A 72,089-nucleotide genomic window follows, 5' to 3' on the forward strand; every position below is an offset into this window, starting at 1 on the left:
CAATTCATCTGAGTGAGCCTTCGAATAAGCACCATATAGTTGCTCAAGAGCACTCCAAAGAGCTTCAGAACTTTGACAACCCATCAACTTTGAGGCAATGGACTCCGTCATGGAGTTGTATAGCCAGCCCATCAAAAGCTGGTCATGCACTAGCCATATCTCATAGTTAGGATTCAAAATCAGATCTGAATTATTAGAGTCAGAGGTACCTGAATTGATAAACTCTGAAGGACACTGTTTCTGTCCGTTGATGTACCCTTCCAATCGGTGTCCACGAATAATAGTTGACACCATCGCCTTCCGTAAGGGAAAATTTTTCCTGTCCAGCTTTACTAAAAAAGGCTGGGACAAAGTGTTGCTGAATGGAGCAGCAATCGGAATCGGATTCTCAGCAACAGTCTTCATCAACGTTGTCGCCTGAGTAGGAGCTGCTGATGAAATCGGAGACGCTTGCGTTGGCATCGTTCCTGAACTTTCCGTCGCTTAAGGAGCTGGTGTTTGGTCTCTCATGGCGTGTGCCTTCGACTGGGCTCTGATACCAAGAAATAAAATATGGAATATGATATATGTAGTGCCTTTTACTAGCTCAATAGAGTCTGGTACTCCTCTGAGTATTTATATGAATTGTTTCTTACAAAGAAAAATGTGTGGTCCAGTGCATAACCAACACGTAGTACAAAGTTTGTTACAAAAGGAACATATACAAACGAATATGGCACTAAAATATATATATATATATATATCGAGCATTCTAGACATTCCTCTAACTAATCCAAAACAGGGAAGGACTAACACTTTGATTAAGGCTAATTAGGATTAGAGCTGATTCTTAACACTAAAGACCCGGATATTCTGTGATTAATAGCATGTACAAGTTCTTGAGCAATAATAACATTATCAATGATAATTCTATCAGACAGAATAGCAGATTGAGAAGGGGAAATAATATTATATAAAACAGGTTTAAGACGATTAACTAAAGCCCTATAAATAACTTTATATATAGTAGAACAAATGCTAATTGGTAAAAAATCTTTAAGATTACAAGCATGCTATTTTTTAAAGGAATTAGAGTTAATGTCAGAAATATTTATTTAGAAAAGCTAAAATTGCATTAGTTAAATCATTACCAACCAAACCAATTTTTTTTTATATAAAAAGGAGCATTTAAACCATTGAGGCCTAGAGCTTTATCACCTGATAATTGGAAAAGAGTTTTTCTCACCTCATCAACATAAAAAAGACTGTCTAAAAGATTATAGTATTCCTCTTTTTTTTTTTTTGAAATGCCTAAAAGCATATAAGAAATAACATTATTATCAACACCTTGAGAAGAAATATATTCACAAACAACTAAACTAATATCTTCAAAATTTGTGATTTGAGATCCATTATCCAAAGTTAAACTTCTAATAATATTCACTTTATTTCTATGAGAAGATTTTTTTTTTTTTTTTGAAATGTGTTTTTATTCCAGCTTTAAGCGAATCTATTCTAGACTTTTGCTTCCAATATAATTCCTCTTTATACAAAAGAGCATATAATTGAGATTGAGTTTTTTTATATCATTTATATTACTATTAGATAATGGCACATTAGACTATAACTGAACTAAATTAGATTGCAACTTATTAATCATATTCTTAATTGCACAAAACTTTGAGTTATTCTAAAATTTAAGAGAAGAAATGTAGGAATTCTGTTTTAAGAAAAGAAGTAATTGGATTAGAATAAGAAATAGACATATTAGCATCATCAATCCAATTATTCTTTAAGAGATTATAAAAGGATGGTTTAGTAAGCCAATGATTTTCAAACATAAACATTCTATTATTATATCTAATGTGACAGTCAGAATCATGTGATTCGCAGGGGGAAAGACTAGGTAAAAGTTGTGCAATCCCACATCGCCTGGGGAAGGTCAAGTGTGATGATTCTAAGACCGTGTAGGTATGGGACAACACAATTGAAGATGGTTTAAATGGATTGATGGGTACTACATATGCCAACAAGATGCATCTTCTTTTCGGTAACCCATCACTTGAGAACTCCAAAGTTAAGCGTGCTTGACATGGAGTAATCCAATGATGGGACCTCCTGGGAAGTTTTCCCAGGAAGCGTGCAAGTGAGGACAAAGCACGCTGGAAATACTCGTGTCAGTCATCATTCCAGGAAGCAACCATAGTAACGTGGGGCATTGCATCTAAATTTTGAAATAGAGTTGTCACATAAGACTAGTTTAAGAGCTCTATGGTCTTAACCAAAAAAACCAAGGTGAAAAAGAGAAACATAAGGAAACAGATCATTCCATTTTTCATTAGAAATACACCAATCATATCTTTCATACACATTATTATTAGTCCAAGTATAATTACAACCATGATAAGGAATAGGATATAGATCAAATTTATTTATAAAGTTGTTAAAGTCCAGCATAGATTTTGTAATGTCCCAAAATTACCTAATAAGGCTTAGGGCCTTGATTAGGGGGTCGGGATGGCAATATATAGAATTACGTGTTTAATTGCTATATTAATTATAAATATGTGGATTATGTGATAATATGGTTAAATGTGCATATTTAGGGGTATTAAATATGCATGTGGGCCCGCTTCTTATTAGAAGGGCGACTTTGGTAATTTGGCCTGTTGCGGGCATATTGTATATTTATGTGCATATATGTGTTATATGTGAGAGACCACGTTATTATGTGGGTTTATTTGGATTATTCGACATGAGACGATCCTAGGGAGCAAGATAGCGGGAAAGTCACAACGGGACCCGATACCCGACTCGGAGCGAGTCAATGGGTATTTTGGGTATTAGATGTTTAATTGGGTTATTGGGTTATGAAAATAAATAATTGGAGATATATTTGGAGTTAGAGTGTTTAGGAGGGAATATTGGGGAAATTTACCATTTTGTCCCCGGGGACATTTTTGGTACCCGAGCCTTGGGATTGACTTAAGTCACTTAAGTTAGAAAAGACAAAAGTTAGAAACACTTAGAACTCTGCCTAAACCAACCATTCCCTCTCTCTCTCTCTCTCACTCTTGTTTTCTCTAGACACTTTTCCAAGAAAAGCTTTGAAGCTAAGTGGGATTTTTGGGCTAGAAGTCACAAATTGGAGCTCTAAACTTGAGAAAGAATTTAGTAGCAATTTTGGGAATTCAATCTTCATCAGAGATAAGCCTTGAATTTGTTTTCTAGCATTTAAATTCTGAGTTTTCATGGCTGGTTTTTAAGTGTTCTTGAGCCTTTAAAGTTCAAAGATTTAATTGGTGGTTTAGTGAGTTTTGAAGCTAGTTTTCTGATGGGTTTTATTGCTGGGAACATGTTAGTGATTGGGAAAGTGGAATTATGTTATTGGGATGATTTTGGGTTAAATTGGTTGGGATTTGGCTGCTGAAAATGGAGAAGTTTATGGGTTCGAGGGGCCAAGTTGTGACCTTGTTCTTGACAAGTCGCGACTTAGCTTAAACCAGGCGCCTTGGGAGGCCTCTACCTGGGGGGCACGCCGCGACTTGATAGGCCAAGTTGCGGCTCGTGCCTCTGGACAAAGAGGAGGAAGAGGCTAGTCAGGGGGGGGGGGGGGGTGCTGCGACCCACATGGGGGCAATTCGCGATCCGCCTAGGCAGTTTTTCCTTGGGGAGTTTGTTTTAAAATGGAACTTTTTACTTAGGGCTCGGGATTGCTTCCACTACCCGGTTTGGTGGAACCTGAGGCCCCGGAGGCTAGGACTTGGTCCGGAAGCCTTTGATCGCTCAATATTAATATAATCTTATTTTATGGTTGTGACCTAGGGTATCGCTAGGGGCTCAGAATCGGGATCATGCTCGAGGGTCATTCTTATTTGTGCTTGCTTGGACCTAAGGTAAGAAAACTGCACCCAAAACGTGTTGTATGTGATTAGGGCTTGGCCCATCTGTTATATACTAATATGATTAGGGCTTGGGCCCCATGATTGGTTATGTTAGGCTATTGTTCTAAAGGCTTGTTGATTAATGCTTAAGTGCTTATGTTCGTTGCATGAATTCTATGGTTAGGGAATGTGGCCCCGTTATATGAATATGTTAGTATTATGAAAATGGTTATTCAATGGGCTTATATGTTTAGCATGAATATGTGCTTAATTTGTCGGGATGTGCCTATCCACATCTGTTTCTTATAAGTAAAATATGTAAAATTGGATCAGGGCTTGACTTATGAGTCAAGGACGGCAATAGCGCGCTATGCGCTGGTTGAGAGGCATTGGCCTAAACCAGCAACGTACTATTACGTTGATCGACTCTAAGGTCGATGGTGAACCACGGGGGTTGGGCTAGCTCTATGGCTAGTGAGACAGAGCTAAGGGCGAGGCCCCAGGTGACTCTATGGTCGCATAGCTAGGGCATAGGCCTGGGAAGTGGCTTAAAAGCCAACTAAATAGGGCAGCGGCCCCAAGTTGATCCAATGATCATGTGATTGAACTTAAATGATATTGGCTATGAATTAATGTTACTGATTTTTATTGAATGGTTATTTTAAAGTTATACTTTTTGTTGTTGCACGTTCTGTTTTCTTGCTGAGCTTCGACTCACGGGTGCTTTGTGGTGCAGGTAAGGGAAAGGGAAAACTTGACTAGCTATGAGTTGGAGAGCTTCGGTGGCGGCGTGTACATATGCGGCTACTCGGCTATCACGGTCAGGGTTATCTGAGAGGAACTAGGGTTATAGCCATGTTTTGTCGTTTAGGTCGGCTGATATAACTTTTGATATGTATTTATCCTTTTTAATAGTTGAGTTGTAATATTTTGGGATCCCATGTTATATAAAACTTTGGGAATAAAAGTCAATGGTTCTTTGACCAAAATTTTTAACCCTAACCCTTGTCACCAACCTTAGTTACACGATTTAAATTAAATGACCTGATTAGTAGGTTTGACACAATTATAAGTACACAGTGTAATGGTCCTTGATTAGGAGGGCATTACAGTTTTATTATTAGTTATAGCATTACTAATTTTATCAGAAGAAAACAAAAAAAGCATTAAAGTCTCTCATAATAAGCCAATGAGAAAGAGGAGCTTTATCATGAATTCTAGAAAGCAAAGAACAAGTAATAGAACTATTACTTAAATTTGGAGAACCATAGAAACCAATAAAATGAAAAGTATTACTATAATCAAAAGAAACATAACAGTCTACATGATTCAGGGAATAAGAAAGCAAACTACTACATTATTTAAATACAAAAGCATCAACCCTCCCCCTAAATTTTACCTAGGTACTTCAAAACCCAAATCAAAATGTAGTTGTTTTTTAATTCTATCTAATGATCCCTTACAAAGCCTGATTTCACATAGAAACAAAACAAAAGGCCTATGCTTCCTAACTAAAAGGGAGAGCTGGCGGAATGCATGGAGACTCTCCAAACCCCATGTATTCCAACTTATAATGCTCATTTTTCTTGGTGGGGTTGCTCAAAAACACCCGCTTGTTCATTATCAGAAGTTGGAGAGTCTTCAAAACCTCTTGCCCTCGCTCTTTTAAAAATGGAACAATTTGTTCCACCAATGACCACTGGCTGCTTGTTGAAGAAAGGCCTTTTCACTCCAGAGGCAGTAGCAAAGCCTTTACCAGCCACAGAAACAACTTGCTCAACAGAAGTAGCCATCATAGAAGAAGTAACAGATGGTGATAGCATCTCGGTTGTCATAGTAACAACCTCAGTCATAACAACACTAGGAGAAACAGGAATAGATGAAACTTCCATCATCATTGATGCATGGGTTTTCAGTGGCAGAAAACAAAGAAGATTCCGAGATACAGTTGGGATTGACTAGGAAAGGGACCATAACAATAGGGTTGTAAACATTGAGGGGAGCACTGATAAAAGGGTGAAGATTTGTTGACAGTGGATGGAATATCAGTAGGATAACTCACCATGTATTGTAAAACAACATCCTGTTTTGAAGTTGGGTAACCAACATCAGTTGATGAAAATCCCCTATCAGGATAGGAGAAGCGACTTCCTGAATAGTAATGGAAGAGGGTATGCTAAAAGACAATGGCTTTTATAGGAGACTTGGTGACTAGTGGTGAAAAAACGCATATTTATTAATTTTAATAGTCAAAATAAATTAAGTTTAATTAATATTTTCATGAAATTAATATGATTTATTTTATAAATGAAAATATTTGATTATGATTTAATTTATTGTTATTATGTAGGAATTAAAGTTGCATTTTGGCATAAATAAAAAGAAAGAAGAAATAAAGATTTTAAGCTGAAAAAGAATTGAAAAAAATGATATTTTTGAGATCCAAGCCCAAGAAGGAAGCCCAATAGCACCCCAGGCCCGCCTGGCTTCCTTTCAGCCCAGCGCGTCAAGTGGCGCCTTTCCCTCGCGCCATGCATCCCAGCCACCCAGCGCCTGACCCGCGAGCGACCTGCCTGGAGCTCAGCCCGACCCGCCTACTGCCTTGCCTGTCCCTTCAACCAGCCATCCACGTGGCATGCCATTATTGGCTGCGAATTGGTCAAAAAAAACCCACCAGCTGTAATAGTGCCACCAGCCCACTCTCCTATGCATTTTGGGTGTTGCACCTTTCCTTTTTGAGCTTTAAAGCTCATATTTTGTGGTATTTTAGAAAAATGGCAAAATGACCATTCACCAAAATAGTTAGATTAATATTAATAATAAGATTTAATTTTTTCAAAATCATATTTTATTATTAATATTTCAGATTTATTTTGTAAATCTCATTTTGTTGTTTAATTTCTTTTTAGTCATTTTCTCCCTCTATAAATAAGGACTTTTATTTCACAATTGAAATGTAATTTGTAGGTAGCAAAACTATACCAAATTTTGGTCTCATTTCTCATATTTTCTCTATAGAATTTCATGAGAATGTCTAGCATAATAGGCTAAATTTCTTAGGAAGGTTAGGATGATCATATATGCACTATGACTTCATTTGGTATATTTGATTCACCATGTGCTTAAAGTTTATATATTTGAGTGATTTATTTTCTTTCATCTCTATTTCTTCATCTTGCTATCTTTATTTATGTTTACTAATAGTATATAGATTTCATCAAGCACTTTCTATGTATTATCAAATTAGTGAAAATAATATAGATAATGTCTTTATCATTTTCTCCATCTCATTCATATATATTTACTTTTGCTAAATCTATATAGAATTAGTCATGCTCTTTCTATGTATTTTATAAGTAGTAAAAGTAATATTTGTGTTAGGTTTTAAGTCCAATCTTTTATTGCATTATTACCAATGATACAATGTCATTTTTAGATTTCTCATAAGATTTATCTCATCCTTCCATGGTAAAGAATAGTAATCACTTGAATACATTTTTGTGAAATATATTTGTGCTTCAATGTTAAATTTTCCAAATGAATAGTTGGGATGCGAACTACCCATTTGTATAATTTTTGTGAATCAAAGATCCAAATAAATAAGTATGCCTATTGGTGACTATTGATCCTTCCTCCTGTTACCTATTGTTACATCACACTTTAGTCTATCTTTATTTCTAATCTTTAAATTTAAAAAACAACAAAAATATCACTTGTTCTATTTTCCTCATATTATTTATCTCTAAACTTTATTTATTGATTAACTTTAATTATTTGCCTCCTTGTAGAATCGACCGCCCGATCTATACTACAACCACCGCTTAGTGGATGCACGTTTTAGGCGTTAAACGCTTGGTTGTGGCTCTAAGAGAATATTGGTATGGAACAACAGGCTTGACCATATGCACATCATACTTTTGAGAGATATTTGATACAGTGAGTATAAACATAATCTAACATCCATAATAGTAACAATAATCAGGGATCCTTTCATATTTGAAATCTAGCCATTTAGGACTATGTAATCTAGGAAATGAAATAGAAATACTCCTACGAGTTGGCTTGTTAACATCAATAAGGACTTTAATCCTAAGAAAAACACCAGAGCTTTCATATAAAGTAGACAGATCAACATCAATAAGGTCCCCTATAGTGGCACCAACTAGCTTAGCAAGATCATAGAATCTTCTACCAAATAGGATTGAATAAATTTGTAACCAAAGTGGAACAAAGTGCAACAAGGAAAGTTCTAAAGCATACAACCCATCTGATATACCAAAATGGACTAAACTTTGATCATAATGCCATGATTGCCCTTCTAAAACCCCTTTCATATCCCCTTCACAACCCAATTGAGCAAGAAATAGCCCTGGAGAGTGGTCAATAATTATAACATGACGATGAGTTCGCCAGACCTTAAGGAGGGTTTTTTTAATGATTTCTTTCTTAAATGATTTTGTGGTAAGAATCCTAAAGACTAGGTAAAGGAAGCATCTGTAATAGTTAAACCTTTAGAGGACTTGACTAAAGCATGCATTGTATTTTCTTCCTTAGTAAGATTAAGGGATTGAGACAAAGAGCAACCAATTTCATCCATATTCAACTTAGAAGCACAAATTAGAAAAATAAAAAAATATTGCAAAATGAGAGAAATTTAAGTAGTGATCTTAACAAGACCCAGACAAAACATATATAGGCTGAAAGAACATACCTTCTTACTAGGATATTATGCAAAATAGGTAATGGTGACCGAGCTGCCTTAATTCTCCACACTATAATCCTAATTCTAGGCATAATCATCAACAAATTCATAGAAAATAGAAAAATGGTGCTTGAGATGAACTGAGATTGATAAAATATCAGAGAAAATTGGAGAGAGAAGAGAGGGAAGGAGAGTAGGAGCCAGATGAAAGAAACCCTAAATTGATAGAGAAGCTAAACAATAAATGCAAGGAGACAAGTATTACAAAAGAAATTAATGTTGGTAGGTGGGATTTATAGAGATAGATTTGTCGTCACAAAACAGATTTGGACGGACAAAAATCTGGATCGGTACCTGAACAAAGAAACGAGATCAAGTGTTGTTGAAGAAACGAGATCGAGTTTGTTGAAGGTTCCAGAGCTCTACACATGATATAAAGAATTAGATCTGGCTCAGCTTTATAAATGAATGAAGTTGCCAAAAGCTCTCCCCAAAATCTTCCTAAGGAAAAAGCTAAGAAAATGACAGAAAGGAGAAAGCCAATTAGAATGTGTAATTTGTGATAGAAATTTTGTATTTTATATAAGATTAAATCTAAAATAAATTTTTAAATTTAATATGTATAAACTTATGTAGTGTTCCAGAATATTTACTTAGCTAGCTAGATAGTAGTTAGTATTAGTTGTAGTATGTTAGTTTCCGTGGATTTTGGTTCAAGTCGGGACTTAGTTGGAAACTCACAACAACACTTATGGATTTTATAAGTTTAACCTATAGTTTAGAGATATTAATTATAACATAAGGTTTGATTAATATTGCTGGTTTAGAAATATTATTCATTATAACCTAAGGTTTAGATAGAATTTAGGAGCATGACACTTGTCGCAATCATGTTTATTGGAGGATTTAAGCATTTTAAGTAAATAATTTAGTAAAAGAAGAATCTAGAAGCTCTAGAACCTTCCAGCATCTGCTAGAATCACGTCTAGACTCAGTCAAGCTGTTTAATCAATTTCAAATATGCTGAATAAGTGCAAATACGTGTTTGATATATCAACGTATGCCGATATATCGCAGCTATAGGATCTGATATATCGCCTACGGAAGATACGGAAAACACGTCGACTTCGCACGAACGATCGAACGGAGGCTTGGGAACATAGTGGGGACGATATATCAGCCCCACCCTTACATTTTTGAACTCCGTGGAATCCGAGCTTAAAACATCCCTTAACCTCTTGGACCTGCCTTTGAACGATTTTGACCGAGTTCTGGGCATCTGTTGAACGAAAATTCAAATCTTTTTCATTTTATATTCATTTATTTATTCAAATTAAAAGGGGTTGGTTTCACTCCTTGAACTTTATAAATAGGACCTAGTACTCAGCCATTTTCTTCATTCTTCAAGCATTGTTCAGAGCCTCCAAGTTGCTAAGGTTATCATAGAGAGAAACACTTGGGTTTTTGGGTTAAAAGCTTTATCATTCTAAGCTTTTCTAAACACTTGGGAAGTGAGATATATTGTTATTTCGGTATCGAGGTGTAGATCGGGTTCTAGTTCAACCATTGTATTCTTATCCTCAAGTTCAAGTTCTTCATAGTTCTTTAGTTTTCTTTTATTTTCTTTTTAGATCCTAACTCTTGTTTATGATTCTTGGTTATGTATTTAAGTTTCTTGAAACTTATGGTTCTTTTCGGTAAGTTTCTACTTGGATGGTTTAGTTCTCTTTTCATATTCATTCTTCAGAGATACTCATGGTTTTGCTGTTGGTTTTTAGGAGTGTTCCAATCCCGTTCTTGTTCTCAAATATCCCGGTCTTTGGTAAGGAAAATATGATAGATTTTATGTGTTTATATGTTTATGTTATGATATGATATATGTATATAAATATGTCTTGTAGTCATTTGGAGCTTATAGTTGCTTGGATACCAAACCCCAATATTTTTTATGTCGCTTGGGGCTTATAGTTGTTTAGATAGCAAACCCCAATTTTTTTTATCATTTTCATGGTTTAGAGTTATGATTTACCCTACCTCGATTAGTATACAGAGGACCTAGATGGGTTATCATATACTACCATGTGATCTAACCTACCTCGATTAGTAGACAGAGGACCTAGATGGTTTATCACAAGCCATGTTAATGAGTTAATAATCATTAATATTGTAGTCCTATATGATATATGTTTTTATAGTCATATGTTTATGATTAAGTCTTATGTTTATGATTTATGTGTTAGTAGATTTTCCTTGCTGGACATTAGGCTCATTCTTTTATTTTTAGCTTGATGCAGGAAAATGAATATGGAAGGCGAAAAGATTCATGACATCTTGGCTTGTGTGTTGAGGATGAATGGATTGAATAGACTGAGTGAACGATCGATGATGACATTATTTTTAAGTCTTTTGAATTATGTTTTTTTGATGTATTTCCAGATTTAGTATTTAATTAATTTAAGTTTATTTTTATGTATTAAATAATGGGTACCCATACCGTATTTTATAGTTCATATTTTACTTTGTATTTTACACAATATTTTTTTTTGGATTTTAAATAAAGTTATGTTATTTCTTATGTATGTTTCCTAAAATAGAAGCTATGTCTAGTAGTTTTTTAATGGTCTAAGGTCTTAGAAATAGTTGGATCATTACAACTTATTTCTAAAAATGTGATTGGTTGTAGTTTATGAATTTTAAAAATTTTAATTTGTTATTGGTTTGGTAATCTTATAACAAACAAGTAGTAGAATGCTTAAAGAGTTTTTGGAAACAATAATTTCAATGCTAGAAAACATGATTTTTTTTAAGATTAAAATAAAATTTGTATAGATAATTTGATTCAATTTTTTAAAATACTTAACCAATCAGTTATTTTATGTAATGTAGCCCCAGGTGATTTTAAGTTTTAAAAATGATAAAAAAAAATATGTTGCAATATTAAATCAACCAACGCCAATAATGTTTCTCAAAACTAGATTGAACTAAATGAAACAATAAATTATTATCTCACAACATAAAAATATAAATCATGTACATAATAATTCAGAAATTTATTGGAAACAATTGCCATATAAAAAAGAAGAAGCAAGAATTCATTCAGAATAGCTGAAATTTGCACTCCAAAAAAACAGATGCTGTTATAAAATAATAAATTAAAATATATAGATGAGTTTGAATAAAAATTGGCATGAGATGCTTATTTAGACCTAACATTTTTTATTAATCTAATCCAATACTATCACAACCCACCAACTAAATTAGGATTAACAAAATATTAATTACAATCAATATCCTGTAGGATCTTGGAATTTAAATCTAGATGCATACTTCCTATTAGTTTTCTAAACACATAATAGAAACATAGAATAACATGTCATTACATATGAACATCAGATTCGTAAATTAACATAAACACAAAGATGTAGAAACTTACGAATACGCAGCGGAACTGGAACAACTCATTCCTTCAATCTGTCTAACCCTTGATTCATTTATGTAGCAGAGTATTATCAAGAGATTGAACTAGATCAACAACACAATCTTCCTCACCAAGCATTTGATCAACATAGAACTAGTGTGAGCTGGTTCTCAACACATGAGATAGAGATTTAGAAGAGAATAAGAGATAGTGGCTAAGAAAAGATTAGAGTGTCTAGGTTTTCACTTACCCAATCAATCAACTGAGATTGACTTCCTTCTAAAACCCTAGATATCATATTTCTCATATAGACAACTTAACGAGCTTTATTTAAATTTAAATTTAAATTAATCAAAATAATAAACAAAAGATAAAAGCCTTGGGCTCCCACATATGAACTTGGGCTCAATTTCTTTGTTTTGAATTTAAATCCCAATTGGGCCTAAATTCAAAACCTTCTATTTTTTTAATTAATTAATTAAATCCTTATTCAAATTAACTAGTTATAATTTGAAACTTGATTTAATATTATTTATTTATATTGACACAAATTTATCAATATTAATAAATTTACCTAAAAATTGTCTTTTATTCTCTAAATCTCATATCTCTATAAATTTTCCAAAAGTTGATCTAATCAACTTTAAAAATTCTAATTGATAATTAAATCAATTAATTGAGACATTCTAGATGATTTACTCAAAGGTGATGCGGGAACCATGAAATCAAGCTCCAATAAGTTACCGTGAATTTATTTACGAATAATTTCACTATCTTATTAATTCCTCATGACTCCACTATAGACTCGGAATTGAACTCTTAAATTCATAGAACATATTTTTCAAACCATAAATACGTTATCCATTGTTATAACCATTACAGTCAGTCAATCCTCTATCGATGACTTACTAACGAGATATGTGCAAATTATCGTTTTACCCCTCATCAGTATTTTATCCTTAACTCCCACTAAGTTCCTTATAAATGATATTTCCGTGAACTTAATCAAAAAAATGAGATCTCAATCATTTAACCTTTTGAACAAAAAAATTAAGGAAATCATCTTTTCACTTCTCATACAGAAGTTATAGATTTCATATCTATAAATAATACTCCCACTCAATTACACTATTAAATCTTCAAGATGTAAGTATGGGCTAGACCGTAGGGTAAGTTGGTAACGAACAAGTCAAAAGATTTAAATAATATAATTAGCAGAATATTATCACTCAGAATTAAGATTGACTTGACTTATGATTAACGTTGTGACATTGATTAAATTCGATAACAACGATACTTATTTATCAATCAATAATCAATATCGGTCCTAGAGTCCGATGTAACTAAATACATCCGATCTTATTTACTTGGTCAATACCTTGGACAAGACATCACACCCCGAATGTGCAAGTAAATCATATTGTAGATTGCCTAATCAATAAAAATCCAATGCACTGATCTAATCTTAGGACTCATTCTTTTGAACATATAATTACAACTATAATCTACTGTGACTTAGTCACTATAATTGTAACTATCCATAAATTCTGTATTTTATAAATGTTTGTATTATTTCAATAATTATATAATAAAATAAGTAAGCAACACAGTTGTCAAACTAAATGTTTTATACTATTTTTATCAGCAATATAAAATTGTGTTACATGTTCGACATAGTTTTATAAGGACATAAAATCCAACATATCCAACCTAAAATAAATTAAATTACACTATGGTGTGAAGTGATACTAATGTAGGATTGGCAACATGGAATCAAAGCCTTGTTAGAGAATAAATAAACAAAGTAGTAATAATGGTAAGACTAATGATGGTTTTGATTGAAAGAATTAGTGTATAAGGAGCTGTTTTTTTTTTTTAAAAGTTCCATTTACTTTCTTTGTGCATTCTTATAATCAACTTAATTATCTTTCTTTTTAATTAATTTTGCATTATTTTAAGTTGGTGGGTAAGGTATATAGCCGACATATATTTTCATTGATACCCACATCACCTCATTATATAAAATAATAATAATAGAAAAATATATATACCTTCCAAACACTGCACATTTTTTAGATTCTTCTATATAACGCCAGCTGCATGGTGCCTATATACCCGAGTAATTGCTGAATTTTTTTACTATTAAATAATTCAATAAATACTAATTACAAATACTTAGAATAAGAATATTAATAATTATATTACTTTTAATAAATGAAGCCCGATAAAGGAAAAGAAGAGCTGAACTCTGATTCTGAACTGAACCCTCTGCTTCCTGCATCGATAACCATTTTTTAATAAAAAAATTAAAATAAAATATGGATTTCTCTCTCTCTCTTTATATATATATGCGGAAAAATAAGAAATAATAATGAAAAAACAGTGTAAGGTGCGGTCTCTTTCAAGTATTACAAAAAGCAAAGGGAGGGCCAGTGTTACAAATCATACACACATATATATATATATAAGAGTTAATATAAATAAAGTGTAAAAGAAGAAAATTAAAAAGTTATACTTAATATTGGTTATTTGTTGAGTGAAATAGAAATTTGGGTTTTGTTTGTTTTTGGTTAAACCTTCCCCCACTTAGATGATGAGATAATGATGTGCCCAACCTCATATCATCCACTGCTGGAGCTGGACACCAAACTGAGAGGAGAGAGAAAGGGCCATTGTTTTTGATGTTGTTGGTTTTTTTTTTTTTTTTTAAAATAAAGAAAAAAAAGAAAAGACACTTCTTTTTCATATATATATTATTTATTTAATTGTTTTTGTTTTTACCTGATCATTGATTCCAGTTGGAATTCTAGAGAAACCAACTGGGTCTAGAGTAGGAGAGTACCTCTAAGCAAAGAACAAAACTGGGGTCTAGTACATCAAAACTATTTTTCCTGATATTGGTTGCCCATGAATGAAAAAATGTTACTCCTTTGAGACTACTTTTTGATTGTACAGTTCTTTGTGAGAGAGAAGAAGTAGTCAGATATAGGAAAGGGCCAGTTTTCCTCATATCTCATTAATGATTCGCTCAGAGGATACCAAGATAAAACAAGGGTTGGGTTCAGCTTTTTCTTGTTTTGGCTTCGATTGATTGTTAGCGTTTGGCCTTAGTTAAGGCTCCAAGAAGGTGAAGTTCGGTGAGTTTAAACTAGTTTCAAAGGAGGAAGCTTTAGTCAAGTGAAGAAAGATAAAAGATATCTCATTTACCTTTTCTCTTGGACTTCCTCTTCTTCTTCAATGATTGAGTTGGTTTAGTTTACAATATTTTTGGGCTTGTTTGCAGATAAGCATTGATTTTGTTGAGTTCGATGAACTGGGCTTGTTGAAAAATTTAGCCATGTTCTATTCAATCCCAGTTCATTGTTGATTTTTCTCAGTTGGGTTTGCTCTTGGTGGTCAGATTTTGATGAGTTGCTCTGCTGAAAAAGGAGCGTTCCTTAAGCTTTCAAGAATCTCTGTAAAGATACATAAGTGGGTTTTGGTTAGTATGTCTCTTAATTGCAAGCTTTCTGGCCTGAATGGTAGATTACCAGCTAATTTCAGGGTGAAGAAGGCAAAGGAGACTCTCCTGGGGCCTAATTGTTTGAAAAAATGGACAAGAAAGCTTTTGTTTTTCTGGCTTTTTGGTTTCGTAGCAATTGGGGCCATTTGGATTTTGTTGAGTTTGGATTACAGAACTTTGGAGGAGAAAGTGAAGATTCTGACCACGTGCCAGGATAACACATCAATCTCGCACAAGTGTTTCAATGTTAGCAAGAACCAGCTTCACAATTTAGCTTCCTTATTCTCCAAATCAGATCAGGTGCTCTCTCTCTATTCATCATTCTTAAACTTGCCTCGTTACAAGTTCGTCCTTGGTTTGAGTCATTTCTTAGTCTCTGCTGTCAAGTATTTGTCTGGTGAAATCTTTCTAATTCTGTCTCTCCTGGTATTGTTGCTGTTCTATATGGCGTTCAACTCCCTCCCTCCCTCTCTCTCTCGCTCTCTCTCCATATATATATCTCTTAATTATATTCTTCTTCTGATCGACCCATCTTGAATAGAGTTGTGAAAAGTAATGCAAGTGAAAGCTGAATGAAAATGTCAAAATTCTTTCTTTCCTATCAAATAAACTACAGTTACATTTTTTTGGTGTCGAAATTACCCTCGTGTTGATATGGTAATTTCTTTGTTTTTTTTTGGTGGGGGGTAAGATTTGAAAGTTGTTCTGCCAAATTTTCCAATATGTCCATCTTACTGTTTTGAATTATTTTGTATTAGAAATTAGATTCTTTAGCAATACATGCAATGCCAAATTTCCAGTTTTATTTAACATGCATGTAATTAAATTGTGTTACCTAAAGGATAGCTCCGTGCTTTGATCGCTGTTGTCATGAGAAACTATCAAGTGTGTAAAGTTTCGTTATAACTGTTAAAGTTCAATACTGCAAACAAAGAAACTTAATTGTTTCACAGATAAAAAGTGTTAATAAATAGATAATGTTAAATCTTATACGAATATCTCAGAATCTAATCAGACAAAAAAATCAACATTGCTCATTGTTGGTATTAGGATATGGGGGTGCCACGAGACAAATGCTATTGATTTTCCATACTACATGTATCTTGTGATAATTCTCTTATCATTTTCTATTGATTGATGGCATATCTTTTGAGAATTGAGAATAATTCCATAAGAAATTTATGAGCACATTAAGCATCAGGATAAAAAAAACCATGCTTTTCAATAGATAGACCTTTGATGTAAATGTTACCCTCTTCCTTTATCTCTTACTATTCTACTTCTATGTTCCTTGCAGATAGCATCACTGGAGTGTACCAAAGAACCATTAAATAAAAGCAGGTCAAGTGATGGCATTGTCTGTTCTGTGAAGGTACTATGCTCAGAAGAATTGGAGTCACGAAAACCACAAAAATGGGATGTACAATATGTAGGATCGTCAAATCAATGCCCAGACCTTCAAGAGGAAAGCAATCCTAGAAAGCTGTACTTTGCACCAAAGGACAAATCTTTATCACATTCTTTGCAATTTATAATTTCAGCTTTGCATCAGGTTTCCGGAAAGGTATAATTCTCATGCTTAGAATGGAATTCGGAATTCATATTTTTGAGTTTCGAAATATCAAGCATGTTTTTATTTGTGCTTATTGATTACATGTACTATTCACGACTCCCCCCTACAAAGATAAGAAAGAAGAGAAACATGTGCATATACTAGTATGCTGATTGAAATTATGGTCTGTTGTATATATTGTTTTGCTGGTGGTTTCAGATAATGTGAGAACGTACTAACGCGGTAACTAGTTCCAATTCTAATGTTGATTTGAACTTGATTCCGATATCTGTACAGGTCAGATAGCCTATGGAAGATGGATTATTCTTGTAAAGATTTCCAAGTATGCTCACTTAAAGAGTATGATAACAGTATTGAAGAGAATGCAATGAACATGTGCATATAATTTTTGTTTTTTGGACTCTAGATGCCCTGGTCATCACAGCTTAATGGAAAACATGTATTTTTATGTGGAAATATTTTCGCTTTATCAGAAGCTGGATAAATATTTTTACTTCAAACAGCAGCTATAACATCCAAAACATTTAATTCATACAATACCATCCCTTTGTAAACTTGCATACTTGTGTTTCTATAAATAGCTTCTGTGTCTATTATCCGCTGTTAAAAGATCTAAATTCTTTGTGCATGGAGATTCTTATGTACTTGATGATGACCTGAAACTATTTTTGTTCATTTTGTCCTCTAGAATGTCTTACAATCAGCAGCCTCGACTAACTGTGCAAGGAAGCAGTGTCAGATTTTCTGTCATTTGTTAATGGGATATTGGTGGGTCCTCGTTGGACTTATATTGAGTTACAAACTAGCCTTCACATTATGGAGGAAAAAGAAATTACTGGTTGCTGAGCATCCAGTTGGTTGGCCACAGAAGCTGGTTCACGACCAGCCATTCTCTCGACAGCAGAAATTGGTTAATGAAAGAATTCTGGTTCGGCAACAGAAGCAGCCACACAAACAGCAACAGCAACAACAACAACAACAGCAAGGCTATAGTCCTCCTAGGGGTGCTGGAAAATGGAGGAAAAAGCTTCTGATAATTTTTGTCTTGTTTGGAATTACCTTCTCAATTTGGTTATTTTGGCACTTCAGCAGAAAACATTATTTTGGGAGTAAAGAAACACTAGCTAATATGTGTGATGAGCGAGCCCGGATGTTGCAGGATCAGTTTAATGTCAGCATGAATCATGTTCATGCTTTGGCTATACTCGTATCTACCTTTCATCATGGGAAATATCCTTCTGCCATTGATCAGGTAACTTTTATGTCTAATTATGCTGATGTTATTGGTAAGTGTTTCGGATTTTCAAGTGTTTTGGATTTTCATTATCATCATAACTACATTGGAATTTCATTCTTGCCAATGTTTTTTTGTTTGACCAAAGTAATTTGATAATGAAGACAACACACATCAATGCAATGCTATATATTAATAATTTTATTGGAAGAAAAGCTGTAACATTACTCTGCCAGAATATTTACTCAATGATGATGATCCCTGTATCGTTTTTTTGGCAGAAAACATTTGGTGAATATACAGAGAGAACATCTTTTGAGAGACCGCTCACTAGTGGTGTTGCATATGCTTTGAAAGTTCTTCACTCAGAGAGAGAACAATTTGAGAAGGAACATGGATGGACCATAAAGAAAATGGAAACAGAGGATCAGACTTTGGTACACGATTGTATTCCAGAAAATTTTGATCCTGCACCTGTTCAAGATGAATATGCTCCTGTTATATTTTCTCAAGAAACTGTCTCCCACATTGTATCTATTGACATGATGTCTGGAAAGGTATACCTTGTTAGCTTTTCAACTGTGCTCAACAAAAAGATATTTATTATTTTGTTGCGTTGCGTTGCTTTCCATGGACATTTTGGAAATAATAACTGAACAAATTATTTGTTTTCTTTGGTACTAGAATGCTATTTAATAAAATTTTGGAATGTATGCCTTTAGATAAACTGTAAGACTCTGTTTGATGATTCATCTAGTTGGTTCTGTAAACTTTTAGAAGAGTTGACTTAGCAGATTTCACCGAATAATATTGGTGAAATGAAACACTTAAAATTCTACAATTATTGAATTTGTGAGATAGGAGGCTCAATTGTTTAAGATGATGATATTGAACAAGAATTCTGCTAAATGGTGATAGGCGAAATATGAATTTAGGCACCACTATTTGTGTCCTATGTTTCTATTAATTTGGGAATTTGACTAGGCTTTCAACAGAAGGATAGGAACGATCTTTTCAATGTTTGACAATGTTCTTTTATGGAGGAGAATGTTACTGGTCATTATTTAGATTTGTACCCATCCTCTTGTCCGCTTTATATGTGCCAATGATCATTGGTCACCCTGATTGTGCTAAATTGCAAATGTTATCATTGTATAGGAAGATCGTGAGAACATCTTGCGGGCGAGGGCAACTGGGAAGGGAGTCCTTACTTCTCCTTTTAAGCTTTTGAAATCAAATAACCTTGGTGTAGTACTTACTTTTGCAGTCTACGACACTGAGCTACCACTAGATGCTACGGCAGAGCAACGTATTGAAGCTACTGTTGGGTATTATTTTGTGTCAAAGTTCAGATTTTGTAATTTCCTGTACATGTCTACATGCTAGTGTGTAAAATTGCTAAGAAATATTTTATGCTGTATTTCAGAAGCTGAAATAGATTAGATTCTAATTGCTTACATTTTTTATTAGGTACCTTGGAGCATCATATGACGTCCCATCATTGGTTGAAAAGCTTCTGCACCAACTTGCCAGCAAGGAGACTATTGTTGTAAATGTTTATGATACAACAAATGCATCTGCTCCTATCAACATGTATGGTACTGATGTTACTGATACTGGTCTATTGCACATTAGCAGTCTGGACTTTGGAGATCCAGTTCGCAAGCATGAAATGCATTGCAGGTTAGATCTCTCACATTCTTCCTAACTCTATTTATCTTGTGGAAAAAGGACTCAGAATCACCTATTTTCCCACTTTTGAAATGTTTTCACTTTGCTATAGGTTCAAGGAAAGACCTCCTTTACCAATGATGGCAATTCTTTCATCGAGTGGAGTGGTTATTATTACTTTACTAGTAGGCTATATTTTTTATGGAGCCATAAGCCAAATAGCAAAAGTGGAGGCAGATTATCGTATGATGGTAGAACTTAAAGCTCGCGCAGAAGCTGCAGATGTGGCAAAATCTCAGGTGCCTTTCAATATATATATTTACTTGAGATGAGAATTTGAATCTTTATCTTTACACCAAGAATGGCTATTCATTTTATTGGTTACACAGTTGGATAGTTGATTTCTGTCATTACTCATTTTTAGTTTATGATTTCTATTGATGTAATGTTTTTCCATACGAATCTTTGATTTCAAACTTGCATCTTCAAAGAAATAGCTTTGTTGTATTTTCTTTTATGTAAAGTATACGTGAGACTCGTAAAAATTTCTGTTTCTTAATTTTTCTATGTTTTTGTAGTTCTTAGCAACTGTCTCTCATGAGATCAGGACACCAATGAATGGCGTTTTAGGTAAGCTGAAATCATCTCTATAAAATTGCTCTTGTGAAATTTATTAAGTAAAATGATATAAATTCCTCTCCCATCCAGGTATGCTGCAAATGTTGATGGACACTGACCTTGATGCAACCCAACAAGACTATGCCCAAACTGCTCATGCTAGTGGGAAAGATCTGATTTCACTGATAAACGAAGTTCTTGACCAGGCAAAAATAGAATCAGGCAGGCTTGAACTGGAGGATGTTCCTTTTGATTTGCGCTCTGTACTTGATAATGTTCTGTCACTCTTCTCAGGCAAATCTAATGAAAAGGGGATTGAGGTAAAAAAGAAATTTCAGTTTCCCAGTTTAATTTTCTCTTTATGTAGTGGATGTCTATACTTTACATTAATACTTACACATTTGTGGTTTTGATGGGAGAAGTTGGCTGTTTATGTCTCAAATCGAGTGCCTGAAGTCGTCATTGGTGATCCTGGACGCTTTCGGCAGATAATCACTAATCTAGTTGGAAATTCAATTAAGGTCAGTGATAACTCCTCTCTCTCTCTCTCTCTACACACACACACACATGTATATATAAAATATATATTAATTTTTTTCTAATCATTGCTGTTCTTACAATTTGACCACTAAAGAATCGGCCAATGATGGTTAATAGCTAAAATTATTTTGGGTTGACTTAGTAGAAAATTAGTCAGAGACTTAGTTATAATCTCTAAAGAAGGGTGACAACATGTTCCTAGATGTTACTGCTACATTGTGCCGGTTGAATTGCATTTATTTTCATGAGCTCAACACAAATTTCTGAGCATTTGAACATTGTCTGAGTATCCTCATTCGCATAGTTTTGGAATAGACTTGTTTCTTTATTTTCTTAACAATAGTCACTATAAAGGATAACTACATTTCTATGTTATAAGTTACAAACATAGCTATATTCAACATTCTCTTAATGGAATATAGTCATTGTCAACATGCAGATTACTAATGATATTGCAAGTTGAGAGCAAAAATGTTCTATATATATGATTTGTGATCTTAAAAACTAAGTACACAAGTGATGCTCAAGGTTTATTTGTTATCAATATCTGGTCTTTAATATAATCACTACAATCTTTCTTTGATTGGGAGTTACAAGGGTATGGAGTTTGCAAACTCCTTGAGTGTTGACTTGTTAAACTTATTCAGGAAAGCAGGCTAATTAGATGATTGTTTTAGAAATGTATGTTTGGCTATCATCTTCTTTTATTTTTTATTTTTTAAAAAATTATTTTAATAAATTCATGCAAATGATTCAAATGACTTGCAGTTCATCGCTGACAAAGGACACATATTCGTTACGGTGCATCTGGCAGACGAAGTTAAATGTCCACCTGATGCTATGGATACAGTGCTTAAACAGGGCTTAGACTCAGTTGAAGATAAGTCAAGCAATACGTACAATACATTGAGTGGTTCTCGAGTGGTTCATAGATGGAAAAGCTGGGAGCATTTTAAAAATTTAAGCAACTCAACTGGAGATGAATCTGATAGGATTAAGTTACTAGTGACAGTTGAAGACACTGGTGTTGGAATTCCTCAGAATGCACAATGTAACATTTTTACACCTTTTGTGCAAGCTGATAGTTCCACGTCAAGAACATATGGTGGAACTGGAATAGGATTGAGCATCAGTAAATGTCTGGTTGAACTTATGGATGGGGAGATAGGATTTGTTAGTGAACAGAACACTGGTAGTACCTTTTCATTTACTGGATCTTTAAGAAAAGGAGATACCAGTTCTTTAGACACAAAGTGGCAGCAAAATGATCCATTTGTTTCTGAATTCCGAGGACTAAAAGCATTAGTAATAGAAAAGAGAGCTATCCGAGCTGAAGTTACAAGATACCATCTATCTAGATTGGGGATATCTGCTGAAATAGCTCTAAGCATGGAATCGGCATGTTCTTATCTCTCAAGTATCTCCAACACCAGGTAGATTTTACTCTTTCTACGACACTCCAAGTAAGGTTTGATAATAAGAAATGTATATTTAAATTCGAAGATTCATTTGTCTTCTGTAAAAATAAAATGAATATTCTGCTGATATTGCTGAAGTCTCATGATGTGTTAGGGATTTTACTGCAGCTGTTTGTAGCATCAGCTTGATTGTACTGTAGGATAACTAACTAATGAATATTGTGCTTATATTGCTTGATGTATTTGAATGTTTTAGTGCTTTTATCATAGCTTTTTGTGGCATCAACCAAGTTGTACTTTAGGATAATTAACTAAGTTAATGATGTTACACCAGGTTTTTCTTGTCTATTTCATGTGTGTGAAATGAATTTTTATATGTTCTTTATGAAATTGTGGGAGTAGTTGTATTTAATATATTAAAGTTGGTGAGAAATTTTTCTCTTGAAGATTCTAATGCATTGTTTTTTTTTAAGCTTTTCTTCCCCACATTTGGCCATGATCCTTATTGATAAAGATGTTTGGGATAATGAAGCTGGTTTTACATTTCATAAGTTGCTGCGACAGCGAAGAAAAATCTGTGCTACAGAATCCCGTATAAACCCTCCAAAGATATTTCTATTGACTACCTCAATTAGCACTAGCAAACGCAATGCACTCAAATCTGCTGGTGGGGTGGATAATGTACTGACGAAGCCACTTAGATTAAGTGTTTTAATTGCTTGCTTGCAAGATGCCCTTGCAAATGGTAAGAAGAGGCTCATGAACCAAAAGAAATCATTACCTCTTGGAACATTACTTAAAGAAAGGAAAATTTTGGTGGTGGATGACAACATGGTGAATAGAAGAGTAGCGGAAGGTGCTCTAAAAAAATACGGAGCTATTGTTACCTGCGTGGATAGTGGGAAGGCTGCTTTAGAAAAGCTTGAGCCACCTCACAGCTTTGATGCCTGCTTCATGGATCTCCAAATGCCAGAAATGGATGGGTAATCAATCTGTATGCTGATTTGATATAGAGTCTTTGCACACGAATGATCTTATGTAAACATGAAAAATAAGAGTTAGGGCCCAGAATATATGAAGGGCCTCATATCATTTATTAACATTCTAATGGTTCTATTAATTACACAGATTTACAGCAACTCGGACAATTCGCCTCAAGGAAAGCGAGGTAAATGAGAAAATAGCATCTGGAGAAGCATCAAGTGAGATGTTCGGAAATGTGGCTCATTGGCACACTCCCATCTTGGCTATGACTGCTGATGTATTTCAGGCTTCTAATGAAGAGTGTATGAAGTGTGGAATGGATGGTTATGTGTCAAAGCCGTTTGAAGAAGAGCAGCTTTACAAAGCAGTGGCACACTTCTTTAAGTCTGGTTGATAGAGAGTAAAGAGTGAAAATAACATTAATTTGTTTGTCCATTCCATTGTGGTCCTGCCAAGCGGTTGATCTATGCAACACTATACTTGGTTCGAGCAGTTGGAGCTTATATCTCTGCAACTAAGTAGGCTAACTGCAATGAGCTGTAGGACGGCCTACCCCTGCCATACCTTCTTGTTTTGCCCACTATGGTAACTACTACTCATCGTTACTGTCTTTGGCTTAGTTGATATTGTTTTATATGTTTACATGCAGTTGGGCTCAAACCATCTCAATTCTTCATCATCTTTCTCTCTCGCTCTCTCTTGTTCTCGTCAAAGCCTGGCATCTCTTAAACTCATTTGGACTGGGATGTTTTCAATTTTCAGGAAATTGTGTTTGTTATGACCAATCAAATTCAAGTGTGCTCAGAGTTATGGCTGAGGTCCATCGAAGACTTGGCCACTTGGCTTTCATCCCTTCTACATTGTCATGGTGGCTGTTGAGGGAAGTTAGAGAAGTGGCTTCTTCTGTACATAATTCACAATTTTTTTGGTTACTTAACTGTAAATGGTGCCCTGTTACACTTTTTCTCTGATTGTCCCCCTCCATAGGAACTGGCAGTAAAGTATAATGCCAGAAGTATCCATTTTTTGAACTCTACTCAAAATAATCATCTTTATCTTTCTCAGGATTAGTACTAGAATGCCAAGTGAGATTCTTGGAGGGTGAGAGATTGAGAGTTTCCATTTTGCTAAAGGAGTTCATTGTGGCTGTTTTGACATTATACTATCCACTCAATGCAATGAGCCATTGTGTCGTATTTCTGTGTAGTGTATCATATGTAATCTGGTATTACTATAGTGAATACTTGTATACTTTCTGAGTTGAGTTGAGATTGTCATGAACTGGTCTTCAGCTTTTTTTTATTGCTCATTTTTCAACTATCGTCAAATTAACTACCCTGATTTTACAAAAAGCAGAGGTCAACGTAAAATAGTAAAATAAACGACCTTAGTTGTTTTCCTTGTATGGATTAATGTAATTGATACATAATATTGTTTTAAATGTTGGTACCATATCCTTATGTTTGTTGGCCTAAGTGGAAGTGGAACCCATTAACATTGTCAGAATATACATGTGCCATACGCGTAGGATCACATCTCATAAGATGGCATTTTCATTGATTTTTTTTAAAAAAAAAAAAAAAAAAAAACTGAAAAAGAGATATAAATAAAGAAAAGAAAATAAAAAAACATTGAGAAAGGAGCCCTTTCGCGAGATTGTCACACATAAAAATATAGTATATATTTGCAAGTGCCAAGTTGGATATATAGGTCATCCATTTGCTGAATTTTGTTTCTTTCTTTTTCTTCCTCTCTCTCTCTCTCTCGGTCAAGATGCCAAATTATCTGCTAAGGATATTGCTTGCTCTGTTCTTTATCTCAATAGTTGCACAGAAATCAGGTAAAGAAGAATGATAATGATAATGTGATATTGTATAAATGTGCATTAGGAATGAGTTACAATGTTTGGTGTTTTGAAGTGCAGAAGGGGAATTTGAGCAATGGTGCATAGCAGATGAGCAGACCCCAGATGATGAGTTGCAGGCAGCCATAGATTGGGCATGTGGGAAAGGAGGAGGTGACTGCAGTGAGATTCAGATGACCAAATCTTGTTATTTACCAAATACTCTCAAGGACCATGCTTCTTATGCCTTCAACAGTTACTTCCAGAGATTCAAAAACAAAGGAGCCACTTGTTACTTCAGGGGAGCTGCCCTTATTACCGAGCTAGATCCCAGTAAGCTTATTATATTATTCATATAACTTAATTTTATAAATTTAAACAGCGTTGCTTCCCATTCACATGGTTGGTTATTGGTAGTATTGGCTCCTAATTTGTCATCAATATATCCATATTCCATGTGGGGTGTTAGGCTTTGATGGTGCCGTGAATGTAGGCAATTAAATGTTTTTTTTTTTAAAATTTTTAATTTTATTTTTTTAATAGAAATTAGCGAGGAATAAAATGAGAGGCATAAATCATGTGGAATCAGGAATCTACTTAGAAACATCTGATGCTTAGCTAGAACTTTAGCATCATAGTAGCCTAGTCATAAAGGGTGTAGCATATGACTAGGGGTATAAATTCCATCATCATCATTGTTATTCTTTTAGTCTTGAGGATATTACTTTAGAGGAAACTAAAGTTTAGGATCATAGTTGTGTATAGCTTACTCAGAATTGAAATGAGAATATTTCTACAAATTGTAAGAGAAGTTTAAATTACATAGCTTGTGAAAATATTCTCTTTTACCCTAGATTTAGCTGAGTGATTAATTGCTTGAATGACTCTTGTGGAAGATAGGATTAAGTCTCCATTGCTTTTGTGATAACAACCATGCTAATTCTATGTACAGTTTCTTTGTTTTTTTTTTCCTCACTTTTTTTCTAAATAATTTTTTCATGAGTTTTTTTAAGCCTATTTTGTTTAAATTTTCCATTATTATATGTCATTATTTTTTAAAAAATAGAACACTTTTAGCACTTTTAATTAAAAAAAATCAAGATAAAAAAATTAATGCAAGTTTTTTTTTTTAACTCAAAATAAATTTAAATAATTTAAAGGTAAAAAGAATCTTATTAGAATAAAAAATATTAATTAATCAAAATATTTAACTTCTATATTTGTTTAAAAAAATTAAGAACAATTACCTGATTAATATAATAATAATTTACTAAATACTTTAAAAGAGGTGTACTAAAAAAATAAATTTTATATTTCTTAATATTTAATAATGGTTTTTATATTAAGCTTCTATAATATTATATTTTATAATAATTAATTAATTAGAAAAGGATAAGGAGATAAAAAGGAATAGTGTGAATATAACAACACCTCAACTCCATTCTAAATAATACTATGATTCAAATTTATAGTTTTTAAAAATATATATATATATATATATTTAAAACTAAATAATTGGACAACTGTCTCATACTTCATAAAATGATTTTTTTAAAAAGGAACTCCAATAATTATTTGTTAATTAGAAGTAGTACTACTGTAATGGTTTATGAAAGTAAAAATTTGACACATTTATTGCGCTATAATTATAGTGATGATAACAATGTTGTAAATAATACATATAATGGATTACAGTTTTTTTAAATGAAATAAGATTCACAGTTTATCATTGTTATTATTAATATCCCATCTTGGTGGTATATCCTTAATGTTTATTATTAAAATAAAATTGGTTGCAGGTTACAAGGGATGCCACTATGAATTTCTTCCTTGAACCAAGAAAATAGAGAGAGAGATAAAGTGATTCAAGAGGCCAACAACTAGAATTGAAATGATGAAAGAAGGATGGAGATAGATCCATTAAGTTTTGTTCTTCCATGTACGTCTATTTATCTTTATTCATTGAAGTAATTGTAATGAGCAACATTTGTGTCATATTGTTTTTCTTTTGGGATTTTTATTATTGTTTTGAAATAAAAGAGGGGAAAAAAAGTGGGAGTTGGAGAGTTTGAAAAAAGAGCAAATAAAACTTGACTATTGAGTCAATTTTTTATTAGGGTTTTTTTAATCAATAAATTGTGCTATTTTAAAAAAAAAAAAAATCGAATGTATACCTTTATTTTTTTTCCCAAAAATTCGGCCATCAAGCATTTTGTTTAATTTTTTTTACGGTGAAAAGTTGATGATTTTAGAACAAAATTGATATTTGTGTTGGAAATTAGTGATTTTTTTTTTCGTAAAAAATAATTGATGTAAATTACATTTTGAATAACAAAAAATAGGATAAGATAAACAATAATAATACCATATATCCTTATAATAATAATAATAATAATAATAATAATAATAATAATACAAAATATATACCAAAATAAAAAGTATTAGTATTTTATTAATCACAAAGAAATAAAACTTTCTTTTTATATTTGTCAGCCATACACAATAATTTACCATTTATATTAATATATTATGCAACAATAATAAATCAAAAAAGGAAATAAACAATTACAACTAATATCAACCAAAACATTCCACCCAAATTCAATATTTGAATTTTTTTTGTAGAAAACGTTCACCTGAAAACCTGAATATACCAAGGCTGTCAGAGTTACTAGTTCAAGTTTTTCGATTAGACGCAACTAAACAAAAATGTATATTTTGCTTCAAAACAATTTGTATTCGGTCCAAAATCATAATATTGGTGTAAACGATTGTGCATATTGGTAAATAAACTAGGTTTCACCATTTTTCACGACAAGGTATGGTTCCTTTAATACTAATGTCCATTTTTTTCTTTAGATTTTGTTGTTTGTCTATTTGTTAATATCTATGTTCATCATGTTTTTTTGATTTTGTTGAAATCTGGATATTATTGTAATGATTGTAATTATGTACAAATCTTCTCAAATAGAAATATGGATTTTAATGCTCATAAACAAAAACGTTGAACTAATTAAAAAATAAACAAAATTATTTATTTATAAACACTAATATGATGATGAATCTATTCGTTTATAATTTTTGAATGCAGCATGAAAATCAAAACCTTTTAAAAAATTTTTTATGAACAATTATTAAAAATTAACATAATAAAATAAATGATTTGGTTAGGTTAATCATAATAAAAAATGACCATTTAGGTTGTTAAAAATACAAAATAAAATGTGAACACATCTTAGGCAAACAATTTTTTTTTTATTTTAGTGACAATTCAACTTATATTAAATAATATTATTTATTTACTTGTTTAACTGATCATTAAAATCATATAAAAAACTAACTAGTTTTCATTTAATTTATAACCAATTACTTTAATGCACACATAACAACATAAAATAAACAAAATGGTTAAATTTGAGGCATTAATTAAACTTGTTTGTATATTTTATTATATACACAATTAAAATAAAGATGATAATTTAACCAAAACAATATACATAACAAAATATACATTTTTGTTTAGTTTCGTCTAATTGGAAAACTTGAACTAGTAACTCCAACAGCCTTGGAATATTCAGGTTTTCAGGTGAACGTTGTTGACTGGCTTTTTGGTCAACTAACACGGAGTTCAATTAATTAATTAGAGAGCTTTCAATTAGACAATCAATAAACTATAAATAAGCCAAAAACCTAATAACTATGAGCAATAAATGACAAACAACACCAGAATTATAGAGGTTTGGCCCCAAGAAATGGTAATGACTTACTTCCTCTTAGATTTGTATTGATCTTAAGGGTTTACACAAGATAACCAGTGGATACAGGTAGATTTCTAGGTGTAAAAGACAATACATAATGGCAGAATCGCTGCTAAGTATCAAGCCAGGTTGCTCGGTATGTTTCTGGTGCTGGTCGGTAGGATATTTTCGTGAACCCCATCCATTGTGGTGGAGGGTTTGTATTTATACTGTCCCTCTCGTCCGAGGGTTCCGTCTGAGCATAATTGATGGGGAAATATCCCTACATCTGTCAAGTGGTTGCTGTCCTATTCTTTAGGAGCCTTGACCGAGTTTTTAGGGCTGTTAGGCGTAGGGTGAGTGTAATTGTCTTCATCTGAGCAGGTATGCCTGTTTGTCATACTGACCAGATTCTCTCCTGGAAAGCGTACCGATCATTGACTGTTATTCATTTGTCAAGTGTATTCATACTAGCCTATATCGACTGTTGGATGCCATGCAACGTGTCAAAAATATGATGCCGTGTGTCCAAATTTAGTGCCACGTCATATGTGCAAATTTTTGGGATAACATTTGCCCCCCAAGTTTGCAGTGGTGCTGAGCAGCATGAAATTTTTTATTTTGGATACCATACCGTCTAGCCTAGTCGGGGGTGTGTTCCCTTTGACACATGACGTCTTCATTTAATTCAGCAAAAGACCTTTGCACTTTTCTTAGTTTACCAGAAATGGCTTTTCACTCTTTCCCGCCTCTTTTTGAAACCATAAAGTGCCATAATGGTCTCCCAATAACTGTACCGTCAGTTTGTACAGTTACCGAAGAGTGGCTGACGTATTCGGCGGTTGAGGCAAAGTGACTGGAGAGATGTGCTGACAGGCATGCTGACGTGTTTGGGGAGTGTGCTTGCAGCAGCTGAAGAGACGGTTCATCAATACTTATGGGAGGAGAAAGGGTGTTGTGCCTGGCCTATAAATAACTTTCTCCTTCCCTATTACCACTTTACACTCTCTCTTTCTCAGATACTACAAACACTCAGAGCTTCTTCAAACTTCAAGCTCCCATACCGACTAGTGCCCAGCCATGCTCTATTGAAGTTCGCTCCGTGTTTATTCCACACGCTCGATACCAGTAAGTTCTCCATTTTTCCCTGTGCTATTTCTGTAATCTGTGCGAAAATACGTCTCTTTTTCTCTGCATTTTTCATTATGGTCGTGGGTAATATTTTTTATAAATCCCTAGGTTTCTTGAATGCACGATGCTTGAATCTATAAATAGATGACTGGAGTAGCTCTCAACATGGGTAACCTATTTTAGCCTCCGATTTCGTAAAAAAAGAGAGTTTTGATGTCCCATTTTTGTTGATTTATGTTCGGTGTTCTTGAAGAACACCAAGCACAACTCTTGAGAATTTTTTTGGAAACCCTTCACTTTCTCGGTTTTCCTTGCTTTTGATTTGATCTGCCTGCTATTCAGTACACTGTACCGTGTTTACTCTGGGTTGGTCGGTATAGTCTATGATATCTATACCGACCAGTACTGTTCAGTGCTCTCACCTCATCTTTCTCCTTTTTCTTGTGTGGATAGACTATTCGGGGGAGGTGATCACCTGACGCTACCAGTAAGATTTTCTTCAAAAAAATGGCTTGCATCAAGCAGACGACTCGGGTGCTAATGTAGAGGATCCCCAAGTAGCACTGCATGCTACCGCCGGGGATACCAAGGAGGCTTTGCCTCCCGAAGAGGAGCCAAGCAACTCAAGGCAAGAAGAGGAGCCCGAGATCGAGTATGCTACAGAGATATATACCGAGGCGTTCCTTAACCCTTCAACTGAGAAGGAGGAGAGCCCTTTATATGTGGCCCCATTTCGAATAAGCAAATCCAAAATGTGAAAGAACATTTTAAGCTCAAGGATGTGTCCATCATCAAGCCCTCTTCCTCGCAGACTGCCGATAACCCTAGGGCCCAGTTCTGTGCTTGGAGTAGGTTCCATATGACTGCTGGGGCCACTCTTCCTCTCAAGCCATACTTTTGGAGTGTGGCAGATTATTTTGGGATTTGCCCTGCTCAGATCAGTCCCAAGGGCATTAGGTTTCTTTCCGCCCTTTACGTGTTGTATAAATCCTTAAGCTAGCCAGTACCATCTACCCATGAAATCAACTACCTTTTTGACCTCAAATCCAGTCCCCGGCAAGGCCGCTTGGGGTACTTCTACTTTAGCCATAGAGACTCTAATGTATACCTGGCCAATATTGAAGCCATCTCCAAAGTTGGGGAGTATGCCAGCCAGTATTTCCTTACAGAAAACATTTTCGCCACCTATCTGTCCTTTTGGCGCAATGGCCCATTTAGCTGTCCAGCCCCTACCCGAGAGATGGCCAAGCAGGCCCGTAAATTGGTAGCTATGAACTCCGACCTCAAAGATTTGGTGGCTTTAACCATCGTAGAGAAATTGACCAATGTTGGGCTTTATCTCAGTCCCAAGGTGCAAGCCAAGGGTGCTACCCTCACCAGGCAGTCGCCTAGGAAGCACCCGCCCAACACTAGGTCGCCCAGTTCACCATCACTCTGTAAAAAGTAGACCAATCGTCTATCCTCTCATCCAGGCCCTACGTATCCCACTGAACAAAGAGTTCGACTGGATTCGTTATTAGGGAGCCTGTCTGTTATCCCAAAATTTTAAAATGATGATGTGGCAATAAAATTGACATGTGGCATGGATTAGTTGGGTGATCTGGCTTAGCAGTAGACCAATGCATCAGTGAAAAGTTTGGACTGATTGAGAGATGTCATAACCAATCCAAATGCACCCGAGGAGTCCAAATGGTATGCTCAGACCCTAGTCTGAGGAATGCCCCAAGTGATTGGCTCGGACCATAGTCCGAGGAGAGGCCACAAGTGATTGGCTCGGACCCTAGTCCGAGGAGAGGCCACAAGTGAATGGCTCGGACCCTAGTCTGAGGAGTGCCCTAAGAGATGGTCTCGGACCCATTTCCGAGGAGAAGCCCCATGCATGGCTCAGACCTTAGTCCGAGGAGAGCCAAGGAGGGTGGCTCGAACCTTAGACCGAGGAGAGCCAAGGAGAGTGTGGCTCGGACCTTGGTCCGAAGAAAGCCAAGGAGAGGGTGGCTCGGACCTTGGTCCGAGGAGAGTCAAGGAGAGTGTGGCTCGGACCTTGGTCCGAGGGGCACCCATGAGGGTGTGGTCGGAACTTGGTCCGAGGAGACCCCAAGGCTATGGTCCGGAGGTGAGCCCAAAAGGTGACTGGTCGGACTTTGGTCCGAAGAGAGTCTAAGGGGTATGGTCCGTATGCAGGTGTCCAGCATGCATATGTCCGAACAGAAGAAGATATTCGTCAAACAAATGGACCAGACTACGTCAAATTCCCAGAAACGGCTTCAGCAAGAATCGGTCTGGGCATCGCGGGAATCTCTCATTCCTCACTCAAATTGAGGAATCTGTTGTATTTTGAATATTTTGTGTAATTTAAATATGATATAAATAATAGAATATCCCGATCCTAGGGGGAGATCAGTTTAGGATCCCAAGCCTATAAATAAAGGGTTAATGGGATCAGAAAATGACTTTTGGCAATTTGAGATTTGGTCTGAGTTCTAGAGAGAGAAAGTGCGTTTTCCTTGAGAGAGAACCCTTTTTGTATTCCTGAAAATTTACACTGAAGAAACTCAGTTGACACTGGTTCATCTGATCTTGAGTGTAGAAAAAGTAATAAAATCTCTAAGTGGATTAGGCTATTACCGATTGAACGGGGCTGAACCACTATAAAATCTTGTGTGTTATTTACTTTTCTTGATTAAACTGTTTGTGTCGTTTAAATTCTCTTGAAGGTTTGTCGTTATTGACGTTCTCACGTCGTTGGCTAAAAACACAGTCAACATTTTGGTGCTTTCATTGAGAGCCTGAAGAGAAGAACAGACAGTCCCTGAAGCAATATGGTGCCTAAGAACACCACTGCAGCCTCCAAGAAGACGGGTTCCTTTAAGGAGCATGCTAGATCGGAAGGTCCCAGCGTTCAAGATCGTGAAACTGAGCCTAGAGTCGTGCTCGAGGACTTAGCTCCATAAGTTGAAGAGCTCCAGGAGGCCATGAGTGCATTCCAGGAGGAGATGGCTCAGTTCAACGCCAGGAAGGAGGCGTTTGCTGAGGAAATGGCTAGGCAGAATGCCGCATTCGAACATCAGAAACGGGAGATGGACGCTAGGAGTGAGGAGATCTGTCGACAACAGGAAGAGGCCGACAGGCGACATTGCGAAGCTGCACTCGCTCTGGAGGCAGCTACGCAACTGACCCGAGCCAATGCCCAGGCGGCACCTGGAGTGGCAGCCACCCCAGAGGCAAGGACCACAGAAGCTGGTCGTAAGAAAACTGATAGACCAGGCAGGGGTGGTGGTAACCCACCTGGTCATGAGGAGGATGGAGTCCGATCACGCACTGCCTCAACTCAAAGGGGGAACTCCAAAACCCCCTCAAAGAGTCACCGATCAGAGACTTCCAGGTCAGGGAGTCATAAGTCAGGCAGTAAGAAAACACCTTCTGAGCAGGAGCACAATAGAGCTCCTCGTGGCAATGAGGCTTCCCACTTCAAAGATGGGCATGTGCGTGATGAAGCTGACAGTCATCACACCAACCGTTCGAAAGAGAAGAATAATAACCAACAAGGAGGAGAGGATCGACCAGCTCAAACAAGAAAGCCACCACGGCATCCCAACCAGCACAATGGCAAGGAGCACGCTCCACCCAGCAGACCTTCCGAGAAGACTCGGAGTACGGTGTTCGACCGGCTGGGAAAGAACACTGCTCAGAAGGACCTGAGGGACGTCATTGATGATAGAAGGAGGACCGACCCGGTCGAAGGGCAAGAGCCAATCCGTCCTACCAGTCGAGTAGAAATACTCGATGATGGTTTGCCGGATAGGAGTGCCCGACCAGGCGGTCCCGAAAGTGAGTCCCCAGCAGTGGCCCCAGGCATCCAAGCCCAGCTTGATGCTTTGACAGCAGCAGTCCAGAGTTTGTCAAAACAACCAGCTGCGATTGATCCGGTAGACCACAGAAGTGGTAGCCCTTTTTGTGCTCGAATTAGAGCAGCTCAACCACCAAAGAAATATAAAGCACCGGTACTGCCAGTTTATACAGAAAAGGCAGACCCAGTAAGACACGTTGGGAAGTTTGAAGATCAGATGGAGCTGCTCGGGGTGAGTGATGACTACCGCTGCAGAGTCTTCCCCACTACGTTGTCAGACACTGCCCAGGAGTGGTACTGGAAATTCAAACTAGACTCCATCACCTCTTGGGAGAGTTTTAGGAAGGAGTTTTGTAGGCAGTTTAGTACTGCCCGAACCCCTCCTGTTTATGCCAATCACTTGGTGGATATTAGGCAGGGTAAAGATGAGTCCCTCAAGAACTACATTCAAAGGTTCATGAGAGAAGCTAACCGAGCTACCGCGGTTGGAGATGAGGGGAAGATGGTGGAAATCTCTTCCGGTATTATCTATCGAAGTCCTTTGTGGGACAACATCCATCGCCATCCAATTTCAACTTTACAACAGTTTTTAGACCAGGCAGATAAGTATATGAAGTTGGACGATGCAATTGAGAAGGGAGAAAATGGATTGAACAATCCAAGCGGGTCGAATGATCCCCCCAAGAATGGTGGGAATGATCAGAATGGCGGTAAGAAACGTGGGAATAACGGGGCTGACCGCCACAATGAGAAGAAGGCTAAGTCGGGACCAAACGACAAGCCAACAAAGTATGGACCTCGATTTACCAACTACACCACTCTATCGGCGAGCCGAGCAGAGATCTATTTGGCTAGTCATCAAGAGGTCCCTTACTGGAAACCCCCACCAATCAAGAAGGAAATGAGTAAAAGAGATATGAACAAATTCTGTCGCTTCCATGGAGACTATGGTCATGACACGAATGAGTGTAATCATCTCAAGGATGAGATAGAGTTCCTCCTCCGGCCGGGGAAGCTAAAAAAGTACCGAGCGGAGAAGACCCAAGGAGAGGGGAGCAACAATAATCCTGGGTTCAAGCGGCAACGGTCCCCACCTTTGCAACCCGAACCTGTGGACTTCACACTAGATACTATATGTGGAGGAACACATCTTGCTGGAGACAGCAACAAGGCGAGGGAGAGGTATGCTCGCACCCTTCGTCATGAGTTGAGTGCGGCATCCACCTCCGAAGTTATGACGGTGGAGGAACGACCAACAAAGAACCCAAGATATGAAAGTGAATCCCTCACTTTCACTGAAGAAGATGTTAAACACGTGAGGTATCCTCACAATGACCCTCTTGTTGTGACAGTCCAAATTGCTAATATGAAGGTGAAGAGGTGTCTGGTCGATACAGGGAGCTCTGTAAACATTATTTATAAGTCCTCCTTTGAGAAAATGAAGCTATCTGTCAATGACTTGAAGCCGTGCTCTCAAGTCATTTATGGTTTTACTGGAGAAGGATTGTCACCAGCTGGGACAATCAAGTTACCAGTCACGATGGGGGAAGCTCCCAAGCATGAAACCTTAATGACTGAGTTTTTGATTGTTGACTGCTCGGCCGCCTACAATGTGGTTACTGGTCGACCACTACTCACCAACTTGCATGCGGTAGTTTCAATCTGGCACCTTTCCATGAAATTCCCGACCAATGCTGGCATAGGCTGTGTCCAAGGAGACCAAAGGGAGGCTAGGGAGTGTTATAATGCCTCGGTAGCCAAGGCGAAGAAAGGGGCCAAGGAGAACAACATGATTGTATGTGTTGAGAGAGAGGAGGTGGACAAGATGGATGTAGACCAGAGTCTTGCAGTAGTGACCGATGAAGAGATGTTAGAGGAGTGTGGCCAGGAGAGCACTCTTGGTTTAAAAGAGCAGAAGACCCCATCCGGTGATGAAGTCAGCAAATAGGGCGTTGCCCAAAGCGAGGGAAGGGATTTTGATCCTCGCTTTGGGGATTATGAAAGTGATGTGGGACCATCCGAGGAGTTAGAGGAGGTCCCTATAGATGAGAATGACCCGACGAGAGGGGTCAAGATTGGAAAAAAGTTGAAAGCTGAGGTGAGAGCACAGCTGATAGAATTCTTGCGAAGGAATCAAGATGTCTTCGCCTGGTCTCACAAGGATATGGTGGGTATCTCACCAACTGTGATCAGCCACGTGCTCAACGTGGATGAAAGCTATCTAGCAGTGCAGCAGAAGAGGAGATTGCTTGACAAGGATCGAGCAAAAGCTCTTAAGGAGGAGGTAGAGCGATTGAAGGAGAATGGGTTTATCAGAGAGGCATACTACCCTGCTTGGGTATCAAACCCAGTGTTGGTGCCCAAACCCAATGGAAAGTGGAGGACTTGTGTAGATTTTACTGATCTAAACAGAGCATGCCCGAAGGATTGTTTTCCTTTACCGAGAATAGACCAGTTGGTGGATGCAACTTCTGGTCATGAAACCTTGTCCTTTATGGATGCATATTCGGGGTACAACCAGATCAGCATGCATCCTCCTGATGAAGAGCATACCAGCTTCCGAACAGATATAGGGCTATACTGCTATAGGGTCATGCCCTTCGGATTGAAGAATGCAGGAGCTACCTATCAGCGCTTGGTGAATGGTATGTTTCGTGACTTAATCGGCAAGAGCATGGAGGTGTACGTAGACGATATGCTGGTGAAGTCAAAGGAAGCTGAAGGCCACGTGCGAGACTTAGAGGAGTGCTTCGCAATACTGAGAAAGTACAGCATGAAGTTAAACCCCCTCAAGTGCTCATTTGGAGTGGGTTCTGGAAAATTTCTTGGGTTTATTGTGAACTCCCGAGGAATAGAGGCAAACCCAGAAAAGATAAAGGCCCTCGTTGAAATGAAGTCTCCAGCTAAAATAAAGGATGTGCAAAGCTTGACTGGGTGGATTGCAGCTCTAAGCAGGTTCGTTTCGAAATCAACGGACAAGTGCGTCCCGTTTTTTAACCTGCTTAGAGGGGGCAAGAAGTTTGAGTGGACCGCAGATTGTGAACAAGCTTTCCAAGACATAAAGGAGCATTTGGCCCAACCTCCTATTCTTTCTAAGCCAGTTGATGGAGAAGACCTATTTCTGTACCTAGTAGTCACGGAGCATGCTGTTAGTGCTACCTTAGTGCGTGAGGAGGACAGAGTGCAGCACCCAATGTATTATGTTAGCAAACGATTGATAGGAGCGGAGTCCCGGTATCCCGTGATCGAGAAGTTGGCTTACTGCTTGGTACTTGCATCACGAAAATTACGGCCATACTTCCAAGCGCACCCCATTAAGGTCCTTACTGACCAGCCTCTACGCCAAGTCTTACAGAAGCCGGAGTCGTCTGGTCAGCTACTTAAATGGGCGGTTGAGTTAGGCCAATTTGAAATCAAGTACCAGCCGAGGACTGCTGTTAAAGGCCAAGCTTTGGCAGATTTCATCGCTGAATGTACCGGAATCGCTGATGTTCCCGACCAGCAAGAGAGTGTAACTGGGCAGAAAGAAGAGATTCCTACTTGGCAACTTTTTGTTGATGGGTCGTCAAATGAGCATCATTCAGGAGCTGGGATTATATTAGTCACACCAGAGAAGCACCGAATTCATTGTGCACTGAGATTCAGATTTAATGCTTCTAACAATGAGGCAGAGTATGAGGCCCTCCTAGCAGGCTTGCGACTGGCTAGAGATGTACGTGCCCGGTCGGTGGAAATAAATAACGATTCCCAGTTGGTGGTCTACCAAGTATTGGGGGAATACCAGGCAAGGGGCCTATGCATGGTGGCATACTTAAACAAGACCAAAGATCTGCTGGCATAGTTCGAGGAGTATACCATCAAGCTAGTACCACGGGAGCAGAATTCTAATGCAGATGCTCTAGCAAAGCTTGCTAGTGCAAAAGATGCCGAAACTCTGAATATAGTACCGGTAGAATACTTGGCGGAGCCGAGCATTGATAATCAAGAGGCCATGTCAATCACGGTAGCCGACACCTGGATGACTCCCATCATTGCTTATCTTGAGCAAGGGACCCTCCCAGTAGAACGTAATGAAGCAAGGAAGATTATGAGGCAAGCTGCTAGGTACACCATGGTGGATGGGGTGTTGTATAGAAGAGGGTATTCCTTACCTCTACTCAGGTGCATAACACCCGACCAGTCAAAGAGTTTATTAGCTAAGGTGCATGAAGGGTTTTGTGAAGATCATGCTGGGGGGCAGAGTCTATCTAAAAAGATCTTGAGGCAAGGATTTTTCTGGCCTACCATGAACGAGGACTCTATGGAATACGTGAGGAGGCGTGACAAATGCCAAAGATTTTCTAAAGTGCCCAGAGCGCCCCCAAATGTCTTAAAGCAAATGCAAAGTCCATGGCCTTTTGCAGTGTGGGGTATTGATCTGATTGGGAAGTTGCCCAAAGGAAAAGGAGGAGTACAGTTTGCAGTGGTGGCAGTAGATTATTTAACTAAGTGGACTGAGGCCAAACCATTAGCCACAATCACATCGAAGAAAGTGTTGGACTTTGTGGTTAAGAACATAATATGTCGCTATGGTCTACCTAAAAAGATAGTGTCTGACAACGGCACCCAATTTGACAGCGACATATTTACCGATTTTTGCACTCGGCATGGCATCACAAAAAGTTTCTCCTTGGTAGCCCATCCGCAAGCCAATGGGCAGGTTGAAGCGGTAAACAAGACACTGAAGGACACTCTGAAAAAGCGTCTGGAGCGAGCTAAGGGTGCTTGGGCGGAGGAATTACCAGAAGTCCTTTGGTCATATAGGACTACTGCTCGGACAGCAACTGGACATACCCCATTTTCTTTGGCATATGGGTATGAGGCCATGATACCTGTGGAGATAGACCCCCCATCTCATAGAAGGACCATGTACAACCAAGAGGAGAATCATCAGTTGCTAGCAGAATCCTTGGACTTCCTCGAGGAGAGAAGAGAGGAGGCAAACCTGAGAGTTGCTGCTCACCAGTAAAAAGTGGCGCGCTACTTCAATTCCAAAGTGCGAGATCGAAAGTTCCAGGTTGGAGATTTGGTCCTAAGAAAGGTGTTTGTTAGAGACCCAGCAGCTGGTGTGCTAGGACCAAACTGGGAAGGATCGTATCAAATTGAGCAAGGCTTGCCACCCGGCACCTACAAGCTTGCTCGATTGAATGGAGAGCTGATCAGGAACTACTGGAATGGCGAGCACTTGAGGAAATATTATCAATAAATACTGCTTGCAGAGTAGTAGCTTTGTATCAAGTGCTTAACTTGTTATTTAAGTTTTTTGTTTGTGAACTGGTTATTTGCTACCCAGTCACATTATTTTGAACAATGTTATTTTTTTTGGAACTCGTTGTTAGACACGTTTTGTCATTTATTATTACGAGTAATAAAAGAGATCACGCGCAGCGTGGTCGAATCTTGCTACAAATTTTGCATATGTGTTGATTATTCTTGCTTGGCAGTGTTCAACTGTCATTATGATTTGAACAAAACAAGTCTTCTAAAAACTAAGTGTAAATATATACCGGACAGTGTTCAACTGGTCGGTATCATGAGATGAATGGCCAACGTTTAAATAATGTTTTGTAGTGGTCAACTACTGAAATATGTTTGTATATTTTATGTGTTTCACGAGTAGTAACTGCTCGGAAAAATTCGATCAAGTAGCAAGTGATCAAGGATTTTTCAACCCTCAATCACTTGGGGGGCACATAGGGTATACTGGTTTGTACTTCAACACAGGCAATAAGAGCACGAGCAAAGATATCTATTTTTGGGCTGACTTGTAAATTTGGAAGTCTAAAAAGGCCATTAAGCTAACTTGTTTGACAAAGCTTAAGTAACATAGAATTTTTAAAAATTTTAAGTTAGAAATAGATATTCGTGTAATAATATAAGTTATGCTCATAAAAAGTTAGAGCAAGAAGAGCAGGAGAAAGTATATTTAGTATGGACTTATGAAATGTTTAGAATTTTTAAGTTAGAAAACTAAATACTCATGTGAAATTTAAGGCATATAGGAACTTTACTATTCACAATAAAGACTTAAAAGTTTAGAGCTAAGTCAAAAAGAGAAAAGAAAAGTAAAGTGCAAGTGTCAAATTGCTCATTCTCACGAGCAAAAGTATACAAAATAAAATAAACTATGATAAAAACTAGTAAGACTACAACTAGTCATGCAGGTGTGCTATAGCAGGATGAGGAGTCACTGTCGTGCTTCTCTGGTGGGTTGATCAACCCCCTCCTCGGCCTCAGCTGCTCCTCTTGCTCGGAATGATAATGTAGAGGAGGTTGGTGTAGGGCCAGGAGGATTGGCAGCTTCCTCAGCAGCCCTTGCTTCGCATCTAGCAAGCTCCTCTGCCTGAACCTCCTTGGTGAAAAAATCGAGCTTGAGAGGTTTATTCAGTTTCCAGACCTGATAAAAGCAGTCGAAGCTAGCCTCCTCGTAGCGAGTTAAATCAAACTCCTTCTCTTGTTTCAACTCTTCATTCTCGCTGATTAGTCCCTCATTCTCACGAGCTAACTCCTTATTCTCAAGGGTCAGCTTCTCCAGTTGAGCGGTCAAGGACTGGTTGGTTTGAACTTGCTGCTGATTCTCATCAGATAGTCTCCTAAGAGACTCATCCCGTTCAGCCACGGTCTTCTCTGCCTACTCCAACTTGGATTTGGAGTCTTTTTCTGAGGCAGTTAGAGTCTCTACTTTAGCTTGGGCCTCCACCAGTTGATCATTCAGTACCTTGATCAACTCCTTGTAATCAACCGACCGCTGCTGGGCGTGACAGAAGGTCATAAGCGTCTGCATGAAAAACAAAAAGTCACTACAAAGCATTAACGTAAGTAACAATTTATCTTATGGTGGATTACTTACGTGTGTTATCTGAGCAATCCCTCTATCTAGGACAACATCGACATTAAGACGAGGAAGAGATTCAAAGCTTTGAATCGTTGATGAGTCACGGAGGGTCTGATCAGCTGCCCCTCTGAGCTTGGTATCAGCAGCTCGAAGTGCCTCACTCGGACCTGACGGGCCTGGGCGAGTTAGGCTCGCTGATGGAGGAAGTGACGAAGGAGTTAACGGTGGGAGTGTAGTCGACCCCTCGGGTTGTCTCCCTCGGCTGGGCGGCACTGCCTTCGGAATCTTCCTCGGGGGCGTGGAGCCACTTCCATCGCCAGCTTTCCTCTTTGGAGCAGAAGCAATGCACTGCCTGAACATATCTGGATCTGCAATAGAGGAAAACACAAAGTTGTTAGAGATATAAACATAATAAAATGTAGATGAGTATATTACTGCTACAATTTTGTTACTCTCGAATCACCAAGTTGTTAAACGTATTCCTATGGTTACTAGACCTGAGTTGAGCATCTGGTCAATGAACTCGTCCTCGTCGTCTGAAGATGAGCTGAGTTCTCTCTCAATCTGGATGGCTTTTCCTTTCCCAGACTGAGCGAGAATAGCAGATCTGCGCTGAGGCTGAGGCTGAGGCTCCCTAATGACAAGGTCACCGGGCCTATGATAAAGTGGAGAGGGTCCAGGAGAAAACTGGTCAGTCACTATCTCCGTGCTCGCATTAGACTGATCAGTTGTGTTGTTCTCCCCGGTGGTACTTTCCACCGCCATATCTTGGTCACACGGTATTAGGTCCACCATCTGAAGGTAGTCCACAGTGACCAATTTTTTCACATCTTTCTCCCCAGGACTCATGCTAGCCAACTTCTCTGCTCGATCGAACATCCCTTCAGTAGGCAAAGGTCGCTCGAATGGACCCGCATGTGTAAAGGCCAAGTTGTTGGCCTTAATGTCCGATGTAAGGAAATATTCTTTGTGATACTTCCCGGGGTTCGATTTGTGAGAGATACCACTAAGGTATGTAGTTCCCCTTTGCATGTGGTAGAGGTGGAAGAAGCTCGTGTTGTTGTGAGTGGGATTGGTCCTGAAGTCAAATAAGTAATGCACCTCGTGAGGGGTAGGCTCATCCCAACCATGCAGGAAGTAGAGAATGTATAATGCAAACAATGCCTAGATCCCATTCGGTGCAATCTGGAATGGGGAGACATTGAAATAGTCTGCTATAGATCGGAAGTAGGGATGTAATGGAAGTGTCGCTCTGGCGTGGACATGATGCCTAGACCAGGCGCAGTATGCTCCACCAGGCCTATTGGCTCTCAGGTGAGAGCCCGGGCATATCACGTTCGCCCCGCTCAAACCCAAAGCCTCGATGTGTTTGTGGAACGACGCGGGATTAAGCTTTGAAGCTTCGGCAATGAACCAGGAAGGTTCTTCTCTTCCCCCCTTCCGTGACTTTTGAGTGGCCAAGTTCTGAATCACGGTGGCAAACTTCTGAGAGGGTTCTCCTAAAGGAGTTGCAGTGCTGGCGTGACTGCGTTCCACTACTTTCTGCACCGCTCTGCGGGCAACTTGTGGATCTTGTTCCTGGGGAAGTCTGTTAGATTTCTTCACCCTCATCGTTGACTGAGAAATTTGTTGAAGAAACTGTTCCTCGTGGAGGAGGTACAAGGCTGAGCGAGGAAGGATCTGCTTGAAGCGACGAAGGCGGTCCTCTGGAGTACAACTGGTGGACGATTTTGATGAGGAATCGCTGTTTAGAGGAGTCTCGATTGACTGCGGGATGGATGTGTCGGAGTCCGTATGGTTGTCACCTCCCCTATAATCAGAGCGATTCATCTACAAAAATAAATAAAAAATGGGGAGGTGAGTAACCATACAGAGAAAATTCAACAAGAATAAAATTTGTTTTTATACTTAGGAAAATTTATCTAAGTAGTAAAAATATAGCACACATGGGAAAAAATAATCTTAGTGCCTAAGAGTGCCTAAAGGTGCCTAAAAAGTACTTGAAGTATCTAAGGTCACTAAAGTCAGCATGAATGGATTATTTTGGGGTTGTCCGAAGAGGCTAGCACCCATGTGTGCGTGTGTGCATGCCGAGGAGCTGTGTGTGTCCAAGTGGACACTTGGGTCCGAGGAGCAAGGTTCGACCGAGGAGAAGAAGAAGGCCGAGGGGTTTAAATGTGGTCCGATCGGACCACATGCTTGATCCGAGGAGGGGCTGTGCCTAGTGCATCCGCTCGGATGCCTAAACACCCAAGAAGACGCGTCTAAGGGAATGCCCATCTGAGCAGCTGCCACTTGGGTCTGAAGAGCCTAGCCCCGTGCGAGTCCGAGCCATGCACCTCTGAGGAGCTCAGCACCAAGCAGCCCATGATGTCCGATCGGACATGGGCGTCCGAGGAGTATAAATGTGGTCCGATCGGACCACATGTTTGCCCAGAATTTTAAGTGGCCGATCGGCCACTTCCTTACCTTACCTATTTTTCATACCCCAACTCTAACCATAAAACCCAAACCATAAGAGCAAAGCCCTAGATTCCCTAGCATAAACACATTTCTTCATCCATACATACAAAAACTAGATCAAAACATGGAAGTGGAAAAGTTTTTTCATGTTCTTGAAAACCCTCTATGCTATCAAAAACCCCAAAACCCATACTCATGATTTATATCAAATTAACCCATTTTTCTTGAAATTCCTATGAAATTAAAGGTAATGTTGGGTTACCCATAGCACAAACATCCTCAAAACCCAACAAACCAACACATTATACAAGCATTCATATGAGATCCATGAACAAACTCAACAAAAAAGCTATCAATGGGTTTCGGCCATGGCATGGGTTTTCATGAAATTTTTTGAAAAATAACCACAATGTAAAGACATGGAGAAGAAGACTTACTCAAGGTTGGAGAACCTTTGACTTGCTTGGAAATTGCTTGAAGAGATGGAGAGCTTCCCTTGAAGTCCTTGAAGATTCGGCCAAAGAGAAGAGAAACCTTGGAGTTTCGGCCAAGAGAGAAGAAAGAAGAAGAGAGGTTTTTAAAAAATGTGACTTTCTTGTGTGAAGAAAAATGTGTAAAAGTGGGGTTATTTAAAGGGAAAAAAGTGGGAGTTATTATTTATTTTTGGACCCTTGGCATTCCGGGACTATGTTTTCTCCCCACGATCATGGACAGTTTTTTGCAGTAATCGTGACCTATAAGTTGTGGTCTACTGCATGGTGGGAAGATGAAAAATTATTTTTTATAAATTCCGTCAACTGGAGAAAAAGTTTATTATATGAATGTATCGTATAATAAACTTGGGGGGCAAATGTTATCCCAAAATTTGAAAATGATGATGTGGCAATAAAATTGACATGTGGCATGGATTAGTTGGGTGATCTGGCTTAGCAGTAGACCTATGCATCAGTGAAAAGTTTGGACTGATTGAGAGATGTCATAACCAAGCCAAATGCACCCGAGGAGTCCAAATGGTATGTGTTGTGTAAATTGACTCAATTAAAATGTGCAAGTGTACACAGTCACAAACACAAGTAATAAAGTAGTAAGTATTCAAGATCGTCTCCACAGGGATTGCAAATTAAAACTAAATGCAAAAATTAATTACTAAACAATTATACTAGTGAACAATTTGAATGTCTTTGATTTTCCAAATTAACCCAATAAAAAGAAAGTAAAATTACTCAAAGTAAACTGAACAAGAACCCTGAGAGAAATATATCAATTTTAAAATGGACTTGAATCATTGAATCTCCCTATATTATTTTTTCCTGAACACATTGCGAATGTATTGCTGCAGCAATTTTCTAGCAACATTCCCAGGATAACAAAAATTTCATTTAACATGCATAAAACTTTCCCAAATCTTATGACCTTAATTCTTCTACCTAATTAAACATATTCCTATGCAAAATCAGATTTAAGAATGCAATCACAGCTCACTTCTCATATGTTACACAAGGTAATTAACATATCCCTATATTAATTACTAACATAATCTAACCTAGATTATGACTTGTGTCATCCAAGTTTTTCCTATTACATTCAACCTTTCCAGCATTAAATATAATTAAAATAACTTGCCATTGTTGGCCAAACAACAACAAGAAATCAATTTAAGCACACTTGAATGATCAAGGGAGATTTTACTAAAATAAAGTGCAAGAAATGGATAGATTATAACATAGGGTTCATCAACAATTCAAGCCACCAAGAAATTAGTTCATGGCTGATTTCATATACATTAATTCATAATCAAAATAGCCCATAATATTCAGTTAAAATCCAACTCAGAAATTAATACAATATAGTTTAGAAAGAAGAGAAAAACAAATCCAAATGATGCTTGAGTTTCTTTGGTTGGCCTCCTTCTTTCTTGAACCTCTCTTCTATTTCTTCGTGGCGTTTTTTTTTCTGATATTCTCTCTGGTTTTCTACAGTAACCTTCTGGCTCAAGTCTTGTCAAAAATGGAGGCTGCTCCTTCCTTAATTAGCTAGGGTACAACCCTCTCCTTTTTCCTTCTTTTAATTTCTCTATTTTTCCCTCCTTCTTTCTCTCACACGTGGCCCACTTACTAAAATAACTGCTGATTTAATATCTTTTTCCACACTGCCACGTCAGACTCCTTTACAGCTGGATAAATGATGCCACATGACCTCCTTTTTGAGCTGCTGATTCCTCCTTTTGCTAGAAAAATGCTGCAGCAAAAGCTCCCGTCTTCAACAATCCCTATATTTTATCACAAGCAACACCTAATAAAATTCTGTTTGCTTTTCTTGCTTTCTTCAGAGAGCACCATGTAAAAACTCTCTAAGTGCTATTAAATGCTCAGATATTTCAAAAAGACTAAAGGATAAGATAAGACCAAAAAATTGATAATAAAATGAGATGAAACCATTAAAAAGTATCACTTAGCTGATTCTTTTTTTGTTTATCATAAGCTTAAAAGTATGACAAATAACTTTTTATTCAAGAGTTATCAGTATGCTCGGACCCTAGTCTGAGGAATGCCCCAAGTGATTGGCTCGGACCCTAGTCCGAGGAGAGGCCACAAGTGATTGGCTCGGACCCTAGTTCGAGGAGAGGCCACAAGTGAATGGCTCGGACCCTAGTCCGAGGAGTGCCCTAAGAGATGGTCTCGGACCCATGTCCGAGGAGAAGCCCCATGCATGGCTCAGACCTTAGTCCGAGGAGAGCCAAGGAGGGTGGCTCGGACCTTAGTCCGAGGAGAGCCAAGGAGAGTGTGGCTCGGACCTTGGTTCGAAGAGAGCCAAGGAGAGTGTGGCTCGGACCTTGGTCCGAGGAGAGTCAAGGAGAGTGTGGCTCGGACCTTGGTCCGAGGGGCACCCATGAGGGTGTGGTCGGAACTTGGTCCGAGGAGACCCCAAGGCTATGGTCCGGAGGTGAGCCCAAAAGGTGACTGGTCGGACTTTGGTCTGAAGAGAGTCTAAGGGGTATGGTCCGTATGCACGTGTCCATCATGCATATGTCCGATCAAAAGAAGATATTCGTCAAACAAATGGACCAGACTACGTCAAATTCCCAGAAACGGCTTCAGCAAGAATCGGTCTGGGCATCGCGGGAATCTCTCATTCCTCACTCAAATTGAGGAATCTGTTGTATTTTGAATATTTTGTGTAATTTAAATATGATATAAATAATAGAATATCCCGATCCTAGGGGGAGATCAGTTTAGGATCCCAAGCCTATAAATAAAGGGTTAATGGGATCAGAAAAGGACTTTTGGCAATTTGAGATTTGGTCTGAGTTCTAGAGAGAGAAAGTGCGTTTTCCTTGAGAGAGAACCCTTTTTGTATTCCTGAAAATTTACACTGAAGAAACTCAGTTGACACTGGTTCATCTGATCTTGAGTGTAGAAAAAGTAATAAAATCTCTAAGTAGATTAGGCTATTACCGACTGAACGGGGCTGAACCACTATAAAATCTTGTGTGTTATTTACTTTTCTTGATTAAACTGTCTGTGTCGTTTAAATTCTCTTGAAGGTTTGTCGTTATTGACGTTCTCACGTCGTTGGCTAAAAACACAGTCAACACTGTCGAGTACAATGCTCCCAAAATTGTCGCTGCCTCCCAACGTAGAAAGGGGAAGCAAGTCAAAGTAGAGCACATAGATTCAGACTCATCAGACAGTGATGGGGATCTCCTGAGTGGGGAAATCGGCTGCTCAGGGGGAGCTGAAGAGGGTGATTTAACTCTCTTTTCATAACTTGTTGTTACTTTTGCTTAATTATGATTTTTTGCTTTTCCAGACCCTGCTTGACACCTTTACTAATCCTTTGCTTTTATTTTGCAAATATGTTGTCCGTCATTTTTAAGAAATTCGCCCTGAAGCACACTAGCAGTCCAAGCAGCAAGGCTCCCCCAGCCAAGCGCCAGAAAATTGACTCACTTGTTGAAGCTACCGAACATGTTGAGAAGAATCCTTCTTGGAAAAAGGCGTAGACTCTGTTGGGCAAATTTGGCAAGAGAAAATGACTCCATGTCGAGGAGGTTATCCATACGACCACTGCACAAGAGCCCACCGCCTCGAGCAGAGCCCAAGAAGGCGCTGTTGAGGACCCTACCGAGGAGGTCCACGGACCCTTGAAGAAGGCCATGGCCATCTATCAAGGACATGTCAAAAGGGTGTCCTCCTCTCAAGCTAAATTTATGGATTCCTTAGGTACCAAATCCCTAGAGTACATTACTAGTACCGACCTCCAGGATGTTGCCAGGGTAAGTAATTAACCTGCTTGGTGTTTAACTAATTTTTCTTCTCTGTTACTTGTTCTAAATTCCTTCATTTCGTGATCGTGGACCCAAAAATGGTATGCTTTAAATATTTATATCGCAAGCGCACAAATCGTTCATATAGAATAGTGATCGTGAAAGCAAGGATATCAAACGCAAATGAGTTGTCTAAAATAAAAAATAAAACTATTTTAAACCAAAAATTAATAAATTCTAATATTGCTCCAAAGATTGTATCAAGAAAATAAAATAAAAGGTAATAATAAAGATATTAAAGACAATATATATAATTAAATTAATAATTGTAAACAAGATGGTAGAAGAAAGATTATTAAGATAATAGAATCCACAAAATATAAGTTCAATAATATTTATAAGTACATTGATTCCCAAGTTTTAGTAATAGTAGAAACTCATCAAACCATCACTTATTCAAATTAGATATTCTATTTAAGCACAAGTTTTTATAAAAATATAAGAATTATCTTCACTTTTTAAGATATAATTTCAAAGTATTTAGTATGAATCAAGTTAAAGAAACAACAAATAAATCAATGAATATTATTTATAAGGAAAAACATAATATTTTTGTTCTAAGCATTTGATGTGCACAATTTAATGGCACACCTTAATAAAAGAATATTATGATTTTGCACTAATGAATAAGAAAGTATAAATATGTGCTAACAATAAAATATACATAATATTTAAGATGAAAGAAGATATTTGAAGAAGAAAAATCCATAAACTTTGTTGCACAAATGGGAAATCAACATACAAAATAAATACTATTTAGTTACATATTGTTTCATCATCACCTTAATAATTTTAAAAAGATTAGAAACTCATAACTAGAATAGAAATTACAAAATAAAGAAAATACATACTTGAAAGATGCCCTTGAAAAACACTAAAATGGAGGAGAGAATGGTAGAAAAGAAGACGATAACAAAAAATTAAGCACAAAAAAAATGGTCTTGAAATTTCATATTTATAGCCAAAATGAGAGCATTAAAATAATCAACTTAAATTAATTAAATTGATTAGATTAATTAAATAAAGTAAATATGACATGTAGAGGTAAATTCTAGGGGTGATGATGATTTCGAGGTAAAATTTGTAGAAAAGTTAGGTAAAAAGTTTGGCATTTTTGGACAAAGGGACAATTGATGGGCTCAAGGAAGAGGCAAGGTAGCTTGGTGGCTGCTGGCAACTGGGCCGAGTGGGCTGGGCTATGCTGTTAGGCACAGGTCCAAGTGGGGGAGGAACTGGTAGGCGGGCTTGGTGGAGGGGCTGGCAGGCGGGCATGCTTCAGTTGGGCCTGGGAAAATGTCAAGTTTCTTTGCTTTTCTCTCAAAATTATCACTTTCATTTACTTTTCTTTATTTTTCTACTTCAAGCACCACAAATGCAATAATTTTCCTACAAAATAAATTAAATCATAGTTAAATAATTTCAATTATAAATTGAGTCATATTAATTCATTGAGAATATTATTTAAAAATTAATTTAATTTAACATTGAAGATCAACAAAATTGCATTTTTTTTACTTCTAACTAAACACAATAATTCAAATAATTAAACTACAACAAAATAACTATAAAAACACACAAAAATATATAAAATCAAAATAAACCTAATAAATTCAAAATTACTTAAAAACTTAACAAATCAATTAAAAACTTAAGAACTAAGCAACAATTAGCATATACAATATGGTAAAATAACTCTATTTTGTAGAGTTATCACATGCTGCAGGTATGCTGGCTCTCAGGTATGCTCATCACTGTGCCAAGGGGTGAGCAAGCAGGTGGTTGGCTTGGTAAAAGAGTCTGAGGACAAAACCTCCCATGTGGCCTAGCTGACCGAGCAAGTCCGGAATCTTCAACAGGCATCCGAGCAGGTCACTAAGGAAAACGAGGGGCCCAAAACTGCTGTTGAGCAGAGGAACCTCGACGTTAACCGATTGGAGAGGAGGATTGAGGAGCTAAAGGAGAAGAATGCTGCTGATGGGAGGGCCAGGAGGAGAAGGACAAACTGACAAAGGCCCTTGAGAAAGAAAAAGCTAATAGGGTTGCTGATGCTAAAGCTTTGGAGGACTTCGGTATGAACACCTTCTACGATTTCTGGGTTCGCAACAAGGCATCAGACTTTAGCTATTTGGGAGAGACCTATGATGAGCTCATGCACTACTGCGCTGAGCGGGAGAAGAACAAGGCCTTGACTGTCTTGACCGAGCAGCCTCCAGTCTCTGAGCCAAAGTCTTCCGTGCCACCCACCGAGCCGATTATCATGGCCCCTGAAGAGGATGCCTTGCCCTCCGGTCTGAGTGCTTCAACTGAGGTTCCAGCCACTACCGAACAGTCCAGCAACCTCCCAGCCGAAACCCTTGTCGTTGAGCCTGAACAACAAATCCAGGGCTCTTAACCAACACTATCTGTTTTTTGCTTTTAATGTTTCATGTTCTTGAACTTCTTTCCTTTATGCCTGAACAAAGTGGCTGTGTCAAGCAACTTTTAATCTCGAGCACTTAACACTTTTCTTTTGTAAAGACAACATGGTTGAGTCAAGCAGCCTTTAATCTCGAGCACTTATACCTGAACTTCTTTTAATGTTTTAATGTTCCTAAAATTCTTTCCTTTATCCTCAAACAAAGTGGCTGAGCCAAGTAGCTTTTAATCTCGAGCACTTAACACTTTTCTTTTGTAAAGACAACATGGTTGAGTCGAGCAGCCTTTAATCTCAAGCATTTGACACATATCTATAAGATGCCTTTTATTTGAGTATATCTCTGTTCGTACTTTATTCATTATTACTGCTCGGCGTATATTGCTTTTTTGGAGCTGTGCGGCTCTATTAATCGGAGCTATTCAATTTTTTCGAACGAGTTGTAAACAAAAACTGTTAACCCTATCTACAGAAATTGTTTTATGGCTCTTTTTGAAGCCTGGTATATACCGAGCAACGCACAAGCACTTTAACATTAACAAAGATTAAACGTTTATAAGTCCTTTTAAATACGCCCTTTTTTTCTGTTTGTCCATGTATGACTATGGTGCCCCCCAAGTGATCGAGCAGGTTTCATAACGCGTAGGTTATCCTCCTGGTCACTTGCTAATTGACCAAAGTTGTTCGTAATAACCTATTCGGGTGTTTTGGGTTTGCCAAAACCTTCAAAGGTTTCATACACGGCTAACAAACAGTGAAGTAAATCACTAGTTAGAAAGATAATCATTGTAAAGTAATGCTTGTAAAAATGGACAAAATCGTGTCTTATTGATTAAAAATTAACCATACAAGTTGCGTCGCTACACTGTAGCTTACATTCATAAATATTAATTATTACAGTAAATGGGAAAATTGTGCATGTGCATAATTAATAAAGCTAACTTTGGCTGGTCAGTGGTAGGGGCAATCTGTGCCTGTACCGGCCAGTCAACGATCACTTGAAAGTAATCTTTATTGGTAATACTTCCTTAGGTGTTCCCCATTCCAGTAACGGGGGACATGTACTAATCGGAGATCTTCGTCATACCGTGCCAGATTGTACGTGCTGAGCGAACCTATCTCCGTGACTTGGTAAGGGCCTTCCCAGCTTGGCCCTAGTACTCCTGCTGAGGCATCTCGAGTTTCTGGGAAAATTCTTCGCAGGATTAAATCTTCCACGTCAAACTTTCGTTCCTTAACTCTAGAATTGAAATATCAGGCAATTTTTTACTGGTGAACAGCCAGGCGTATGTTGGATTTTTCACGTCTTTCTGTAATCTGGTCTAAGGATTCGACTAGCAACTGATGGTTTTGATCTTGGTTGTATGATGCGCATCTGTGAGATGGGGGAGTCACCTCAACTAGCAACACTGCTTCATACCCATAAGTGAGTGCAAAAAGGGTATCATCAGTAGTTGTTTGCTCAGTAGTCCTGTATGACCAGAGTACCTCAGGCAGTTTCTCTGGCTAGTTTCGCTTAGCCTCTTCTAGACGCTTCTTCAGAGTGTCTTTGAGAGTCTTGTTAATTGCTTCTACCTGCACGTTTTCTTGTGGGTGCGAGACTGCTGGGAAGCTTTTCGTGATGCCATGTCTAGCATAGAAATCAGTAAATAAATGGTATCAAATTGTGTGCCATTGTCGGACACTATTTTCTGGGTTAGACCAAACCTACAAATTATATTTTTCACCACGAAGTCCAATACTTTTTTTTGGAAGCAGTGGTTGCCAGTGGCTTGGCCTCTGTCCACTTGGTGAAATAATCCACTGCTACTACTACATACTGTACTCCCCCCTTTCCTTTTGGAAATTGACCAATAAGGTAAATTCCCAAAATAGCAAAGGGCCACAGACTTTGCATCTGAGTAAGTTGGTTTGGGGCTGCTCGGGGGATTTTGGAAAACCTCTGACACTTGTCAAATTTTTTAACATATGCCATGGAATCCTCATACATAGTTGGCCAGAAGTAGCCTTGCCTCAGGATTTTCTTAGATAAACTTTGCCCCCTGCATGGCTCCCACAGAAATCCTCATGTTCCTCCTCCAACAGCCGTCCTGATTTAGTTTGGTTGACACACCTGAGCAATCGCATGGAAAACCCCCTTCTGTACATAACCCCGTCCAGGATTAGGTACAAAGCAACTTTCCTCATCAGTTTCCTAGATTCGTTGTGACTTTTGGGCAGGATTCCGTGTTCTAGATAAGCTGCAATTGGGGTCATCCAGGATGGAGCACTTGAAATGGTCCATCACCCCTTGGAAGAAGTTTAGATCATCTTTGAATAGGAAAACACTCATTTCTCATATGCACACAAACCTAATCACCAGGTTCAAATACAAATTTCTTTCTCCCCTTGTTGGCTTGGGCTGCATATTGGTCAGTCATCCTCTCAATGTTTTGTCGAACCTTCTCATGAATTTGTTTTACAAAATCAACATTATTTTTTCCATCCAAGTTAACACGCTCAGTCAAAGGCAATGGAGTTAAATCCAAATGAGTTAATGGATTAAAACCATACACAATTTCAAGTGGTGAAAACTTAGTTGTAGAATGCAAAATCCTATTATATGCAAACTCTACATGTGGCAAGCAATCTTCCCATGTTTTCAAGTTCTCTTTTGTATTATGGCATGCAATAAAGTAGATAATGTTCTATTAACTACTTCAGTTAAAGGTTCGACTAAGTTACTAAAATATTTCACAATTCTTTGATAAAAACTAGCCAACCCATGGAACTTTCTAACATTACCCACACTTGTAGGTCTCGGCCAGTCTCAAGTTGCACTCACCTTTCCTTCATCCACCTCAATTCCTTGGGCACTAACAACAAAACCAAGAAACACAAGCTTATCTGTACCAAAAGGTACACTTTTTGAGATTAGCAAACAACTTTTCTTTTCTTAAAACATCTAAAACAAGTTTTAAATGCTAAGCATGATCATCAAAGTTTTTGCTATAAATCAGGATATCATCAAAATACACAACACAAAATTTGCCAATAAAAGCACGCAAAACATGATTCATTAATCTCATGAAAGTACTAGGTGCATTAGTTAATCCAAATGGCACAACTAACCACTGATATAAACTATGTTTTGTTTTAAAGGCAGTTTTCCATTCATCTCCTTCTCTCACCCTAATTTGATGATATCCACTTTTAAGATAAATTTTGGTAAAAACAAAAGAACCATGCAATTCATCAAGCATATCATCTAATCTAGGAATATGATGTGTATACTTTACAATGATTTTGTTGATGGCTCGACAATCAACACACATCCTCCATGATCCATCTTTCTTAGGAAAAAGCAACACTGGAACCGCACAAGGACTCATGCTCTCACGCACATGCCCCTTCTCCATGAGCTCATCAACTTTCCTTTGAAGCTCTTTTATTTCCTCAAGATTGCACCTATAGGCTGGCCTATTTGGGATTGTTGCTCTAGGTATAAAACCAATCTGATGCTCAATTCCCCTTATTGGTTGTAAACCATTGGGTACCTCTTTAGGAAATACATCATCAAAGTCCTATAAAAGAGAAAGAAAAAAAAACAACACTAGGCAAGGAAATGTTACGTTCATTAGTATTTAAACAATTGTACAAAAGTACAATCACAGGTTGGTTTGTTGACACAACTCTTTTGATCTCTTTTTCGTTTGCAAAGAAATTCATTTTTTCCCTCTCTTTTCTTTCTTTGCTAGCCAATATTTCTTTCCCTTTTTCTTTACCTTTTTCTCTTCTTTTAATATATGCCTCTCTTATTTTTGTAATCTCACTCTTTTTTTTTTTTTTTTTAACTTCACTTGATCTCCATACACTTGTTTTGGAGTTAATAGTACAAGAGTGGTTGGCCTTTCATTGAATACAAAGGAGTATCTATCAGAATAACCATGGTGAGTAACATGTCTGTCGAATTGACATGGTCTTCCCAAAAGAATATGTAATGCATGCATTGGAAACAAATCACATAAAACCTCATCTTTGTATTTCCCAATTGAGAATGACACCAAAACTTGCTTGTTCACCTTAACTTCTCCACAATCATTGAACCATTGCAGCTTGTATTGTATAGGATGTTTCAAAGTTGGTAAATTCAATTTTTGCACCAAACTAGTGCTAGCCACATTAGTACAACTTTCACCATCAATAATCATGCCACATACCTTTACATTGACATGTCATCTTGTAATACCCCAAAAATCCCTAATAAGGTTTAGGACCTTGATTAGGAGGCCGAGAGGGCCATAATTGATTTATTATGATATTAAATGGTTATATGCATGTTTAGGTGGATTATATTATGATATGATGTTAAATGCATGCATGTGGGTCCACATTTCGTTACAGGGGTGTTTTGGTAATTTGGCCCGTTGGGGGCGTAATTGTATATTTGTATGCATGTCGGTGACATATTGTTGAGACCACATTATAATGTGGATTTGTTCGAGCTATTTGGCATGAGACGATCATGGAATATTAATTAGCGGTGTAGTCATAATAGGTTTAAGTTCGGGGCTCGGGATGAGTCTCAGGGTGATTTTAATGATTAGAGCGTTGCCGGGAATAAAAGGGTAACGAGATATGGTGTTTGAGAATATTGAGAATAGCGAGAATTGGAGAGCGTTAATTATGATTAACGAGATAGGTGGGAAATACAAATCTTTCCCTTGGGAGCCTTTAGAAACCCTTAATTGACCTAGGGGTATTTTGGTCTTTTCACCCCTAGGATAGATATAAGCCATTTAAGGTTGTAGAAGCTTGTCAAAAACAGAGCATCTCTTCCTCTTCTCCTGTACTTCTTTTTCCTTCTTTTTCTCTTTGAATTTTCAATCTCTTCTTGAGGAACCAAGCTAGGGTTATGCTCCACCATTGAAGAGGGTGTGTTGTTGAGATTGAGGTGAGTTTTTTGCCATTAGAACTCTTGCTTTTGCTCTGTTTTCTTAGTTAAGTTTCAGTTGGTTTTTGAGTTGGAAAGTTGGGAATTGATTGGAGTTTTGGCTAGGGTTCTTGTGGTTGTGAAGGGCATGTGAGGGTGGTTTTTGGGTTCATTTGGCATCAAAAATGGGGTTTGGAAGCATTGGAATCGAGTTAGAATCGAATGAGTCGAAGGAAGAGATTTCAGGGGAGTATTTGGCTGGGGGTAGCGCTACAGCGCCCATCAGAGGGCGCTGTAGCGCTACACAGGATTTGTTTAGGCGGTTTGGGTTCTAAGTATAGCGTTGTAGCGTTACTCTATTCCTCCAGAATCCCGTTTTGAGTGTTTTTAAGGGTTTTTGGCTCAGGGTTTCAATCCTTAAGGCCCGGGATCGAATCTACTCACCGTGTGGGTACATTTCGGGGTCCCGAGAGTGGGGTTTAGATCAAGACCCTATCTTTGTTGATTTTCATTAATCGGAGCTGGTATTTGGTTATGACTAGGTGATCGCTAAAGGATTAAGGATCGATCGTTCTCAAGGGTCATTCTTGTACTAACTCCCGCTCGAACCAGAGGTAAGAAAACTGCACCCCATATGTGACATGCATGGTTATTCATGAGGCATGTTGAATGCTCTATATGTGGACATTGATTGCATTGAAAATGCATAAGATACATGAGATTAGGGCATGCCATGAATGTTGATTATGAGATTGATCAGAGCTTGAGTCTCTGTAATTGTGCATGATTATAATTATGCTTTTGATTATTGATTGAGCATGCCAAATGCCTTATAACTGAATATTTGACATATGATATATGTCTGTTGTATTACCTAAATGAGGAAGTATTGACTTATTAGTCAGGGATTGGCAATGGTGTCAGTATCAACTGTGAAGTTGTGACTCATTAGTCAAGTTCGGCAGTGGTACTGGGCACTGGTCACACAGTACTGACTTATAAGTCAAGAACGGCTTTAGCGTGCTCAACGCAAGCCAACAAAGATTAGATCTAATCGACATCTGCATTGAATGACTCGAATGAGCATTAATGCCGGACCAACCTCAATTTCGATGAAAATTAAAAGCGCTTGTCTAGTCTAAGGGCTAGTTAATTAGAGCCAGAGCCAAAAAGGCTAAGGTGACCTACATGTCACATGGCTAGGAGGGTATGAGACCTCCAGAGTGTGACTCATTAGTCACCTATACAGGGTATGACTCATTAGTCATCCATACAGAGATTGACTCATTAGTCATCTATATAGAGTGTGACTAATTAGTCACCTAGACATAGATGGACTCATTAGTCATCTACACAGGGTATGACTTATTAGTCATCTATACAGAGTGTGACTCATAAGTCACCTATGCAGAGTGTGACTCATAAGTCACCTATGCATGGTGCGACTCATTAGTCACTCACTCCGAGATTGACTTACTAGTCATCTATTCAAGAAGCAGGTCCTCAGAGAATGACTCATTAGTCTTCTATTCAGATGCAAGACCCCATAATCATTTATTTGAACTTATTTGCATGAATGATGAAAGCTATTATTGCTAGGCATGCGCATAATGATTCGATGACATGTTATTACTGTTCATGAGCATATTGAGTTTTCTTACTAGGCTTCGGCTCAGGGGTGCTATGTGGTGCAGGTAAAGGTAAAAGGAAGTTGGACCATCCTTGAGTTGGAGAGCTTAGGTGACGATGTGTACATATGCGGCTGCTCGACCGCCACGGCCGAGAGTTTAAAGAGGAACTAGGGTTAAACCCTATTTTGCCGCTTAGATCGGCCTGTTGTAAATATTTTCTTGTAATAGACCTTTAAATTATATTTTCGGGATCCCAATGTATACAGTAAACGTTCTAATGAAACGTTATATCTTAACTAAAATTTTTAATCCCTAAATCGCTAATCATACTTAGTTACACGATTTTGGCCAAATGACTCGATTAGCGAGTTTAGCATTGTTTACAAGGTACATCGTAACGGTCCCTGGAGTTTAGGGCGTTACACATCTAGTATGAAAAATATTTTCACGTTGTAGCTCCTCATCTTCCTTGACTTGTACATTTAGAGCTCTCCTTGCAACCAAAAGCTCTCCATCAACTGGATAATCAATATCACTTGCATCCTCCAATGGTGGCATAGAATCATTTCGGACTCGCATTCGATCTCAACATCGCCATTTTCTTTCAAAATCATCACTCTTTTATTTGGACACTGACTAGCAATATGGCCCCTTCCCAAACATTTAAATCATTTAACATCTCTATTTCTAGAAGGTTGGGAATTAGTTTACCTTGGTTATTGGTGCCTCCATTTTTGTTGTCTCTGGGAGCTTCAACCTTGTTCTTGGATTGAGGTTTCTCATCCTTCTTGCTCCAATTCTGATTCCAAGTTGAAGAAGAGCCAGAACTTTGACCCATCCTTGTGGAACCTTTCATTTTCAATTGACGCTCCACCTTTATGGCCATATGTAGCATGTCATTCAACTCAACATAATGTTGTAGTTCCACCACATTTGCAATGTCATGGTTTAAACCAGCTAAGAACCTGGCCATAGTAGCTTCTCGATCCTCCGCCACGTTAGCCCTAATCATGGCTATCTCCATCTCTTTGTGGTAATATTCAACACTTCTATACCCTTGAGTGAGGCTTTGCAACTTTTGAAATATGTCCCTGTAGTAGTGACTTGGAATGAATCTTCTTCTCATGACAACTTTCATTTACCCCCAAGTCTCAATAGGTCTTTCACCATTTCTTCTCCTACTTAAAGTCAATTGATCCCACCAAAAAATAGCATAGTCAGTGAATTTAATGGCAGCTAGTTTTACCTTTTTCAACTCAGAAAGTTGTGACAATCAAACACCAACTCAATCCTCTTTTCCCACTCAAAATAAGCTTCAGGACTAGTTCTGCCTTGGAAGGATTGAATCTTCATTTTAATGTTTCCCAAATTGTTATCAAATCGATCTCTAACTCTTCTACCTCCATTCCCATGCCCATGTTAACATCAGAGGCACGATCATCTTAATCCTCTTGATTTACATAATAATCCTCATAATCATATCTGTGTTGATTCCTGTCTCTTTGTTGCACGTTAGGAGCTATAGGTGGCTGCCCCCATTGTGATCTCTCTTATACCCTATCCATCCTTTCATGTAGATGTTCAAATTCAGCCCTCATCATCCGTCTTATCTCCCCCATTAATGCTTGAATTTGTAAATTTGGAACAACCCGTTGTTGATCTTCTTCTTGATTTTGGGAAATGATTATTGCAAACAAAAGTTAGAAAGAAAATCGAACAGTTTCTCACCACACTTTCTCATGTGTTTCACTCTACAATGATATCACTCACACTCATGTTTACTCAAATTTGGCTCTTACCCTCTTTTGATCTCACACTCTCTTGCCTTTTTCCAATCTTTAGTTCCCTCTTTTAGTTCTTTATTGAAACTTAATGAACCCAAAGAAAAAAAAATTCTTGTAACAATGAAACAAAGCAACTTGCAAGAATGAGAAATTCAAAGAGCAAAAGGAAAGAAGGAGAGATTTTAAGAACGAAAGAAAATTCAAAGATAAGATAGATACACACTTTGAGATATTGAAATTGGTAGAATGCACTTACGCAAAAGAAATCTTTTTTTGATCAATATTCCAAACGTAACTTCTAATATGATTTTTTCTTCTTTTTTGTTTGTTTTTTTTTTTTTTTTTTATGATGAAATGATAGATTATAGTAGAACTTGAATGAAATCAATAGATAATAACAACAATCAACTTAGAATTTTTGCCAAGAAAAGAAAGCTATTTTTGATAAAATTTGGATGAGATGGAATAGATGAAATGAACAACTAAAAATTAAGAATAAGGATAGATAAAAATCTAATTTAGAAGCCTTATGCCTCGATGCCAAATGATTTGAACCCCAATAAAAATAATGAGACCCAAAAATCAATTTAGAACAAGGATGCCTTGGATTGTTCTAAAATCAGATTCTAAAAAATATAACAAAGAGCTTTGACCCGTTACCTATAAAGAGATAAGAATCAAATGTATAAGAAGGATAGAAGACGCCACACTCAAGAAATAAGAAGGATTGTGAGTGATAAGTCAAGAAACAAACGCCACAAGAAAGATCTTGATAAGTTCTTTGAAGAACCAAAGAGAAAACACTCTCCAAAATATATTGATTCCAATATCTACTTAAAAATTTCGTATCTCCCCTTATTTATACTTGGAACATCCCTCCAAGAATAAGAAAAGCCACATTTAAATCATTAAATTGATACATGCATCAATATAGACAAAACTCTTCAATTCTAGGTTGTTAGTCTTCTAGAAAGTAGCTAAATGGCTGAATACAAAAATGCCTAACTTTAATATAACTTAATGTCTTAAATAAAACATAAATATATGCCCATAAACCCTCTAAACTCAATGACCACATTTTTGGAAGTTAACCAGCCACTTTAAATTGCCTTTAATAACATTGAATATGCATTGATCTCCATTTTGACTAATCTTGGACTTTGTCTTTTCATAATCAACTCATATTTATTGGATTAGTCCATTAAGTGCTTCTATGAACCTTCTAGCTCTTGCAATTGTAATTGGCCCAATTTGAACTTGCAATGACTCTTCTAGTGTTGCTCATTCATTCTCATCACCTATGGACAGTGTGAGTATCTTGGCTAGAGAGTCTTGATGCACGGATGCACTCATAGATGCTTGAGAGCGTGACTCGGTGAGAGTTGTTTGAGAGACGGAAGTGTCCAGAGGCACACGGTCGTGCGAAAAATGTGCCCATTGTTATCCGAATGGTTGGAAGGCTGACCTTGGCTCAGAGGAGTCAAGGTGTCGCACGGGCATTTCTGTTGTCAAAAAGCTGGCCCGTGACACGGCACAGCCCGCCAAGCGCCGCGATGCTAAGGCAGTTCGAGGCAGGGGAGTTCATGTGGGTCGCGGCGCTCCAAAAACAGCGCTGCGGCGCACTCTGCAAACTTAGAATTCCTGCAATTTCAAAGATCACAATTCCTTCCAAAACTGTCCCAAGACATGGATTTAACCAGAATCGACCATAGGAATGGTCTCAGCAGTACATAAATATCATAATCAACTTTAAAAACTTACAAAAACTCAATTAAAACTCAAAATCAAACTTAACAAAACAAACTTAAAACTTTTAAAGAAAACAGTTTGAATACCTTGGAGAATCAAGCTTTTCCCACTGGAATCCAAGCTTTGGACAATCCCCATTCCTTCACAAGACCAATCCCCAACTCAAACCACCATTCAAGCTTAGAATTCAGAGTTTTTTCATCAAAGTTCAAAGAGCACTCTCACACTAGAGAGAAAAAGAAAGAAACGAGAAAGAGGAGAGAGGGAGTTTGTAACTTCTAAGTTAATCAACTCAGTCAGCTCAAGTCAATCCAAGGGTCCAAAAGACCAAAATGCCCATACTTACTTACTTTCCTCTCAAAGTCCCTCAAGGTCAAAAAGGGTCATTAGACATTCTAATCCCACATAAACTTAAGATTCCCAATTAATTTCGCCAACCCCAGAATATCACTATTTTTTCCATAATAAGACTCATACTCCAATGAGTCCCGGTAACTCACCAAATTACCAAAATACCCATTGGTTCACCCCGAGTCAGGTATTAATCCATGTTGTAACTAGACCGCTATCTTGCTCTAAAAGGCCGACTCCTGCTGAATATCTCAGATATACCCACAACGGGTTAAAATTACGAAAATGTCATTTTTAACAGAAACATGCCTATAAGCACATTTAATACACTTAAACATGCATAATCAGTCATATTATTATATAACTCATGTAGTTCACATAATCACATAATATTCAATATTGTCACATATAATTCGACTTATGCCCTCCTGACACCTTAATCAATACCTTAAGTCTTATTAGGAATTTTGGGACGTTATATATATTGTGTAATTCAATGATCAAATCGCTTATAAAATGCAATAAATAATCAAATATTAATAAAAAAAATACTTAACTAATGTAATTCAATGATATTAAATCGCTTATATAGTGTAATTAAATGGTTAAATTATTAATAATAATACTTAATAGTGTAATTCAATGATTATATTGCTAATATAGTATAATAAATGGTTCAATTATTAATAAAAGACTTAACTATTGTAATTCAATGATTAAATAGCTTATATAGTGTAATTAAATGGTTAAGCTATTAATAAAAAGACATATACAATGTAATTTAATAATAAAATCACTTATATAGTGTAATTCGACTTAGGGTTGTTTAAGGTCGCTCAGGGTCGCTTATACATATATTAGGCTTACAAACTGTCATAGTTAAGTTCCTCAACATCATAATCATTCCAAACTTGACTTGGTGATATTTTACTCAATGTCTAACTCACGAGCTTATGAGTTATTTCAATTACATATAAATTTTGATTAACACATACTTTTAGTAGAATTTGATGAAACTTCATACTCATATCAACCAAAAAGTTATTGGTGCAACCACTACCAAACCAGTAATCTATAATCTTCCACTCAACATTATACTTCATATAAATAAAGACACAATCCATATTTATCATAAAATTAAAATTTTAGTTTAGGAAGTATAAAATATTTCAGTTTAAACACACAAAGCGACCCTAAATAACCTCATGTGATCCTATGAATCAAATAGGATCGCTTAGTGCAATTTGTCTATTACTAAAAAAAAATACAATAAGGTCGCAGAGTTACACTGGTCAAATTTGCAGGTCATCTTCAACCTCGAGATTAACCTATTTTCACACCAGTTTTTTTTTGCAGAAAAATTTAAATTTATGCTTAATATATTTATATAATTCAAAATAATGAATACCCAATAATTAAATATAAGCTTCAAGTTGATTACTAACATTTAAAATTGTTAGATGAAAATTCATCTTCCTCTTCAATGGTTTCTTGATTTTTTTTTTCTTTCACTTAATTAATGTTGAATGAATTTACAACTGTAGATACAAAAAGAGTTGTAAAGATGAGTGATATCTTAAAAGCTAGTCAAAACAAAAAAACGTGAACTGAAAAGGAAAAGAAGGGGAGGAGAGGCTGAGAAGAAGAGATGTTGAGCGGAGGGTTTTTTTTTTTAATTTTGTTTAATCAAACTCAGAAAATTAAAATATTAAACTAATGTTACTTAAGTTTTATTAAATCATTTTTAATTTAATTTAGAAGAAGATGGTCATTTTACTGGTAAGAGTTTTTGGGTGACTAGTTTACCAATAAAAATTTTCATTATTACTATTTTTACAAAACACTCGTAAAAAAATTATTCTTGTAGACTTTAATTATATGGGTTGAGTGAATTTTTTGTTTGGTTCCTCCGAAACAAGGATCTTGATGATGTTGAATACTTTTAACAAAAAATTAAAATCTTTTTGGTTTAACTTTTTTTTAGTTTTTGATTTTGGATTCTAAGTATTTTTTTTTTTTTTTTTTGATGGTGTACGCCCTGATTTTCCACGGGCTATTAGCAAGCTGAGATATGACCTAATTATATCAGCCACGTGGATACCACGACCGGAGCTGCTGTCGTCAGGTCCTACCTCTTTAGCTCGAGGTAGCCAAAGGTTCGCCAAGAATATTTAAGGGCCGAGACAGGAAGATAAAGACCGCAGGTCAGGAAGGCGTCCAGCTCGGGGCACGAGCTAGAGGTGGAAGTCGTGACCCCTTATAAAGTCAACCACGCAATGTAAACGTGCATATATCAGACATCACGTGTCTGATATATCACTGAATTCTCGGACACGCAGCATGAACATGCGTATTCGGGCACCCACGACTGGGTTGGGTCGTGCGGCCCATTATCCCCCTTACCTGTTGATTAGACCACACTTCATTTGTCAGGTTTTAGGAATAAATCATGAATGTCACAGAAGTGACATGATGGGTAAGAGGGTCACGAGATGACCCCCCTTACCAATTCCCAGGTGCCCTCTCCTATAAATATGGAGACCCTGGGAGTTGCAAATGGTTGGATTCTATTGTGTAAGGAAATACCCTGTAAAGAATATCAGACATATAGCAATAATATTGGCTGGTGGAGTAGAAGGATTTTAACCTTTGAACCACCTAAAAACGTAGTTGTGTCATCAGTCCATTTTAAGATCATTTATCTAATTCGGTTCATTATTACGCACTGATCTCTTTTTTTTATTTTCTTAATTACCTGTTGGCGAAGAATCATGTCAACATATGGAATTTTGAGTTTGAATCTTAAACATCGAGATGATTTTTGATGAAATGTTGAATAATAATTGTTTATATTAATTAATTAAGAGTTTAACTTTAATTAAAAAATTGATTTTATTTTTAATTATTTAAAAATTAATTTATATCTTTTATTAGTTAAATACATTTTATATTAGTTTTTCCAATTTAAAATCAACTAAAATTAAAATTTAAAAATGTTTATGAAATGACCAATAACGAAGTAGGGCTATGCATTATTGTAACTAGGCCGACCAAATCATTCAACCCAACCCGGATAATGGGTCGAACAGGTCAAATATGAGCAGGTCAAAGCCCAGTCGGCCATTTTTGCTATAGGCCACACCCTAACGGGCTAACCCCGACTCAAACAATTCCAAACTCAATTAACCCAACACAGGCCAACCCTATATTAAAAAAAATGTATACATATAATTTCCATACCCTAAAAACTTAATACATCACACTCTTTTCAATTTTCTTCTAACCTATCCCTAATTGTGTTGACTGCCTCTCTCTTCTCTACACTCTTATCTCATACTAATTTTCATTATTTCTCTTCATTCTCCATGGGAATATAGTCCAAGCTCCAAACTCCTCTCCTTAATCTCTCACTCTCATCGGCTTCAGGCGATCACTTTTGAAAGATAAAATAGTAATTTAACCTATTTTTTGAAAGATTAAACGGCATGTAATGATTAAATTATTGGACACTTAAGATACATATATGAGTACAATAGTTTGTAAAGACAAGATTACAATTCTAAACTTTTTTATGGAAAAAACTATGAAATCAATAAATTATAGGGAATATACTATTTCACATCCTTATGTTTTATCCTAAATACCCTCTTGTACCAATGTGATTTTAATAATATCAAATTACTCTCATACGTTTTATTAAACAATAAAAAGTACCTCATAGAGCTCTTTTTTGGTCAACATTTTAATAAGACTACAATACTCTATTTATTTACTTGATTTTTTTTAATATATATTCTACAATTTATAAAAATCTTTATAAATAATATTTGTTTAAAAATCTTTTCAGATATATGAATGGTTCATGTGTTATGTAAAAGTAATATCCTTGATTTAGCCGGATATGCACTACAAATAAAAAACGAAGTTAGTTATTAGTTAGATGAGATTCCACCTTGTATTATGGCATGTGTACTTCAATCTAATCAATAAACATTTGGTCATTTGTCAATTTTTTTTTTAAATATATATTTTAATTTTTGAAATAAAACATAATAAAAGCATTTGAATCAATTTTCTTTAAATAGTATTTTATTTTATTTAAATGAGTTCTTTTATAGATTTAAAAAAAAAAAAAAAAGAGTTCAAAGATGCATTTTATATTATTTGGTAAAACACATGCGTATAATTTGATATTATTGAAACCACAAGGAAGTAAGTGGTATTTAAGCAAAACATAGTGAGATAAATTGATCTATATCATGAAGTAGCTTCGATGAGTGTAAGGCCCTACCAGAACCCTCACTTTCAAAAGTAAGAAACAGAGAGGATAATAAAAGAAAGAGCATTACTGTAGATAAATGATAAAGGATACCTTAGGGTGCCCAACGCAATGCCTTATAATGTGTTATATCGTTATTGTTGTGATTTAGTATCAAGCACTTTTTTAAGGTGGAGGTATGGGTGTGCAAAAAACATCTAATTTAATTAAAATCGACCGTCAAAAATTAGATATCTAATTATGATTTGATCGAATCGGATTTTGAAGATCCAAATTTGTTCGGATCAGTTGTTGAATGATATATGAATAAATCTAATAAAATTGAATCGATCAAATAATTGTATATATATTTATTTAAAATTATGTTAATTTATATTGTATTTGTATGGTGTTATATCATTTCGAACAAATTAGTCTTTCTATTTATAATATTATGAATTATTTGAGTATATTAAGCTAAATAAATTCTCAAAAATATTGGATGGATCCAATCCGATCAAATACATAATTAATTATGGGGACACATTAATCCAATGGATAAAACTGATCCAATCCAATGGATAACTAGATCGGATTAGTTGAGACAAGTTAATTTGATTAGATCGGTCGTAAAAATCAAACATCCAATGAATAATTGAATTGGATCGGAAGGACCTAAAAACATTGGATGTGATCCAATAAACATTCCTAAGTAGAGAGGTATATGGGTAAGCATTAGCCCATTTTACATCATGGTATTTCTAGAGTGTTGTAACTTAGGAATGAAACTCTACTCAACGGAAACAAATTCTCAAACACATGCAAATCAGCAATGTTAATGCAAAAACCAGAAAAATTATGAACAATCAAATAACAGAATCTAATCAAAGAAAAGAGAAGAAGAGACACAAAGTTATCCTGGTTCAGTCACCAATGTGGTGACCTAATCCAGCTCTTCCCAATCTGGGAGTTCCCTTAGTGAATCAGAAAGTTACAGGCACCAATGCTATTGTGTACACCTCTGTTCCTCTTCACGAAGTTGTCTTCTACACCTCTGTTCTAAACTCAAGAACAGAGTCTTTACATACAACTCCTCTTCTTGCTCTCTTGCAAGTACTCTCTATCTCTCTCTCTAAAACAATCAGAATTTTCTCACGCTTACAACTAAAGCTGGCTGTTACTCATATTTATAATGAGAGCAACAGAACCAGTTACAAGAGATTAATAAAGAACCGTAAAACAAAAGAAGATAAGTTGACCTCTAACTAACTAACAACCTTAACTGATTAATAATCTTACTGTGGATTACTAATACTACAAATTCCTCCTTAATTCACAGTAAGATGAGATCAAAGGGAAACCAGTTGGGAAGTAAACCCGTTCATTAGCTTGCTCCAAAATTCAGCAGCTCCAAACAATGTTGAAACTTGCTGATAGTTAGCACTTTGGTTCCAGCATTTGCGGGGTTTTCCTCACTTGCAATCTTTTCAAGTTCAATTTCTCCACTTTCTATCTTGTCCCTTATCCAAAACATTCTTATGTCTATATGTTTGGATCTTTCATGGAAGACAGGATTTTTACTCAGATATATAGCAGATTGACTATCTGAATATATCACTGTTTTGTCTTCTGACATCTGAATTTCTTTCAGCAATCCCTTTATCCAAACTGCTTCCTTGAAGGCTTCAGTCGTTGCCATAAACTCAGCTTCTGTAGTGGAGAGTGCCACTACTGGTTGGAGCTGAGATTTCCAGCTGACACAACACTCATTCAACAGAAAATAGAAGCTAGTTAATGACTTTCTTGTGTCCTTATTTGCAGCATAATCTGAATCCACAAATCCCTTTAAGTTTATCTTCTCTCCACTCTTTCTAAACAGCAGGCCATGATTCTGAGTTGACTTCAGATATCTCAGTAACCATTTCATTCCATTCCAATGCTCTTGACCCGGATTTGACATGTATCGGCTTAGAGTGCTCATTGCATATGTTAGATCTGGTCGAGTGCTCACCATAGAGTACATTACACTTCCAATAGCCTCCGCATAGGGTACATTAGCCATTTTTCTTCTCTCTTCAATTGTCTTAGGTGATTATTCTGTAGAAAATGTGAAGTGTCCTGCTATAGGTAGACCAGCCACTTTAGCATCTGTCATATTGAACTTTCTGAGTATATCTTTCACATACTTCTCTTGTGATAACATTAACATTTGTGCCTTTCTTTTCCTCATGATATGTATCCCCAGAATTTTTACTACAGCTCCTAAATCCTTCATTTGAAATTCACCTTTTAGCACATTTTCCAGTTTGTTGATATGATCCTAATCCATTCCCATTATAAGCATATCATCTACGTAAATGAGAATAAAGGTTTCAGCTGAAGTGTTCAGATTTGAGTAGTACAAACAAGTATCATATTTTGATCTTGAGTATCCAAATCTTGTCACTACTGAGTCAAACTTTCTGTACCATAACCTTGGTGACTGCTTGAGACCATATAAAGATTTCCTTAGTAAGCACACTAGCTCTTCCTTTTCTGACCTCTTCTCAAATCCCTCTGGTTGGCTCATAAGGATAGTATCTTCAAGTTTCCATTTAAGAAGGCTGTCTTGACATCAAGCTGCTCTATTTCCCAATCTTTCTGAACTGCAAGGGCAATCATTATTCGGATTGTCTTCAATTTGACTACTGGTGAGAAGATCTCTGTGTAGTCCACTCCTTCTTCTTGATTGTATCCTTTTGCCACTAAGCGAGCCTTGTATCTCTTTGGTTCATTCTCTGACATTCCATCTTTAATTCTGAAAATCCATTTGTTGCCAATAACCTTCTGCCCAGCTTGTCTTGTCACTAATTCCCATGTTTTGTTCTCCTTTAATGAGCTGAGTTCTTCAAGCATTGCTTCTTTCCATTTGTTTGCATCTTTGCTACTGATTGCTTCTTTAAAATTCTTTGGTACTTCCTCCTTAGACTCATTCTTCATTGACAAAGCATAAGCTATGATGTCAGCTTCAGCAAACTTTGTTGGGACTTTTATTTCTCTACGTGTACGATCTCGAGCCAGCTGGTAGTCACTAAGGTCTTCTTTTCCTTCTTGAGGTTTAGTTTTCTCCTTCCATTCTATCAATATTTGTTGGCTGTTATCTGGCTGTTCTAATATGGCTTCTTTTCCATCATGTTTTTCTTGTTCTGGTTCAGTTTTGTCACCTGAAACATCAAGAAAAATACCCTTCTCATTTCTTTTAAAAGGAAAATCTGCTTCATTAAATATAACATCCCTGCTGATTATAATTTTATTTGTTTCTAATGACAGCAATCTATATCCTTTTACACCATTTGGATAGCCTAGAAAGATGCATTTAATTGATCTCTTACTCAATTTGTCTTCAACATTATGAGCATATGCAACACAATCAAAAAATTTTAAATGAGAAAGAGATGGGGGCTTACCAGACCATAATTCTTCAGGTGATTTCAGCTGGTTTGCACAGCTTGGACTTCTATTAATTAAATAGCAAGCAATATACAAAGCTTCCCCCCAAAAATGTTTCTTTAAACCGGATTCAAGTAACAAGCATCTAACCTTATTTAATAAAGTCCTATTCATTCTTTCGGCTATTCCATTTTGCTGTGGGGTCCTAGCTACTATTTTGTGTCTTTCTATACCATGTTTTGAGCATAAATCATTAAATTCCTGGTTTACAAATTCTAAGCCATTGTCTGTCCTAAGGGTCTTTATTTTCCTATTAGTTTGAGTTTCTATAAACACCTTCCATTCCTTAAATTTATCTAAGCATTCATGTTTATGTTTTAATAGAAAAACCCAAACTTTTCTGCTGAAATCATCTACAATAGAGAGAAAATATTGATTACCTCCTTGTGTTTTGATTCGGCTTGCACCCTATAAATTTGCATGTATATATTCCAGCACATGTTTTGCTCTGTATTGGCTGTTTGTAAACTTTATTCTGTGTTGTTTGCCCTGCACACAGATTTCACAGAAAGGTAAGTTAGCATGTGTATAATTTCCTAATAATCCTTGCTTAGATAACTCTACCAATCCCTGTTCACTGATGTGTCCCATGCGTGCATGCCAAATCTTTGTATCTGAGTTGCACTTGTCAATAGTAGCTGCAAGAGCTGGTTCCATTGTTTCCCCATCAAGTATATATAAGCCATTTCTCTTGGTCCCTTTCATCACTAACAAAGCTCCCTTTGAGATTCTCATATTTCCATTATTGATTTTGTGACCATAGCCATCATCATCCAAAGTCCCTACCCAGATGAGGTTCCGTTTTAAATCTGGTATATGCCGAACTTTAGTTAATGTTATGATAGATCCATCAAAACTCTTTATTGCAATAGAACCTATTCCAATTACTTTGCACTTCTGATCATTTCCCATTACCACACTGCCACCATTTATATTTGTATAATCAGTGAACCAATCTCTTCTTGGGCTCATGTGAAAAGTACACCCACTGTCCAAAATCCATTCATTTTGATCTTTCTTGATCGTGCTAGTATGTGCCTCTCCATTTGTTTTTGTTAATTCTGACTGTGTTGAAGTAACAGTGAATACATCTCCATCAGAGTTGTAGTCTTTATCTGCTAATGCAGAGAAATCTTCATTCTTTTCGTCTTCTTCCTTTTTCTTTTTGAGTTCCCAGTAGAATTTGATCAGATGGCCTACTTTGCCACAATGATGGCACTTTCTTGTTTCTCTGTTTCTTGACTTAGATCTTGAAGAATTTCTTTCTGGCCCTCTTGAGTGACTTCTTCTTGTGAGCCTTCCTCGAGCCATCAAGGCCTCATCTTTGTTTGTCTCTTGCCTTGCTGCCTTTTGCCAAGTGAGTTCAGCATCCCTTGACCGAAGTGCTCCCATAACATCATCAAGTGTAAGCATGTCTCTGCTGTACATAATGACTGTTCGGAGCTCCTTGAACTGATCTGGTAGTCCATTGAGAAGAATCACTGCCTGATCCTCTTCCTGAATATTTTCACCCATGTTAGTAAGAGCCAAGACAATTTTATTCAACTCATCAAGATTTTGATCTAATGAATTAGATGCATTCATTTTAAATCCATAATACTTCCCTTTCAAGAAGATCTTGGTTGCTGTTGTCTTTGCCATATAAAGTTGTATCAGCTTGTTCCAAATTCCCAGAGCTGTCTTTTCACTAATGACCTGCCTCAGAACATTATCTGAGAGATTCATTATGATTGCTGATCTAGCTTGTTTGATGATAGTACTGTCTTCAACCTTTCCTTCTCCTTCTGGTTTCTTCTCTGGCTTTTCTTCTTCTAGAGCCGAGTCTAGTTTCTGGTATATCAGGATTGCCATCATCTTTTCCTTCCACAAGCTGAAGTCTCCGGACCCGTCGAATTTTTCTAAATCGAATCTTGCTGAAGATGATGCCATTCTTGATTCTTGTTTTGATTCAACTGAGTTCTTGCTTGCTTAATCAAACCTGGATCTCTGATACCACTGTTGTAACTCAGGAATGAAACTCTACTCAACAGAAACAAATTCTCAAACACATGCAAATCAGCAATGTTAATGCAAAAACCAGAAAAATTATGAACAATCAAATAACAGAATCTAATCAAAGAAAAGAGAAGAAGAGACACAAAGTTATCCTGGTTCAGTCACCAATGTGGTGACCTAATCCAGCTCTTCCCAATCTGGGAGTTCCCTTAGTGAATCAGAAAGTTACAGGCACCAATGCTCTTGTGTACAACTCTGTTCCTCTTCACGAAGTTGTCTTCTACACCTCTGTTCTAAACTCAAGAACAGAGTCTTTACATACAACTCCTCTTCTTGCTCTCTTGCAAGTACTCTCTATCTCTCTCTCTAAAACAATCAGAATTTTCTCACGCTTACAACTAAAGCTGGCTGTTACTCATATTTATAATGAGAGCAACAGAACCAGTTACAAGAGATTAATAAAGAACCGTAAAACAAAAGAAGATAAGTTGACCTCTAACTAACTAACAACCTTAACTGATTAATAATCTTACTGTGGATTACTAATACTACATAGAGGAAAAGAATAAAGATCAACATGGCAAATTTGTGTCGATTACTGAGCTCTTAACAAAGTCAAAATACTAGACAAATATCCCATACTAGTTATAGTTGAGTTTTCATAGAGAGATCACATTTTCAAGCTTGGTCTTAGGTACGGCTATTATCACCAAATAAGAGTTAAAGAAAGATGTTGACAAAACAACTTTTAAAACACATGACGTCCACTTTGATTCCTTATTATACAAATGCGGTTGCTATTTCAATCCTCAAAATAACTGGCTATATTATAAGAAATTCGCTGCGAGATATGCACAGATAGCACTTCTTGACAGAGTAACTTAAAAGAGACAAAGTGTCATTAAAGAGAAATAAAGACCTATCAAAGAAATAAGACTAGATTATATTGGGGAGATCGACATGAGCAATATAATGATGTGATAAAATTTGTTCAACATTGCTCAGTACGTTACGTATGCCAACAGGACAAATATTGTACTACAGCCAATAGCACTACGGTACCAACTAACCCAAGTTTGGGTGGGGCTGGGAGGAAGAAGTCTCAATGGACTTCATTCAAGGTTTGCGACAGTCGAATTGTTGAAATTCAATCCTAGTACTGTACGTAGAGGTTGATAAATTGAGCAAATATGCTCATTTTATTGCACTAAATATAAAAACATCTACATACTGCAGCTACGGTTGCTTTGGTGTTTGTTTAACAAGTATTGCATGGGGTTCCACAATCAATTATTATAGATGGAGATAGGGTTTTCAATTCATGAGAAGCTAGCGTCAACTTGAGGAATATGAGCCAGGCCAGGGCCCAGGGGATTTGTGTTTCTTGAAGCTAAGAAGAAGACCATATAGACGAAATCTCTTGCTCAAGGGAGAAATGAAATAATAAAACCATCTGCAGACTTTGGTGCCACCAAATGTTGATTCCCAACCAATAGCTAGCAGAATTGGAAACGAAGGTAGAACCAGAAAAGCTTCCAAATGTGCGATCAGAATAGGGAGGTCGATTGGATGATGAAAATGAAGTATGTATGTATGTATAATTTTTCAGAATTCAAAGCAACTAGTTTGGGATCCACCTTGAGGACAAGTTTGTAATTTTGTGCTATATAAATTCTTATTTATTATTCAACAAATTTGACTTTGATCCTTGCTATCAGTTAACTTTTAGATATAGATAGAGATTGAACGTTAATAATTATTT

General features: G+C 37.1%; 3 protein-coding genes across 4 annotated transcripts; 2 read left to right on the plus strand and 1 right to left on the minus strand.

Annotated features, from left to right (window-relative positions):
* Positions 1-14,761: 14,761 nt before the first annotated feature.
* Positions 14,762-24,825, plus strand: LOC133818385 (histidine kinase 2). Of its 2 annotated transcripts, XM_062251239.1 has the most exons (15): positions 14,762-15,120; positions 15,267-15,785; positions 16,783-17,049; positions 17,747-18,310; positions 18,574-18,849; positions 19,451-19,620; positions 19,763-19,975; positions 20,076-20,262; positions 20,542-20,593; positions 20,672-20,901; positions 21,004-21,102; positions 21,890-22,554; positions 23,013-23,522; positions 23,668-24,108; positions 24,286-24,825. In XM_062251239.1, exons 2-14 carry the CDS (start codon positions 15,390-15,392, stop codon positions 23,915-23,917), a joined length of 3,879 nt encoding a protein of 1,292 aa, XP_062107223.1. In that variant the 5' UTR covers positions 14,762-15,120; positions 15,267-15,389; the 3' UTR covers positions 23,918-24,108; positions 24,286-24,825. The 2 variants fall into 2 exon arrangements, with proteins under 2 accessions (XP_062107223.1, XP_062107222.1); XM_062251238.1 differs by having other exon boundaries at positions 14,762-15,785.
* A 306-nt stretch (positions 24,826-25,131) lies between these two features.
* LOC133818386 (glucan endo-1,3-beta-glucosidase 4) lies at positions 25,132-27,530 on the plus strand. Its single transcript, XM_062251240.1, has 3 exons — positions 25,132-25,363; positions 25,448-25,699; positions 27,166-27,530. Exons 1-3 carry the CDS (start codon positions 25,297-25,299, stop codon positions 27,198-27,200), a joined length of 354 nt encoding a protein of 117 aa, XP_062107224.1. The 5' UTR covers positions 25,132-25,296; the 3' UTR covers positions 27,201-27,530.
* Positions 27,531-66,227: 38,697 nt separating this feature from the next.
* On the minus strand, positions 66,228-66,905 carry LOC133814625 (secreted RxLR effector protein 161-like). Its single transcript, XM_062247562.1, has one exon. The coding sequence runs from the start codon at positions 66,903-66,905 to the stop codon at positions 66,228-66,230; it is 678 nt and encodes a 225-aa protein (XP_062103546.1).
* Between the last annotated feature and the right edge of the window lie 5,184 nt (positions 66,906-72,089).

The sequence above is a fragment of the Humulus lupulus genome, chromosome 2 (genome assembly GCF_963169125.1).
Source record: "Humulus lupulus chromosome 2, drHumLupu1.1, whole genome shotgun sequence".
NCBI classification, from domain to species: Eukaryota; Viridiplantae; Streptophyta; class Magnoliopsida; order Rosales; family Cannabaceae; genus Humulus; species Humulus lupulus.

Coding starts and splice junctions, on each gene's coding strand:
- LOC133818385 (XM_062251238.1), top strand. CDS start 15,390: ATGAGTTGCTCTGCTGAAAAAGGAGCGTTCCTTAAGCTTTCAAGAATC. Junction 15,786..16,782: donor TATTCTCCAAATCAGATCAG/GTGCTCTCTCTC, acceptor TGTTCCTTGCAG/ATAGCATCACTGGAGTGTAC. Junction 20,263..20,541: donor CAGATGTGGCAAAATCTCAG/GTGCCTTTCAAT, acceptor ATGTTTTTGTAG/TTCTTAGCAACTGTCTCTCA.
- LOC133818386 (XM_062251240.1), top strand. CDS start 25,297: ATGCCAAATTATCTGCTAAGGATATTGCTTGCTCTGTTCTTTATCTCA. Junction 25,364..25,447: donor AATAGTTGCACAGAAATCAG/GTAAAGAAGAAT, acceptor TTTGAAGTGCAG/AAGGGGAATTTGAGCAATGG. Junction 25,700..27,165: donor TATTACCGAGCTAGATCCCA/GTAAGCTTATTA, acceptor AATTGGTTGCAG/GTTACAAGGGATGCCACTAT.
- LOC133814625 (XM_062247562.1), bottom strand. CDS start 66,905: ATGGCTAATGTACCCTATGCGGAGGCTATTGGAAGTGTAATGTACTCT.